General features: G+C 50.2%; 2 protein-coding genes across 8 annotated transcripts; both read left to right on the forward strand.

Moving 5' to 3' along the window:
• Positions 1-6,617: 6,617 nt before the first annotated feature.
• On the forward strand, positions 6,618-58,392 carry Tango2 (transport and golgi organization 2 homolog). 7 transcript variants are annotated; one of them, XM_028854160.2, is made up of 10 exons: positions 6,618-6,846; positions 31,984-32,077; positions 36,243-36,281; positions 42,912-43,000; positions 46,346-46,465; positions 47,216-47,330; positions 50,928-50,998; positions 55,245-55,398; positions 56,488-56,592; positions 57,511-58,392. In XM_028854160.2, the coding sequence occupies exons 5-10, from the start codon at positions 46,354-46,356 to the stop codon at positions 57,629-57,631; spliced, it is 678 nt and encodes a 225-aa protein (XP_028709993.1). In that variant the 5' UTR covers positions 6,618-6,846; positions 31,984-32,077; positions 36,243-36,281; positions 42,912-43,000; positions 46,346-46,353; the 3' UTR covers positions 57,632-58,392. The 7 variants fall into 7 exon arrangements, with proteins under 7 accessions (XP_028709993.1, XP_028709990.1, XP_037065811.1 ...); XM_028854161.2 differs by lacking the exon at positions 6,618-6,846 and adding an exon at positions 10,047-10,079; XM_028854157.2 differs by lacking the exon at positions 36,243-36,281.
• LOC114680978 lies at positions 28,779-30,157 on the forward strand. The gene has a single exon (XM_028854162.2). The coding sequence runs from the start codon at positions 29,053-29,055 to the stop codon at positions 29,650-29,652; it is 600 nt and encodes a 199-aa protein (XP_028709995.1). The 5' UTR covers positions 28,779-29,052; the 3' UTR covers positions 29,653-30,157.
• Positions 58,393-60,948: the final 2,556 nt, after the last annotated feature.

The raw sequence follows: 60,948 nt of genomic DNA on the forward strand, positions 1-60,948 counted from the left end.
GAATAATCAATAATCAAAACAGCAGAACACACCCAGAGCAGGCATGAACAATCAATCAAAACAGCAGAACACAGACAGAGAAAGGAGAGAATGAGGCAGAGGAAGGGGCAAAGGAAGACGGGGAAGAGCTAGAAGCAGAGAAAAAGACAGGCGAGTGCCACGGCATGAGTGGGTGTGAGCGCCGAGCGGCCCCCGACATGTGCCTTTGCTGCTTCGAGGCGTCATCTGAGGTCCAGCCATCTCCCTAATGTGTAGCGCGGCCCATGACAAGAGGGTCTGGGTTTGCCTGGCCCACACAGGATCCTGGGCTGGATCCCCAGCGTCGAGAGGGAAGAAGAGTAAGAGGGGTGCAGTGTGGTCCTTCTTCCCACAGCTGTCCCAGATACTATCACCTGTTCTACAAGAAGCGCCATGGCCCAAGGCCTGGACACTCTGGCCCAGTCAGCCCTGGCCACAGCCTGAGCCTCTTTATCTCAGAAGCCACTGAGTAGAGCAAGCTCAGTGACTGCACACGGACATGCCCGGCCAGACAGTGGTCCTCTCACACATCAACAGACACGGCCAGTCTAGCCAACAGCTTCCCACGCACGAGGTCACTGGTCACAGGTTAGGAGAAGTCAGACTAGCCTATCCATGCCGTGTGCCTAGCATCCCTTCATGGAGGACCCTCAGGCACCCCAAGGCCTGGTGCTCCTGGGTCTGTGGCTACTGCCTTCTCCTCGGCACAACAAACACTACAGGGCCAGGCTTCGGCTCTGGGCACTGGTGTCGGCTGAGCAGAACTCTGTGAAGGAAAGGACGGCTGTGCTGGATGAACAAGAGTGGCCAGGGGCATTCCTTGTAACAACCACCCACCCTGCCCAACAGCGTCCACTGCCATCAAAGTGTCTCTTCTAGTCACAGGGTACCAGGGGACACAGAAACAACCACGCCTTTCCTCCTGCCACACTCCTGGGCATCACACGCCCATGCCACTGAAGCTGGCAGCTGTAATTCACGGATGAGCCCGAAACAAGTAAGCACCCTAGCTAAGTGAGTCTGCCCGGCAAGGCTGTGACCAGTGTCATGTGCTCTGACACCGGCCTTGCTGCCCTACAGTGGCAGTGGTGAGGCACACAGAACTGCACGACGCATGCAGAGTGCAGATGAAGTCCTCAGTGCCAGGACCTGGGGCTTATCAGCAGTGGCCCGCTGGAGGCTCCGTTCTCCCCTGGGCAGTCAGAAGCACCTGTGGTGAGCTCTAGGCCCACCAGGCTGTGTGACACCAGATGCCACCATGGCTGGTATCCAATCCCAGAGGGACAGAGATGAGACCCAGCTCATGTCCTTCTTGACAATACCCAGCATCCTGGTAGGTCGGTCCCACTGTGGACTCATCCTCAAGACAGACACCAATCTGGTGGCTGCTATGTACACCTGAGCCAATGGGAAATCCAAGTTGGCATGGCAGGCCCCCACATCTGGTCCTGTCCAGCCTTCAGACTGTGCCTACCCAGGGTGAAGCTAAGCAAACAAGAGTACACATTGCCTGGGCCCAGATCATTCCCCAACTGACCACACCCACCAACCCCACCAGGACACTGCTATCCTGAGCAACACAGGCCACTTACCTATTTCAGGGGGTCTCAGCATGTCCTAACACCCATCCTGTGACCTCTGTTCCTGTAGAGAAACCAGAGGACACTGTGAAACCACCCTGGAGTCAGTCCCTTCTGGATGCAGGCATACTGGCCTAGTCTCTCTCCCAAGCAGGACACTGGTATCCCTGATTCCAAAGTTGCCCTGTGGTGCTCCTGACTCAACCACGCATTGTACACACTTTCCTGTACCCACATACAAGTGGGACTGCAGTTTGTATGAGGTCAACTTCCCTCCTGGTGAGGCTGACAGGTCACAGAGGTGGACAGGTAGCACCCTCTTTCTCCTCCCAGAAGGCTGTATCTAGAACTCTCTCACTAAGGTCTTGCTGTTCTCTGTAGGGTCACACCCGCCCCCTTCAGCCTTGTGGGATGACACCTGCCTCTCCCAAGGCTCCTCAAAGCCAGCTCTAACCTGCTCCCTTAGGCAGCTTCCCAGGTCCTAAGACTCTGGTGGCAAGTTGCAGAGACGTGCTCACGGTGTAGAGGCTGGAGCGTGGCGTGAGGTAGCACCGGTAATTTCTCAGCACACAACTCCACCATGGGCCAAAGGAACCACCAAGTCCTGTCTCAGTAGACAGTCTACGGACACATTCCCTCCTGGTGTCTCTCAACTTAGGGACACTGCCAGAGTGTTTATGTCACAAAAATGAAAACCTATATGGCTCAGACAGTCAGGGAGGGGTGATCAAAGGAGGAGGCATCTCTGGGGTACTATGATGTAAGTAACGAGAGTTCTTCCCTCTCTGGTCTGTTTCCAGATTGTTCTGTGCCTCTGCCCAATCGTCCTCCATGGACTCCATCCACTGGGTCCCAGAGGTCTCTCTGTCTCACAAGAGCCTATCAAATGTCTGGGGAAGAATTCCATCCAACCTAGAATCCCTACACAGAACAGCAAGACCCTAGTGAGAGGGTTCTCTTTGAGCTGCTCATCAGAATGGGGAGGCAACGAGGACCAGGAGCCTGGCTTGCCGCCCTGGCAGCCCCTGAGGCCCTCTGGTGGCCATACTCAGGCCAGGCTGTGGTGCTGGAGGCTGCCAGGCCACTCAGTAGAGGCTTCCAGTAGGAAGTGGGGAGCTGGTTAAACATCAAGTGTGGAATCATGGGATATGTGGGTGAGGGTCAGCACACAACACCAGAGGCAAGGGGGAGCCAGGCCACGCTGAGGGAGGAGGGCCTGCTGATACTGGAGGAGCCGTTGGATAGAGCTGCCCACTACCCCTTCCCCCGAGCAGAGAGAGGCAAAGCCTGTGGCTGGGAAGTGAGCCCTTGCTCTAAGCATGACATTTCTGGGACAACTTTGCTTTTAACTTAAATGTTAACCTAGATTTTGTCTTACAGAGAACCATGTGACTCTGTTATCAGCCCTGATCTTTGAAAGTCTCTCCCCAGGACTGGCCACACCACCACAGCCTTGGCCACATGAGTGGAGAGACAACATCTCGTCTGACTCCCACTGACTGCCTTGGGTAGGTATAATTCCCTGTTTTACAAATGTGGAAGCCAGGTCCTGGCCAGGTAGGATCTGAACTCACGTCTTCCTATTCCCAGGGCTTCTCGGACCCCTCACCCAGCAGGGGATGGCGTGGCTATGAGAAAGTGACCCATGCCACACGGGACTCCGGGAGACATGGTAGGGGAAGGGTGGAGAGGAGAGGGGCTACAGGAGGCAGGGTCGTCGTGGTCAACCGAGGAACGGGTCTCTTTCTGGGAGTGCTCTCATCACAGGGGCAGGGGACAGCAGGTTCGGTCAGAATGGAGTGACTACGGCCGGCCAGCCTGAGGCCGACAGGAAGTGACAGAGCTTGGACGGGGCAGAGAAACAAACACGAACCCAGTGATGGACTCGTGATAGGGGATACCCATCTTGAAAGCCTTTGAACATCCTGCTGGACTGGTCTACAGGCTCACTGGGCACTTGCCATGTTCCATTTCTCCAATGAGGATGGTCTGAGCCTACCCAGTCATAACCTGCCTCCCAGGCACAAACACTGGGCTTCTCTGCCAAACCATCTAAATCTCTCGAGACACTGCCACCACCTGCCTATGCCCCCAGACTTGCTCAGACTCTGGAGAAGGTCTGCAGCTGTGTTATAGTGCCCCTGACCCAAACACAGGGCTTTAGATAGGCACAAGCCTGGCACAAGCTTAAAAACCAGGCCAGGAAGTTACAGGCCAAGCAAAGGCAACTGTGTGGAGAGTCCTCACCGGTACACACTGAGTCCACCAAGGGGACAGGTCAGACTGAGCATGATGAGCAGGTGACTTAGGGTCACGTATGCCCAGCATGGATTGGGATGGCTTGCCTAAGAGCTTGATTGTGGTACAGCCTGAGCAGGATGCAGCCTTGCATGGGTGTCTTTGGGCTCTGTGAGCAAAGGTAGGATTGAAAATGTAAGAGAACATGCCCTTCCAGCGGTCAGTGTGGGCACAGAAACAGAGAGTCCTGCAGCCACCAGGCAGGGACAGGCAGATCATGCTGTTCAGTGACAGGTACCCACCACAGCAAAACCACTCTCCAGACCCTTCACAAGAACAGACCGACTGCTGCCATGGACAACGATGCACAGCTCATGTCTGGACTCTCTTGCAAAACCATTTCCATCTACCAGTGTCCTTCTGGGCCCAGGTTTCACTGTCCCACCACCACGTGGCCCTTAAGTGGCCCTCAGAGAGCAAGAGGCACTCCCAGATGCCAAGGAGCCTTGTCCCAGGACCTCTGACTTCTCCTACATCCTGACAGTCAGCCCAGAAGAAGCAGAGCTCTAGCTTTCCAGCGAGGCATCCGGGGAAGAGCCCCAGGCTAGCCTGGGGGTGAAAGGAAGTCAGTCTGAATTCCTGTGCTGCACAAGCAAGGACAAGCTACAGCCTTACTCTTAAGGAGGCTAAGAAATGCAAAGGGTGCCTGGGACTAGGAAGAGGCCACCTAGAGGTGTGTGTGTGTGTGTGTGTGTGTTTGTGCGCGCGCGTGCGTTAGAATGAATGTAGGGAGCCAAAGAGCACAGACTGAGGGTAGAGGGATTTGGCAGCTGGGACATAGCAAGACTAAGGACTGGGCCCAAGTCATGCAAGGGAGCCTTGGTCACCAGCATCTGTGCAGAAGTCATGAGGTTAGCACAGCTTGGAGGGGCCAGGTGGGCACTGGCGTGGCTGTGCTCAGAAGTACCCCTGTTATCAGAGCCAAATACTTTGTGCCCACTTATGTGATGGGCCCTAATGGACCCCAAATGAAGGGTGAATGTAGACTGCATGAAGCAGGTACCTCAGATGACACAAAGTTGTAGGTCCTGGCCTTTCCAGACAGCCAATATCTATCTGGACCACCTGCTTCTGAAGCAGACGTAGCCTCAGAACACAGGGATGAACTCCAACAGTCCTGGTGTCTATCACCATCCAGGTTCACAGATTCTGAGACCCTCCCCAGGGCAGGCAGCACTTGCTCTGGATGGACCAGACACAGCCTGGATCCTGGACCAGAGGAGAGGTAGGAGGGGCTGGGGAATCATTGTGGAGTTAGAGGCTCTTGGTGCACAGATAGCTGTACTCAGGAAAGTTGTTCCCAAAGACAACCTGGGCATGGCTTCATCCCCTGGCTTTATGAAAGTGGGTATGTGTGCTGCATCTCGGATTGTGGGCCCACGTTAAAAGTCTAGCCTAAAAGCAGGATGACCAAGAGGAGTCCCAGCAAGGATCCAGCATAGACAGTGTAGCACAAACCAGAAGCCTCGAACCAGACCAATGACTCTGCAACGAACACTTGCAAGTAAAGATATATGGATGAGGGAGGGGAGCGCCTAAACTTAATACAAATGGGACAATTTCTTTCTTTTCCATCATTTCTAAATGTCTGAATCTACAGGGAAGAAGCAGAGTCCCCTAGTACCCTAGACACTCTGATACCTGACACTGAAATAGTTAAGTGTTGCATGTATGCAACATTTAATTACTAAAAAATTAAAAGAGCAAAAGCCAGGGTACCCAGGCCTCCTGCCCAGAGCAACTCCAGGCTTGCAGATTGTCTAGAACTGTCGTCCCACTGAGGAATGCAGGGGTGTCTAGGGAGGAGATCCAAGCAGAGACACCAGACAAGGGATTCCCAGCAGCGCCTCTTCTCTCATTTGTGAGGCCTTAGGAGCAGCGCGGTGCGGGGACATCCCATTGGCATCGCAAAGACCCAGCGCTCACCGAGGAAGTTCCCCAGCCTCGCCGCCCCTGGGTGCCTGTAAAGTTTCCATAGCTGCCTGGTCCCGGCTGCCAGGTGCTGCGGAGGCTCGTGGAGGGCAAGGCTGCGGGAGCTGGGTCGTGTTCAGCCGGGTAGCACGAAGCTGGAGCTTTGTCCAAGTCGGACAGGGCCCTGAGGTCACGCACAAAGGGACCCGCCCCCAGCGCCCCCAGGTCTCTGGAGACCCGGCGTGGGCGAGGCGCGGGTGGGCAGAGGGGAACTGGCTTCCGAACCCCACCCAGACCTTGAGTCCGAGCCCAGGACCCCGTCCCTACCGGAGTCCGCGTCGCAAGCTAGACTCTATACCCAGCCCGCTCCCCTAGCACACACCCCAGCCCTGGCCCAGACACGAGAGTCCAGCCCCAGGCCCCAGGCCCACAGCCGGACCCCGCCCACCCGGCCGAGCTCACCTGGCGCGCGGCGTGGGCGGCTCCGCAGCGCGGCCTCCGCCCCCAAGACAGGCGTCCCCGGTCCCCCGGCGCGCGAGGAGCCGCCTCTCCAGCGCTCTGCAGCGGACGCGGCTCCCGGGGCCACAACTCGTGCGGGTGCGGGGGGGAGAACCCTCCCCCTCCCCTCCCCCGAGCCGGCTAGCCCTCCCACCCCTCCCGCGACCCGTGCGCAAAGCGGACCTGGCCGGCGACGAGGCCTCCGCCCCGCCCCATCCAACCGCGAATTTTCCCATTGGTAGAGAGACGCTCCCCGCAACCCGCACGGATTGGATGGATGTGCAGAGATTGCAGCTTGCCGTTGGGCTCCTGGTGTTGTCAGTCTTAGCGGAAGATCGGCCCCCTAGCGGAGCAGGCCGAGGCCCTGACACCTGCCTTGAATGCTGCGGTTGCAGCGCAGACAGAAGGCTCGGAGCTGCCCCCTCTCGGCCACCTTCCGAGGACTTTCCGGGATAAGTAGGCCCTGAGCAGCAGCTCCCAGGGCCGGCGGTCACTCCCGGATTCCAGCAGCGCTGTCTCCATCACCATCCCCAGTTCGCAGGTATCCTTCAGTGCCTACTGTTTGCCGGACACAGAGCGTCGATCTCTTTTTATTGGCATAGAATGGCATTTCTCCTACAAGGAGAGTTGGACTGCTGCTCCCATTTTACAAATGGAAAATTGAGGTCCGGGGAGGTTCTTGCTTGTTTTAGGAGACTAGGGTGTGAACCCAGTGGTCAGACTTCCAGGTCATGGGGTCATTGCCCCAGCAAGGACAGACAAGGTTAGCGAGGCTGGCAAGGGGTGGGGATGATTGCAGTGATTTTGAGGGCAAAAACAGACTGGTAAAACTAGGGTTTGTTTCTTCTGTCAAACCAGAGCCCTTGGGTACTCCCCGTGAAGCTGCTCTTTCCTGGGAAAGGGGAATTGTGTGTTTATCTCTCCCCACCCGACCCTGGTGTCGGCATTTCCTCTGCCGTGCTTTGAGTCTTGGAGAAACATCAAGGAGCATCATCCGCTGCCTGAAAAGATTAACACATTTCCCTGCCAGGTAGAGAACACCAACCACATCTCTGCGTGACATAAGGCAGTGGAGGGGAACCACCAGGGATGCTGTAAACAGGAGATGAGAGTGCAGAGATGAATCTGGCCTGTGCTTGCTTATAAGCCTTTCATGCCCTGGATGCACCCAGAAATTAGTAACTTCTGGACTGTCTGTATTTCCAAGGCCCCTACAGATAGTGCTAGTGGAGGCCAGTGTGTGTGGGGGGGTTCCCAGACAGTCACAATTCACCCACTTATGCTGAGTCCAGCAATGCTCACCCAATAATGGTTGCTTGGCAAGAACGAGAAAGTAAAATCCCTGGAGGAAGATCTCACTTCTGGGTCCACCCGGGTCCACCAGTTCTCTAGCAATAAAAACTGATAGCTCTACTCCATTGGTATTGGCACTTGAAATGAACACCATTTGGCATCCTAGCATTGAGATATTGTTGCAGCTCTGGGAAGATAGAGTGAGCACCCCCAAGAAGACAGAGTCCTCCCAGAAGGCAGCTCTCCATGTAGAGAAACACTGCAGTTGCCATTCTGGCTAAGTTGCTATGTGGTGGGGGAGTCCCTTTCCTCCATCAGAAGTGGATTTAGTAAGTCCAGCTGTCCCCTGGCATTCTCCAAAGGCATGGGCCCCTAGGCATCCGGGAGCCCTTCTTTTGAAAACCTCATAGTTCTGTATCACTATTCCCGAATACTTGCTGATGGTACAAAGAGGCTGAACATGTCTCTTCTCTGCTGGAAGAGGGCAAAAGGGAAACATTCCTCCCAAATTAGCTCAAGCTAGGAATGCCCCCTTCCAGAGACCTGTCTGCTTTAGAGCCTGGTTACTTAATGCACAGCAAAGACCAGGGTGGGTAGAGCGGCTCAGGTAGGTCTCGGGGTGCTATCTTGCAGCCTGCCTACTAGGCAGGGGTCAGAAGTGGAGCAGAGGACCACAGGGGGCCGATAGTTCAGTGTTCCCGCAGCCTCACCCTGTCTAGCCAGCTGCTGGTCAGCTTTGGAGGGACAGCGCTGGGAAAGTCACAGAGTGAGAGTGTGTGTCAGGAAGAACTTTCCATCCAGTCAGCACCCGAAGGGTGGCTACAAACGTGGTGATGGATGTGCAGTTGGAGGTGGGACGGCAATGAGCCAGACTTGAATGGAGGGGGGGGCAAGCCACCTGCTGCCTGTGATGGGATTTGAACCACCATCCAACCTGTTCCTGCATCTCTGTTAGTGATGGGAAAGCTTGTCCAACCCGCGTCCCACTCCAAGGCTTGGTGCTTTGGCGACAAGCCATTGTGTGTCTGCTGGCCCATAACCCAGCCCATACTCATTTATCCCCAAGCCTATGTCCTACATGCCCACCTCCAGTACTACCTCTGAATGCTGTAGACTGAGTGGTCTGGCTGCCCAGTGGGAGGTCGCTAGAGGGAGCATGGAGCAATTGTACTAAACTGGAGGGGGAATGGACCGGGAATGGACGTGCCCAGCTAGGTCTGCCACCTGCTGGCCATGCGTCACGGTGTGCCGAGTCCTCTTATGTTGGTTGCAGTGGTTTCCACTGGCTCTGGGGAGGAGGAATACAGGTGAGGCAGTGAGATGAGCAGAGCAGCCTCCGTGGCTGGGTCTGGCTACAGCCTTGCCTTTGCCTCTCTGAGTTCCAGTTATCTGCAAAATATCAGCATTGCAGTTTGGGACCGTGGCACCTAGATCTTCCATACAAGCTTCCATAATGCCACTTGCCATTAAAAAAATTTAAAATTACAATTTATTTAGTGTGTATTCACCACAATGTACATGTGGAGGTCAGAGGACAACTTTGAGGACTCAGTTCTCTCCTTCCACCTTGTGGGTCCCAGGGAGGGAACTCAGGTGGCCAGGTTGGACAGCAAGCATCTGTACGCACATCTTGCTAGCCCTTTATTTTACTTCAACTGAATAGCTTAACCGAGTGAGAGCTGGGCATCCAGACACCGGTTTGAGAGCCTGTGGTACAATACCATTGTCCTTATTGTGCTTCTCATCCTTGTCATTGTCTTGAGTATTCACCTTGGGGAGGGACTTGTTTGCTCCACCTTAGTGATGCCCAGGCCCCTGACACAACCTGATGCTAACGGGCACAGGAAGCCCCAGTGAATGAATGCCTCTGTCCTGTTCTGAAGGCCCCACGCCCGAGCATAGTTCAAGCGTAGTCAACTCCTTATCCCTGAGGTCTGGACCTTCAGGACAGCCTCCATGTCTGCTCAAAGACTATGGAAGGCGAGGTGGAGCAAAAGTCCAAGTTCTGTGTTGGGTGGTTTCTAATGCAAGGACTGCGATAGATGAGGGGTCAGAGGCCAGACAGACAGTCTGGACGGAATTGGAGGCGGCAAAGGGAAGGGACAGATCCAGGACAGATCTAGAGGCTAAGATCAGAACACAGCCTACGGACGGCGGTTCCGGCGCCTGAACCCGTGGGGGTTCAGGGGCTATCTCCGTCTCCCAGAGATACCCCGCAGGCTGGGGTTGCTGTGGCAGCATGAAGCGCCCAGACACAGCTCCAGCTTTGGCGCAGTTCCAGTCTTGGCGCAGCTGCGGGGGCGGAGCGCCGAGTCTCTGAGCGACGGCACGCACAGCCAACAAGGCGGCGGCTCTGGGTGCGCCGCTCCGCCCTTCGCTGCTGCGCCCAATAGCGAGCGCTCTGGCGGCGGGCCGGGCGGGCCCGGGCTGGTGGCAGAGGTGCGCGGGTGCGGCACCCGGAAGTCGGCGGCTGCGGAGGCGGTGAGTGTGCGGCGGGAGGCTGGGGCGGCCGGGCTGCGCTCCTGGCGGGGCTAACCCGCGGTCGGGCGCCGGGCTCCTGGAACGCGGTCTGGACCAGGTTGGTCGAGGGCGAGGCGGCCCGCACCTTCTCGTCCTAACTCAGTTTCGCCTTTCCAAGGCGTAAAATGGAAACTCAGTAGCCTGGCTCGGGACTCTAGTCCGACAGACCAGACCTTCTCTGACCATTGAAAGCAGCCCCCACGGTACTGAAGGATGTTTCTGATTATGCCTGTCAGGACTAGGTGCGGGGAGGGGGTCACGGCAGACAGGAGCAGACTCGCTGTGTAAGAGGCTAGATTGGTGGGACAGGGAGATGCATGGTTGTTGCAGGGTAGAGGGCTGCAGCCTCCAGCGTCAGGGACCGCTCTGGAGCCTAGTCACGCCGCCCCCTCTCGCCCTGAAGCCTGCTATGAGGCCTCGGGCCTCACGTTGTGTCAGAGTAGGCAGCAAGTGCTGGGTCATTCCTGTGCCTGGGCTGGCCTGGTAAACCCACGCCCGGAACTGGAGAGCGTTGCGTGTAGACTGCATCCAGGCCAGGCCTGGCCCCACTCTAGGCTCTTTAGCAGCCCAGGTGTGGGCCAGGAGGTTCCGATGTGGAGACCCCACCCGTCTACCCTCAGTGTCTCTCCCGTGCTCCTCTCTGCCGGCTAGGTCGCGTCTTTAGAGTGAACCTTATGACCTTCCACAAGTCCCTGATCCTCAGCCCTCCCGCCCCTCCCCCAGTGAAGTGCGTCTTTCTAGCACTGTCTGCTGGTTGGACCTGCTGACTGCTGTTTTGCCCCTACTGGGCTCAGAGCCGACCTCTGAGGTAGATGTGACAGCAGCTATAAAGGACAGCTGGCTGGCACCGTGAAAGGCATCCTCTAGACAACTTTCTAAGACAATATTCATTGGTCCAGCACTGTCCATAGTGAAGGAAACTCTAGCTAAGGAGTCAAGTGTTTACAAGGCTGCTCCAGCCCAGGGTGCTTGGCTTCCAGGCTGTGCTCCTCCGCCCCACCCCCCAGTCATGTGATCTTCTGGAGAGGGTGGCTATTGCCCGATAGAGCAGAGCCTCTGCTCCTCCTGGATTCCTAGTGCAGGGATGTGGGGTGTTCCCACCATGGCTCCCAATCCCACATTTCCATTGCACTTTTGTGTCAGCATTGGGGGAGGTGGGGGGACACAGGTCAGAAAGACACAGTTCCCAGCTGTCACCCTCGGCAGCCTAGGGTTTCCTCTAGTTCTAAGGCCCCGAACTCATGTCTCATCAGGATCCAGGCTAGCCAGTTTATGAAGCAGAGTTGGAGATTGTGTTAAAATATTTCAGTAAAGGCTTAAGCATGAAGATTAGGAGCAAAAGAGGTGCTCAGAAAAAGTGAAAGATACCCCAGAGGTTGGGCTTCTCAAAAGCAAGTCATTTAGCCGGCCGGTGAACATGGTGGCCACTCCCCAGCACTGGGGAGGTCGAGGCGGGTGAGGCCAACCTGGTCTACAAAAGGAGTTCTAGGACAGCCAGGACTGTTACACAGAGAAACCCTGTCCTGAAAAACTAACTCCTCCCCGCCCCCCAAAAAAGCAACTCATTGAGTGAGGTTTGAGGTTCCGTCTTGTCACTTGGATGGTTTCTGATGGCACCTGACGAGGTTATGTGGTGAAAGTGTGCCCTCAGGGGTAGGCTATCTTACTGTAAACAGTTTTGTTTGAAGTTCTCTCACGGTGTCTGGGTAAAGAGATAAGGCCATACTCAAGGTCAGATACATTTTTTCATGCCTTGAGCCTGGGTCATTGCTATTTTAACATAAAATACCTGTAAATGAGGCTGGACGTGGTAGTTCGCCCCTGGGATGCAGAGGTAGGCAGAACTCTCACTGGTCATTGCTCTTTGGGGCAGTGTCTTGCAGTATAGTCTTGACTAGCCTAGAACTTGCTTTGTAGCCCAGGCTGGCCTTGAACTCATGTCTGTCTTATTTCTTAGCCTCCAGAGTGCTGAGAAACTTTTTTCTTGTTATTTTCTTTGTGTGTGTGTGTGTGTGTGTGTGTGTGTGTGTGTGTGAGAGAGAGAGAGAGAGAGAGAGAGAGAGATGCTCAGGCTTGTGCACAGAGTACAGCCTTTATGAGTTGGTTCTCCTTGTGCTGTGTATTCTAGATACTGGACTTGGGTCAGCAGGCTGTGCACGTGCTTTTACCTGCTCTAGCTGTGTTGCCGAGATCGGCATTGGATTTGTTACCTCCTGTCTCTGCCTCCCAAGTGCTAGGATTACAAGTGTGTGTGTCGTACTCAGTTCCCTTTTGAGAATGCAAAAATGATAAATACACACTTAGAAGACCAGCACCACCTCCCCAGCAGCTGCCCCTCGGCACACCGCTGACATTTGTGTTCCACAGGCACACTGTTTAAGTGCTTGCTTTTATCTTCTCTTTGGGGAAGTTGTGAGTGGAGATGGCTCAGGTAAGAGCACTTGTTCCTTCAGAGGCCCTGGCTTCTCTTCCTTTCACCCAGAAAGCAAATTACAACTGCAGTTCCAGGAAACCTGAGACCTCTTTCCTTGGACCTCTGCAGGCACCAGGCATGCACACGGTACACAGACATACATGTAAGCAAAACACATACATGAAATAAATAAATCTTTTTTGTTTTCTTAAAGAATGCCATAATGGTGGCACACGCCTTTAATCCCAGCACTCGGGAGGCAGAGGCGGGTGGATCTCTTTGAGTTCAAGGCCAGACTGGTTAACAAAGCAAAGTTCCAGAACAGCCAAGCCTACACAGAGAAACCCTGTCTCGGGAAAAAAAAAAAGAAAACAAGGCAAGAATGCCATATTTTTTCTGGGTGTGGTGGCACACACCTTTAATCCAGTACCTGGGAAACAGGTGGGCAGATCTCTTAAGAATTTAGGCCAGCCTGGTCTATGTAGAGAGTTTTAGACATGTCAGGGCTCCTGTTTCAAAAACTAAACTAAACAGAATACTGTATTTATTTATTTTTCAATACACCATGAGGTATTAGAAGCCATCTAAAGGCCAAGCCTGTCCCTGTTGTGGGGGTGGGGGTGGGAGCAGACTGGCTGAAGCGCAAGTCTGCCCTGTATCCACAGCTTTCTCTCATACCCACAGTATGTTTGGGTTGTGCTGTTTCTTTGAACTGTGAAGAGACAGTGGCACCCTGGTGTGGGGCTGAATTAATGTCCTCCGAACATTGGGGAGGGCTGAGTAGAAGGTGTCACAGGAGAGAGATTGTCATGGTGAGCTGCTGTGTAATAGCTGGAATGAGCAGCCATTGGCTTAAGGAGCCCTGGCTGCCGAGATGGGGGGAGAGGAGGGTGCTGTTTTGGATTGGTTGCTGGGAGAATTTCCAGACGTCACGATTTCTTAGCCGAGGTCTCAGGAACGGTGACACAGTGTTCCATGTGTGTTTACCTCCTCTTCTGGCAGCTCCCTGGAGCCCAGATCACAGCCCATCACATCAGGAGTTTCTGTCTGACTCTCTGTCTCTACCTGCCCAAAAGAACAGCTTCACCGCCAGGACTACCACGCCCAGCAGCAATGTGGCTGCTGGAGTGGGCTGGAAGCCTAAGGGACCTGTCCACTGACCATCCTCCCCGACTGGCAGACTGGGCAGCCCTAAAAGTGCATTTTCATTCCCTTTAGTTAAGTGTGTCAGCTGACTGCAGACATCACGTGACCTCTCCAAAGCCTTGATTCAGACAGCTCTGGTAGACTGTCTCAAAATGTTAGCCCTCCAGTTGGAAAGTCAGAAAAAATAAAGCCTCCCGTTCCTGCATCTCCAGGTTTCTGCCCACCTGCCCTGCTTGCCTTCTCCCCTAGGCCCCAAGCGTGTGGTGCACACTGCTCCGCTGAATGATGCTGTTGTCAGGCAGTCCGCCTGTGCTGTGCCCTGCGTCCCTGTGTTCTGGACCATGACACGTCTGTTCTGTTTCTCCTCCACCTGCATCGGCATGGGATGGGCAGGCTGCACAAGCTTTCTTCCTTGTCTTGAAACATGTTAACGCAGGTGCACAGGTTTTCAGTATCTCACTTGATGGCTTCTACCAGGGAGCCTAGCCATTCGCAGTCAGACGGAGAAACCATTGCTGGCACCCAGGCCTCTGCTTCCTGTCCTCTGGCTGTCTCTGAGACAAGATGTTCCTGTCTGCCTTCTGAGCCCATGGCCCAGAGTGATGCCTGCTCTCCTGGCTGCTGCCTCCCTGCCACCGCCTTAGGAGCAGGGACTTGTTGCTGTTGGCCATTGTGTGCTGCTCCAGGACAGGGACAGCACCACTGGAAGGCTATAAGCTGGCTTCCAGCCCTGAGGGCTTCGGGTGTAATGTGTTAGAGCACTTGTAAGCAAGCTAGGGCATGATGGAGGCTGTAGGTTCCATCCCCAGCACCACACACACATAAAATACTGAATGCTGTGGACCTCCTCACCGGGTTACCTCAGAGGCTTTGGTACTGGCAGACTATCTGGCCTGGCTAACAGGGATAGCACTATTACTGGACTTGGAATCGCAGCTTGTGTCCCAACAAGCCAAGTTCTATCACTGTCCTCAATAAACCAATTAAAAGACCCAAATTAAGGGACTGGAGAGACAGCTGACCTGTTAAAGCACTTGGTGCTCTTGCAGAGGACCCAGGTTCAGTTCCTGGCACCTACATGAGAGCTCACAACTGCCCCTGGGCACACACAAGGTACACAGACACACGTGCAGACAAAACGCTTATACACATAAACAAACCTAAAAACATTAAATACCCAATGTAACAGTGGCAAGCAGAAAAGATTTATTCAGTATGACCACATCAGGAAGGACAAAGAGATTGTGTACCATACCTGTCCCTCTTACCCCCAAGGCCTGTCCAGTCAGGTGCTCTGAGATGGGTTTCAGGTGATCATACCCTTTAACAATGCTGGCAGGGGAAGCTGTAATATAATGGAGTTGGCATCTCTGTGTCTGTAGTCTTAGAGAAGGACCTCTGAATTTAGCAGATTGATGAAGGCGCTAAATAGGAATAATTAGGAAACTAATTCTGGTGTTCGCCCTACCTCAAGGCTGCTGCATGCCAATGCCTTAGCAGTTCAGGGAGGGTGATAGATAGCCTGTAAAGGCTGGCTGACTCCTCCGCCCATCGGCAGGGTCCCTAACCTGAGGGTGCAGATAAGGGGAAGGTAAGAAGTGCCACTAAGCAGTCCAGCAAGGTCTCAGCTCCAGTCTGTCCTGCCAGGTTAGTCTCCTGTGAGGTCGCCTGACAAGCTGGAGATTCCTGGGAGAATTCCAGTTCCTAGGGTGCCTTGCTTTAGCCATTTGCGTAGTTAGAATGGGGGCGCAAGTGTTTATTCAGTGAACCCTCCTTCCTTCCAGACATGCCAGTTACAGTGCAGCTTTGGATGGCCCAGCTCGGCTTCTAGAAGATCACTTTTTTTGGGATAAGGTCCCCTGTACTCCAGACTGGCCTTGAACTTGTGATCTTCCTGTCTGTCTCCTAAGTGGTAGAACTCTATGTGTGTATTGTCATGGCCACTGTGTAAAGGCTCGGTTATCCTAGTTTTCATTGCCACAGCAGAAAAGACAAAGTAGGCTGACTCTAAAGAAAACAGTCTTAAAATGATTTATTTTATGTGCATAGGTTTGCCTGCGTATATGTCTGTGTAAGGGTGTCGGATTCTCTGGAACTGGAGTTAGAGACAGCTGTGAGCTTCCGTGTGGGTGCTGGGAATTGAACCGGGGTCCTTTGGAAGGAGTGCTCTTACTGCTGAGACATGTCTCCAGCCCCCAGATCTTTTTTAAGCTCATAGTTTGGGGTGTTGAAAGTCCAAGGTGTGATGTAAACTCTGATAAGCCCTGGGGCCCCACATGCTGCATCACCCGGCAGACGGCCGTGACAGGAACGTATGTGAGAAGACTCGTAATAACCTGCTTTTTTAAAAGCCCCACAAGGGCCCCTCTCCAGGCCTAAATTATTTTTCCCTTTTAATTGAATATGTGTATGGGTGTTTACCTACATGTATGCATGTCCACCACATGTGTGTAGTGCTCTCAGAGGCATTGGATCCTCTGGAACTAGTTACATACCGTCTTAAGCTGTTATGTGGGTGCTGGAACTGGAACCTGGTCCTCTGGAAGATTAGCCAATGCTCTTAACCATTGAGCCATCTCTCCAGCCCCCTAGACCCAAACTCTTAGATGTCTTATCACCTCTCAGCAGCACCACCACCCCATGGGGGTGGAAGGCTGAGTTTGGGATGTATCCAACCCATAGCGTCTGTGAATAGCCAGGAAAGAAACCACTTCTCGAGACATGAGAGCCCAAACTGGGGTGAAGGCTAACTGCCGCACCATTGAAGCCTGGGATGCTGCCAGACCTAAGGCGTCAGAAGTCAGATGAAGTGGGGCAGGCCGGATGGCTCAGTAAGATAACCCAGGGATTGGCTGTGCATTTGAGAAGCCCAGTTGTGGCCCCTGACTTGCACCATCTAAACAGACAGACAAGGCCAATCGAAAAGCCAGAAAAGGGGATCTCACATTGGAATAGGAAAGGAGTTATTCAGAACGATAGGAGATACAAACTAAAGATGGGAAATTTTAGTTTAGTATGGCATATACCTGTGATTCCAGGACTTGAGGTAAAGGAAGAGGAGTTCAGAGTCAACCTTGGCTCTATAGTGAGTTCAAAGCTATTGTAACTTAAAATTCAGGTTCAGGCGAAGGACCTAAAATGAGATCAGGCCTCGAAAGAGTTTTGTTAGTGGGAGAGTGGACCCTCAGGTCCAAGAAGAGCTTCGTTTGGAAGGATGCTGCTATGTGTGTCCTGACGGGGGACCTGAAGGAGAGATACCCCGTCTTAGGGTTTTCTACTGCTGTGAAGAGACACTGTGACCACAGAAACTCTTATAAGGAAAACATTTAATTGGAGTAGCTCGTTTACAGTTTTAGAGGTTCCGTCCGTTATCATGTTGGGACATGGTGGCATGCAGGCAGATGTGGTGCTGGAGAAGTAGTTGAGAGTCCTACATCTTGCAGGCAACAGGAAGTCATCTGTCTCACTGGGTGTGGCTTGAACATATATGAGACCTCAAAGCCTGCCTCCACAGTGACACACTTCCTCCATAAGGTCACATCTTCTCCAACAAGGCCACACCTAACAGTGCCACTCCCTTTGGGGACATTTTCTTTCAAACCACCACAACCTCTCCATTCTAGACTAGAGATACAGCATGGCCATAGACAGCCATAATGGTGTCTTAAAGGGAAGAATCTTCCCTTCAAAATGTGGAGAACAAAGGAGTTTTGTGACTCAGATTTTTCAGGGGAGGTAGGCAGGCTCCATACCAGGGGACCGAGCCCACTTGCCGAAGCAGAGGCAACACTGGGTAGGACTTAGTATTGGGTGTGGGCCTTGCTTTTTCCACAGAAGCCTGAATGCTCTGACATTCGACAGTTACCTCATACACCTGACAGTTCTTTGTCCTGAGGGACCGGACTGCCTGGGCTACATGAGACCTTGTCTCGGAAAGCAAAAAGAACAACAACAACAAAAAGAAATTTTGTTTGCTGTGATATAAGACTTGCTAGGCATCTCCACAAAGCTGAAGGAAGGGGATGGAGGGGATGGTAGGTCATGAGGCAGGCATGTAGATACCCACACCCACCGAAAAGTAAGGAGCCTCAGCTGGAGGAGTGGAGAGACCTCAGACAGTCTGAGTGGACAGTGACTGCTGGGACAGTTCTTGGAAGCATTATTAGCGAATGGACCAGGAATGCCGGAAAACTGTCCTTCCCGATCAGCTATGTACCAAGAATAGTTCAGCTGAGTGTGGTGACACGTGCATTTAATCCCAGCACTTGGCAGGCCGAGGCAGGCAGATCTCTGAGTTCAAGGCCAGGCTGGTCTACATAGTAACAGGGAGAGACCCTGTCTAAAGCTCAATTGCAGGGCACTTTTGGTTTTGGATTGGCTAGCTGTTAGGACCAGGGAGTCTGAGCCATGGTTCTGGGAAGACTTCCACCAGCAGCCCTAGGAGACTGGACTCGTCCCTTCACATCTGGCACATCCTTCTGGCAGGGCCCGGTGTGTTCAATAACAACAGTGTGTGTAGGCGCACTCAAAGTTCTCCTTCCTGGCCGTGACTGTGCCGTGACTGAGGTTCAGTCCTAGCGTCCCTCCCCCTCATCTTCCTGGCATGGTCGGTCGGCAGGGACATCACCAGGTCCCAGGTGCTGTTATTCCTGGACCTCACCCAGCAGTGGCCACATGTGCCCTCCAGAGCACCCATTCTAGTTAGGGCTGGCCCAGTCCCTATTTGCCAGAGCCAGCCATGACTCTGGTGATACAGCTGGAGGTAGGGAGGCTCTACAGCCAAGGACAGGTCAGAGAGCTGGGGTACTCTTGGGGTTGGCAGCACTGATTGTCACAGGACACTGAGACCGTCCTCTGTTGTGTTGTCTGTGTATATGGACCTTGGCTGTCTTCAGACATGGACAGATCTGTATAGTAATGATGTTTATCCATTCATTGTGTGTGGACCAGCCCCCACCCCACCCCAACCCCATGTTCTAGAAAGTGGGCGGCTCTCTTCAGAGCATACACCAGGACTCTGGTCTGGGAGGAATTCCCATGCAGGCTGGGGCGATGTGGGGGGGGGGTGTCAGTTGTGTGCTTTGCACATCCTGGAGAATCTTTGACCACTTTTCCTTCCAGTATCTGCCTAAGGCGTTCTAATTTTCTGTACACACTCCAAGAATGAAACTAATGCCAATAAAGTACGGGACTGACTTATGCTTCGTAATACTCAGGGTTTTTTTTTTCAAAAAGATTTATTTATTTATTATGTATACAGAAGAGGGCGCCAGATCTCATTACAGATGGTTGTGAGCCACCATGTGGGTGCTGGGAATTGAACTCAGGACCTCTGGAAGAGCAGTCGATGCTCTTAACCTCTGAGCCATCTCTCCAGCCCCAATACTCAGTTTTAACATCTGTTTATTTATGTATTTTATGTATATCGGTTTTGGTCTGCATGTATATCTGCACACCAGAAGAGAGCATCAGTTTATACATGGTTATGAGCCATCATATGAGTGTTGGGAATTGAACCTGGGTCCCCTGGAAGAGCAGCCAGTTCTCTTAACTGCTTAACCATCTCTCCAGCCCCTATAATACTCAGTTTTTATAGTTCAAATCTAACCTGTCTCCTATAGGCTCGTGTTTCCTTGTTCCCCAGTAGGCATCACAGTTTTGGGAAACTGTGGAACCTTTAAGGGGTAAGGCCCAGTTGGTGAAAGTGGGCATATGGGAGGCCGAGGCCAGTGGTTCTTTGTTAGTTTGAGACCAGCCTGACCTGTAGAGTTCCAGGACAGCCAGAGCTGAGATCCTGTCTCAAACAACAACTAAAAACAAAAGAAGAAAGTAGGTCATTTGTAGGTAGAGTTTTCCTGTCTCAGTCGCCTGTTCCCAAATAAATACACAGAGGCTTATATTACTTATAAATTCTCGGCCAATAGCTCAGGCTTATTACTAACTAGCTCTTACAACCTAAATTAACCCGTTTCTATTAATCTATGTTTTGCCATGTGGCTCACAGCTTGTTACCTCATTTTCTACATGTCCGGCTTGCTCAGAGGCTGGCTGGCGTCTCCCTGACTCTGCCCTCCTTCCCATCATTCTCAGTTTGATCTCCCCACCTGTACTTTTTGCCTGGCTATCAGCCAATCAGCATCTTATTAACCAATGAGAGTAATACATATTCACAGTGTACAGAAGGATTAGTCTAAAGCATTTCCTCCTTTTTGTCTAATTAAAAAGAAAGGTTTTAACCTTAACATAGTAAAACTATATATAACAAAACAGTTATTAAGAATTATAGTTACGAGGGCTGGAGAGATGGCTCAGAGGTTAAGAGCACCGACTGCTCTTCCAGAGGTCCTGAGTTCAGTTCCCAGCAACCACATGGTGGCTCACAACCATCTGTAATGAGATCTGGCGCCCTCTACTGTATACATACTAAATAAATCTTTAAAAAAAAAAGAATTACAGTTACAATATCTAGTTTATTTGTATTTGACAAAATTAGAGAAAATATTCTGTTATTTATCTTTGTGACTTCAAAGTTTTGTATCTAATTTACCTTTTATCATAACTAAGGAAAACTATAACTGTCTAGTCTTCAACTTAATCAAAGACCCTAGAAGGATGCAATGTTACCTAATGACAAGGACATCTGGCTGCCTGGACAGTCACCCAAAGTTCCTCTGTAACTTTGGGGCATTCAACTCTGGCCTACAGGCCTAGCATATCTGACAGACTTTCCTGTGAAGCAGGGAATTCTGAAGGACTGTCTTACCTTGTCTTGGCAAAGTTCAGCAGTAGCTTTTCTTGCATCCTGCTGGCCCAGTGTGGACAGTAACTGTCAGCAATTGAGGCAAGGGCAGTTTATTTGCCCACATGGCTAGCTTTTGCCATAAAGAAAGCAAATTCTGGGGCTGGAGAGATGGCTCTTTCAGAGGACTGAGTTCAATTCCCAGCACCCACATGGTGGCTCACAACCAGCTATGAGATCTGGTGCCCTCTTCTGGCCTGCAGGCATACATGCAGGAAGAACACTGCATATATATATATACACACACACACACACACACACACACACACATATATATATATACACACACACACACACACATATATATATATAATAAAAAGTTCCCATTCTTTAAAAAATGAAAGAAAGCAAACTCCATAGGAAGTTTCTTTGATGCCCATCATCCTCTTTGAAGTAATTAGTGGTGCCAGGAGCAGACGTGTCTTACTTTCATGAAAAGACTTAGGTTATTAAAACATTTTAAATGTTATATTCTGTAGGTCTTTGAAGTGTTTGAAGATTACCTATCTGTCTGAAATATATCTCTGTATACCTAGAAAACCTAACTGAAATGACCATAAGTTTGATATATATGGGTAACTATTATAGATGACTAATTATTAACCTGTATTTTTAAGCTATACATTATATTTTTAAATGAGCTACTTGAGCACAATATCCAAACAAGAGTAGAAACACACATACAACATAATAAAAATAACCTCAAATTTCTATCAATGTACAAAAATCCATATCAATGTAAAATATTTGAGACTAGTAGCTGTTTTTTTAATTTGTTTAAAAGTAGATTCAATAATCTACCTTTATTGTATTTCTTTCTTTCTTTTTTTGTTTTTGTTTTTGTTTTTCAAGACAGGGTTTCTCTGTGTAGCTTTGTGCCTTTCCTGGATCTCGCTCTGTAGACCAGGCTGGCCTCGAACTCACAAAGACCCGCCTGGCTCTGCCTCCTGAGTGCTGGGATTAAAGGCGTGTGCCACCACCGCCCAGCTTTATTGTATTTCTATATTCTCCCTTTTCTTTTTAGAATGAGATCCCTGAATCTAATCTCCTTTTTTCAGCTTTTTTCTTGACTATTACCAATAACAACTTGTAACCAACCCCCCTAAACAAAGATAAACATTCACAAGTTATTTTTAGAAATGTGGGCATAGTTCTCTAGACTACTTCCTGTTGACTGGGGGCACTGGTAATCTTTAGGGGACCCTGAGAAAATTTAGGATTATGGTCAAGTCCTGACTGTAGTATTCTGTGAGGCTGGATCATCTTAGCCAGCAGCCTTGAAGTTGTTGTGGGGGCAAAACTCAGAGGAAACTACAACACAGGTACTCTGAAATGTTGGATCATCTGGGGCATCTGTTCCCATTGGAGATTTTTCAGGGGGGCTCTTCCTTAATCAAACCTAATTTTTCTTAATCCAGAGGCTCTTATTTCCTATGGAAATAAAAGCAAAACTCTTTCCCAAAATAATGTATTTGAAGTAAAGATATTTTTAAAATGTATAGATTGGTTTAATATAGCAGCTTTCATAATCAAATGTTTCTTAGCAGTTATCATCTGTTCATTAGTAGTCAAAGAATTTAAAGATGACAGAGTAATATAGTTATCCAGACTCTGTGTATTTTCCATGGCTTATATATTTCATTACTCTATTCCTTTTTTAGGGACTTTATTTTAAAACTATATTTTTTTTAATCTAAGACTGTGCATATTCTTTTTGTTTTCTCTCTCTTTCCCAAGCCTACACATATTTTTAAACATACTGTGACCTGTTTAGAGGCTCTTTTTGTCTGAATCTGTCCTTACTGCACATCTATAACCTTTTCTGTCTGCATGAGCAAAAAAAACCTGCTGTGTAACTTAGATCATGGCGTGCTGGCTCTGGCTCCTTTCCTCAGTTCCCTGTGTGTTAGTCTCATTTACTGGTACATTTACTGCCAGCTCTGGGTGCTGTGTTTACCAACCCAACTCTGGGAAGTTTCTAGGTTCATGCCGCCACTGAGTAGCGTGCCACTCGCTGCTCACAAACCCCATATATGTGTTTGGTGGTCGTGCCTCTTAAAAGAGCTGCCTGTTTTTGCCATTAGCACCGAGCCAGGAAGTTGTCTCTTAAAGGAGCTGTGCCTCTGTTCACCACCAGCAAACAGAGCCCACCGGAGAAAAGCCATGCTTGACTCTGTTCTTGTATGTCTAGAATCCTTTTTAAAACTTTGTCAGGTTTTATGTGGAAATTTAAGCCCCATGTTGGAACGCCATATGCAGGCAGAGTTTTTGTGTCTCAACCACCTGCTCCCAAATAAACACACAGAGGCTTTTATATTACTTATAAATGTTCAGATGATAGCTCAGGCTTATTACTAACCAGCTCTTATAACCTAAATTAACCCATTTCTATTTATGTTTTGCCACGTGGCTCATTGCTTGTTACCTCATTTTGTACACGTCCTGCTTGCTCAGAGGCTGGCTGGCATCTCCCTGACTCCACGCTCCTTCCCATCATTCTTGGTCTGATCTTCCCACCTATACTTTTTGCCTGGCTATCAGCCAATCAGTTATTAAATTATTAACCAATGAGAATAATACATATTCACAATGTACAGAAGGCTTATTCCACAGCAGTCATTAGGGACAGGGTGGGTCTTTGAAGGTTATACCTAGCCCTGGTCCAAACTACTGTCTGCTCCTTGGTCCCCCATGACACGAGGCCTCTTGCATGCTCAGTCATGGTCTCCACCATGCCTTCCCTGCCACAATGGTCAGAAACTATGAGCCAAAATCATTATTCCTCTTCAAGTGGTTTCTTTCAGATGTTGTCACAGTGAAACTAATGTGGAAAACTGGCTGGAAAAGTAGGGTTGTTTTTGTAACTAAACCTGACCATGTGGGTTTTTTAAGCCTTTGGAACTGTTCTGCAAGGTGGACTTACAAGTTTGGAGATGTAGGCTAGAGAAGCTCCAGAGTGTCTTAAGTTTCATTCATTGGGCGCTTCTGGTGTAGTTGAACGGGCAGGATGCTGCTGGAAACGCAGGTGGCAAAGACTGGCAAATAATCTGTCTACATCCTGTTAGTGTCCTGAAATGTTGAATGAAGCTAAATAAACTCGAAACTAATGGACTAATCAGTTTGTTGGAGGAAATTCAGTCAGGTTCGTAATGAGAATTAGGAGCAAAAAGAATGAAAGATATGGACAAAGCATGTAGTTTGGGGGGGGGGCGCGGCTGTATGGATATATTTAAAAGTGTATGTAAAGCTAGAGTGGCCAGAGCTGTTAATGGCATCTTGGGAGGCAGAGACAGGTAGCTCTCTGTGTTGAAGGCCAGCCTGGTCTACATAGTGAGTTCCAGGACAGCCAGGGCTACACAGAGAGACCCTGTCTCAAAAATAAATAAATAAATAAATAAATAAATAAATAAATAAATAAATAAATAATCGACAACAAAAACAAGCCACATACTTAGTACTATGGCAGGAAAGGTACCTTGCGGGCATTTCGGGAGGTGACAGGACCTCACCCAATCAAAGGCTCTAGGGTAGAACACTCAAAACTCACTTGAAAAGAGTGAGATGTCAGGCTTAAGTTCCCTAGTAGATCAGGATCTGTCTCCCTGCTGGAGACTTGGTAGATGTATTAGAATTGGGGAAATGGGCTTCCCTCTGGCCCAGGTGTCCAGATTGATGGTTCAGGCAGGACTAAGGCATCTGTGTGGCTGTTCTGTGGATGTCAAACCTGTGCTTGACAGTATAAAGTAAAGCCCCAGACCTAGCAGTGGGGATCAGCCCTCTTAGGTTCTGTATTCTCCCTAGTGACATTCAGGGAAGGAGCTTGTCCTTCCTCTCAGGTGAAGTACAGTGGAAGGCTCTTGGAATGACTGGTGTTGCTAGTTGGACTTTAAAATGCTGCATGTGTGTGCAGTGTTTTGCATTCAGGGAGCTGTGACTCTTCTCTGACTAGGAGTGTCTTAGTTAGGGTTACTATTGTTGTGATGAAACACCTAAACAAAGCAAGCTGGAAGGAAAGGGGTTATTTGGCTTACAAGAAGTCAGGACAGGAACTCCAACAGGGCAAGAACCTGGAGACAGGAGCTGGTGCTGAGGCCATGGAGGGGTCCTGCCCATAGCTTGCTCAGCCTGCTTTCTTGTAGAACCTAGGACCACTAGCCCAGGGATGGCCCCACCCACAGTGGTCACATTAAGAAAACGCCCTATAGGCTTGCCTACAGCCCAGTCTTATGGAGGCATTTCTCGGTTGGGGATCCCTCCTCTCAGATGACTCTAGTCTGTGTCAAATTGACATAACATTAGCCAGCACAATGGACATACTCTGGAATTCCGAGCGTTTACTAGCCTTCCTGTTTTGTTTTTTATTCCCTATTTTCAGAGAGTCTATTTTCAATTTAAATTTGTTACACCACTACCAAAAATGAGTTTGTTTTGGAGCGCGCCACACACACACAAACACACACACACACACACACACACACACACACACACACACACACACACACAGAAAGAAGAGTGCTGTGTGCTGCCAGGGTGCTGTGCTGGAAACAGGCTGCTTAGGGAAGGCAGGGGTTCTTGGGGGCTCTTTCTTTCTTTCTGTTTGTTTGTTTGTTTGTTTGTTTGTTTTTTCCCAGATGGGGTTTCTCTATGTTAGCTTTGGAGCCTGTCCCAGAGCTCACAGAGATTCGCCTGCCTCTGCCTCCCAAGCGCTGGGATTGAAAGTGTGCACCACCACCGCCCGGCTTCTGGGGGGGCGGTTCTTGCTGTTACTTTGTGTACCCGAGTGTGTTGCTTGCATGTGTGAACTATGTGCACTGTGTGCACTGCCCGATGCTTATAGATAGAGGACTGTCAGACTCCTAGAGGTACAGACATTATGTGGGGCCTGGGAACTGAGCCCAGATCCTCTACAAGAGCTGTGCACACCTGTGGTGGTATTGTGTTCCCCAAAATGTTGTGTACTCTAATAAATTTATCTGGGGTCAGAGAACAGACAGCCACTAGATACAAAGGCTAGAAAATGGTGGCACTCACACCTTTAATCCTAGCATTCCAGAGATAGAAATCCCTCTGGATCTCTGTGAGTTCAAGGCCACATTGGAAACAGCCAAGCATGGTGACACACGCCTTTAATCCCAGAAAGCCAGCCTTTAATCCCAGGGAGTGGTGGTAGAAAGCAGAAAGATATATAAGGCGTGAGGACCAGAAACTAGAGGCTTTTGGCTGGTTAAGCACGTGGCTGGTTAAGCATTCAGGCTTTTAAGCAGCAGTTCAGCTGAGAGCCATTGGGATGAGGACTCAGAAGCCTCCAGTCTGAGGAAACAAGACCAGCTGAGGATCCGGCGAGGTAAGATAGCTGTGGCTTGTTCTGTCTCTCTGATCTACCAGCATTGACCCCAATAACTGGCCTCGGGTTTGATTTTATTAATAAGAACTTTTAAGATTCCTGCTACATCTGGCGCCCAACGTTCGTGTTACGAATTCATGAAAAAGCTGTTTGCCTGTAGCCTTGTGAGCCTCAGCTCAGGCCCGAGCTACACTCGGCCGGTGGTGGTGGTGGTGGCGCACGCCGGTAGGATTTACTGAAGTCAGAGGCAGGAGGATCCCGAGTTTGAGGCCGGCCTAGGAGGCTTGGGAGAAGCTTTGGCCTGGACTGAGCCAAAAACAGTGGTGGGACCATGGAAGGGCACCCTTGTGCCCTGAGCCTTCTTTCCAGCCCTTGTTGGCTTTTCTTTTGGTTTTTTAAGACAGGGTTTCTCTGCGTAACTTTGCACCTTTCCTGGAGCTCACTTTGTAGCCCAGGCTGGCCTCGAACTCACAGAGATCCGCCTGGCTCTGCCTCCCGAGTGCTGGGATTAAAGGCGTGTGCCACCACTACCCAGCTCCTTGTTGGCTTTTCATGAAAGCATTTGGGAGCTACTATAGCCAAGGTCCCAGGGGACCTGGTGGCTAGGTTTCTCAGGCTAGTAGCAGACCTTGTCAATGTCCACATGGTGATGGTTTTACAGGCTTACAGGATGCAAGAATTGCAGGGACATGGAGGCTTGCTCCTAGACCAAAGGTTCTCAACTTTCCTAATGCTGCAGCTCTTTAATACAGTTCCTCATGTTGTGATGACCCCCAACCATAATATAAATATCTGATATGCAGTCCCTAAGAAAGGGTCAGTCAACCCAAAGGGGTTGCGACCCACAGATTGAGAACCGCTGTCCTAGAGTTGTTCGTTTTTTTAAAGGAAAATCTTAGGCCAGGCAGTGTGTGGCAGGGTTGGATTTCCTGAGGAGATTCCTCGAGTGCTTGGTGTGTAAAGCTGTGAGGATGAAGAATAGGTTGCGATAAAGACCCTTGAGTGTCAGGGCACCAGGAATGTGAAATGCCACTGAGGGCAGAACCTGGAGGCTGTGAACCGGGGCTGGCCAAGTCCCGCGGAGCCCACATCACACTGCATGTTCTGGATGCCAGACTTGCAGCTACAGAATTGAATGTCTTCCCTAGTGGGTTTCTGTCTTGTTTTGATCTAACCTCTCCTTCCTGTGTAGGGTGGCTGTGTTTAGTCTGGATTTGACCAGTTAGACAGCCCGTGATCAGGCACAGGCTGCAACAACAGTTTCTGGCCCTGTAGACACTTGGGGGGTGATGGCTTGGTGGGGCAAAGAGGCAGGTACAACTAGGCTCAGTGGACTGACTGGAAGTCGCCTGCATGGAGCGGAGCCTTTTATGGGCGTAGGGTCCAGCCTTTCAGAAGGAGTGTAGTGACCAGCAGGTCTCAGATGGGGAAGGGAGGGAGAAGGCTAGTGTTTCTTCAGGAAGGAGAGGCCACCACATGGCCTTGGACCAGGTCCCCCCCTCCCTGAGCCACTGTGCGGTGACTTCTTGCAGGTCTGCGGTTTAGGTGTGGGTGAAGAAACCCCAAGACCACCTTCACTCCAGGAGATTTGAAGGAGGACACAGAGTTCAAAAGGCTCTTGTATCCATGTTCATAGTTTATCCCAGGGGATGGGTGCAGATTAAAATCCGCAGTAATAGGGACAGAGGCTCCTATCGCGAGCTCTCAGTGGAGCTGCGCGCCCCTGCTCAGTTCTCTCAGCAGCGATGTGCGGAACAACACACGCGGGATTTGCCAGCAGCCTGCTAACCTGGGTACCCAGGGTTTCACAGGGATTTCATTTGTGGGTTTGGCGGGTTGCGAGTCTATGTGGCTGACCTTACTTTGTATCCAGCTGATAACCACATGGCCCAAGGCCCCCCTCACAAGCCACAGTGACACAGGCTTCATGTCAGTGAGGACACTTTTCCCCAAAGACATTCCAGACAGACTAGTTGGTATGTGCAGGGTGTGGGTAACCCAGGCCTGCTGTGCCTCACACACGGTGGCTGCCAGGAGAGCCCTGGGCAGAGCTGTGTACTTGTGTTGGTGGAGGTCACCCCAGGAAGTGGAGTGCTAGATGTTGTAGGCAGGCCAAGGACACAGTGTGAGCCCTCTGCCCAGTGACAAGTGGGTGTGAGGTTCCGGCTCTGGACTCCACCATACCCTTTAACCTCAGGGACCTGTGGCACGGGTCCCAGTTCCTGGGCTAGCCCTTGTTAGCATGCTCTGTCCTGGCACTTGTTCGGGGCTTTCAGAGACGTCCTCAGGACTGCAGCTTCCTGTGCTCAGCAGGACTTCATGCTCTCCTCACCCGTTCCCACAGATGTCCAGAGAGGGGTTTTTTAGGTTTTGTTCTTATTTTCCATTTTATTGTATGTGTGTGTGGGTGTTGTCCTCCATGTATGTCTGTGTACCACATATGTGCAGTGGCCATGGAGCCCAGAAAAGGCCCTGGATTCCCCGGAACTGAGGTCACAGAGGGTTGGCAGCCTCCGTGCGCACGCAGGGAAATGAACCGGGCCCTCGAAGAGCGGCCAGTGCTCCCCTCGGCTGAGCTGTTTCTCCAGATCTTCCAGGAGCTTCCTTTCCTTTTCTCCTCTCTCCATGGTGACTGGGCTAATCTGACCTCAGGCAATTGCAGAATCCTCTATGACCCTGGTCACTCTGGCTTTTTTTGGGTGCCAAAGACAGAAATTCCACTGAACTCATTAGCTAATGAGCCCAGGGTGGCTCCAGGCGAGGTAGAGGTGTCACCAGGAAAACCAGGCTCGTCTCTCCCCGAGACACGGCCGTCATGCACAGCCTTACGGCCTTTGAGGACCCTTGTGATACATGTTGTCTCCTGCGGGCCCATGGGCTCCGCTGGCCCCAGGGACCATGGGAAGTGCCTGGCATGCTCAGGGGTGTTGACCCTGTGAGGTGGTTTTGACCATTTACGTACCCACTTTCCTGTACACAGTGTAGTAATCAGGAGGCTAGGGGATGGACTCGGGGTTTGCTCTCAGCCCTGCAGGTCAGCAGGAGCAAGAAGGGGCCTAAAAGAGCAGCATGTCTGCGGACCCCACCAGGCCCTGAGCATCAGCACTCCATCGGTGCTAAGTTGGAGACACCTGGCACTCACAGGGGCCTGCTTGCCAGCAGCTTCTTGGGGGAGATACCTGGGCTCAGGGGAAAGAAGGGTCTGCTGTGGGAGGGGTACAGTAGGAAAGGCATGCGGGGTGGTTTGCTGGCCAGAGAGGGCAGAGGGGCTGACGGGCCGCGGGCCTGGCTTGAGTGGGGGGTGAGGGATTGGAGAGAAAGGCAGTTCCTGATGGTCCCCTCCCAGGGGCTGGCTTTCCTCTGGTTCTTCTCTCCCAATGACTGCGTCTTCATCAAGGCCGCAGCCCTGGGCTCTGCCAGCACCTCCAACTCCAGGCTGCCTGGGGACACATCGATGGCCTTCCTGTGGACCGTGGGGCCCTCCCCACCACTCCCACCTACAAGGCTGGTCTCCGCCCGCCTGGGCCAGCTAAGAGGGCAGGTCCTGCAGCTGAACTGGAGAAACCCCTCTTCTCCGGCTGTGTCTGGTGACAGTGGCCAGGACTACTTCTACCAGTGGCTCTGCCCAGGAGCTGGGTGCACAGCCCAGGAGCAGCTGGGTGCACAGCCCAGGAGCAGCTGGGTGCACAGCCCAGGAGCTGGGTGCACAGCCCAGGAGCTGACTTTTGCGTGTATTGTTGGTCCGGGAGCCCCATCCACAGCAGCTGGCAGGAGGAACATGGACCTCCTGAGACCCAGAGTGATGTCAGTTCCTTGCACTGCCTCTGGCTAACTGCCGGACGGTCTCATTTGCTGTGTCCAGTCTGCTTGTGAATTTGCCACTTCTCTGTGCCACACATACACACACACACACACACACACACATACATACACACACACACACACACACACACACACACACACACACACACACACACACATCTGCTGGCTCTATAGTTCCTGTAGCATCATTTCTCAGAGAACTTTACAAAAGTTCTTTTTGTACTCTGTGAACCCTGGTTTGTTCTCTTGTTACTTTTTCTACCCTACTTCTGTTTTCATGACTGCTTTTGTTTTCCTAGAATCAGCATGGCCAGTTTGTGATATGCATATCAATCTTTCTTGATAGCCAAAGCCACTGAATTTCAGGGTCCCCGGCCCCAGAACAAGACTCTGTCTCTGTTTCATGGAATGCTAGGTACACACAATTTCTCAGAGACCACCCCTTTTAATTAAAAAAACATTATGTGTATGAATGTTTTGCCTGCATGTTCATGTATGCTCCATGTGTGTGCCTAGGACCCACAGAGGCCAGAAAAGATGCTCTGAGACTAGAGTTACAGATGGTTGTGAGCCACCACATGGGTGCTGGGGATTGAACCTGGGTCCTCTGGAAGAACAGCCAGTTTTGTTTCTTTATTATTATTATTATTGTTGTTATTATTATTATTATTATTATTTATTTTTATTTTATATGCATTGGTGTTTTGCCATGAGTATTGGGTCCCCCTGGAACTGCAGAATTACACAAAGTTGTGAGCTGCCATGTGGGTGCTGAGGCCTGAGCCCAGGTCCTCTGGAAGGACAGTCAGTGCTCTCAGCCACTGAGGCACCTCCCTAGCCCCACAGCCAGTTTTCTTCATCACTAAGCCGTCACCCCAGTTTACCAGATAGTCTGGGGGCAGACACGTTGTGGCATTGTCCATGGCAGGCTTTCTGAAGCCTGCCTGCTTCCCCGGGGCACTCAGGCCTGACGTGGTGGAGACAACCAAGGCACAGTCAGCAAAAATTCCATTTCATAGGCCCAAGAATTAGAATTTCCAGTGTCTGTCCCAGGGATATCCCTGGTTTCCCTGGAGCTGGGGCCTCTTCCAAGGCAGTAGTAGCTGTTAGGATTTCTAAAAAAGTAAGACTGTCTCCAGGTCTCCAAACCATGCTTTCTCCTAATATGCCCACAGAGGCTTTGAAGGTCCTCATCTAGAATGATGATGCCCTGTGTAGCTACATGGAGACCTGGGACATAGCTGCCCTAGCCTATAGAGGCTGGACCGGGCCTGGGTTTCTCGTGCTGGTCTCCTGCACAGACAGCCATCAAGAACCTGACCCACAGACCCATCTTACATGTGTGCTGCCTCCTAGGGAGGTACCCAAACTCAAGTGGCCATGCCATGCTTAGCACCTTAGTACTGACCACGGCCTGGGTGTGAACACAGCCTGACCCGACCCCCCAGCTACCCTGACCTCCGAGGCATCTTCCGTCTGTGCCTTTGTGATAGGGGTGGTCTCCTGTGGACACACATGTGCTCACACAGACAGTGTCACGCTGTGCACAAATACCATACACAGGTGCACGTGGACATAGAATGTACATGTCTGCAGAGTGACACACACATTCCTGCACTTAGGCCTCACATCTGTGCACACTGCCTCTCTGCTCACCGCTCAGCCTCCTCAGTGCTGGAACAGTTTCTTGGTTGTCCCAGATTTCAGCTGATGCATTGGCTGTGTCCTGGAACTATGACACCAAGTCATTGCACCTGTATACATTTCGAGGTTCTTTGAGTCTCCTTTCCAGAGTTGGTGCATTTAGATTGGGTCTAATCTCAGAACTATAAAGTATGGGGAAATGCCTTCTGGGCCCCAGAGGCTCTGAGGCATGGGGTCCACGCTCACATAGCACCCAGGTGTGTGTGCACATGCCCAGCACAGGTTTCTGCCTACTGATGTGGGTATATAGAACAATAGGTCCTTTGGGGTGGTAGGAGTGTGTGCTGGACAAAGGCCTGCAGGACTCTGTCACAGATCACCTCAGGTGAGTGGGCCAGCCTTGGGGTGCCGTGGGCCGAAGTGAAGTGTCTCCCTCAGTGCCATTTTAGGGGAGAGGATTTGCTGTCCCTTACCCTAGCTTTGTGTGTGGTTCCTGTTGCTGCTGTTGTCCCTTCCAGCACCCCCACCCCCACCCCGTGTGGTGTGCCCAGGGTCAGGGAGTGTCGTGGTGGCAGAGTTACCGGACCTGGTTCTCACCTGTCTATCCCACTCCTGGTGGTGTGTTCCGGGCCACTGAGGCATCTGAAAGGCCCCGTGACACTGCTGTTCATGGCTCACTGTTCTCCTTTTCCCACAGACCTTGTGACCGTGTGAGCAAAGCCTCCCTTGCAACCCATGTGCATCATCTTCTTTAAGTTTGATCCTCGTCCCGTTTCCAAAAACGCATACAGGTAATGAATGCCCTTGTTCCGCCTCTGCCGTGCTGCTGGGCCTGGGGTACATGGCTGCTCCTCACCACTGGGGTACCATGTATGCAAGAGACAAGGGCAGGCTGCTGGGTGTGTGGGCCTGGTCTCTGGAGGCCACCTGCACAGGCCTGGCCTGGCTGTCCTGGACGGTGGCTGCTTAGCGTGGGGTGCTGGGAGGGCAGAGTGAAGAGGTGCAGTCCTGTGGGTTGTGATCAGGGTCACCGCTGCAGAATTCGGGTGGTGATGGCAGTGAGTTGGTTTGGGTGAGCGATCTGGATAGCAGCAGATTGAGGGAAGCATCCGTGGGTTTTTGGCTCTCCATCTGAAGAGTGAGGAACCTGGAGTACCAGCCAAGGACTTGGGAAACAGTGGGCAGGGAAGGGCGAACGGGGGGCCAGCCCTACTCTTCCCTACATGTGAACTCAGGACAGTAGTAGCCCCTTTGTTCCCCAGGACATGTCAGCGTTTATTTGTCCATGTAGAGAATATGGCAGAGAATTAACCCACAGCTAGAAATGGGCTTCAGAACTCCCCTCTCACGAATTTGCCTGGAGTGTTTTCAGACTTAAGATGCATTATAGCAATGACCTGAGTGGTTTCCGTGAGGTTTTCATGCTGAGTCACTATGCAGAATGGCAGAGGCAACACCGTGCCTGTCACAGTGACTGAGGAATGCTGGGAGTTAGCAGTTCTCTTCCTGCAGAGGACAGGCAGCATAGTTGGATCAGGCTGAAGGTGGCAGTTCTAGTGGCCCCTGGCAGAAGATCTAAGGGAGTCAGGGTCCAGTCTGCAGGTGGAATCCCGCAGGGAAGGTGATGGGAAGTACACCCACCGAGGGGCTGGCTGGTGAGAAGTGAGCAGACTGTGAATCTGCAGTAACAAACAGGAGAAACAGCCCCGCTCCAGTGCCCAGAGCAGAGCCCTGGGTGTCACTCCCGCATTAGTCCACAGTGGGGTGCTGGGGAGATGGCCTGCTGCTCTGCTAGAGGACACCACCCACTTGCAGTTCACAACTATCTGTACCGTGAATTCCAAGGAACACAGTGCCCTCTTCTGGCCTGCACAGAAACACCAGGTACTCCAGGGATGCACAGATATATGTAGGCAGAACACCATAAACACACAATCTTTAAAATTAAAAAGCTGGGTGGCAGTGGCACACTCCTTTAATCCCAGCACTCGGGAGGCAGAGGAAGGCAGATCTCTGTGAGTTCAAAGCCAGCCTGGTCTACAGAGTGAGTTCCAGGACAGCCAAGGCTACTCAGAGAAACCTTGTCTTGAAAAAATCAAAAAGAAAGTAAGCAGTGAGTATGGGTCTGAGCCTTCACGTACTGAGTTGAGCAGTGGTCCGGCCTGCTCCTCTGCTCTCCCCCCTTACGTTCATGGGAGCTCCCGTGCACCAGCAAAAGCAAAGTTGTGTTTCCATCTGGGGTGACCCAGCCCAACAAACAGTTCCTTAGTCTTGAGTGGCACGTGAGTCCCAGGGCTGGCCAGAGCCCACTTGGTACTTTGTTCCTTGAAGACCACCTGCAGGTGAAATTAAAATGGGAAGGAAGAAGGATAAGAAATCGGCGAGTTTACATCACGTACAAGTAGGTAGTAAAGACCCGTGAGAGCCGAGTGTGCAGCAGACCTGGAATCCCAGTCACAGTGGGCTCAGGCCGGACAACTCAGAGTGGCAGCAAGAGACAACACCACCACCACCTCTTGCCTGGGTCACCCATGTGTTCACTGGCTTACTCTCTACCACGCTGAGAGGTTAACAGATCCATAGGGCCAGAAATCTCTGTCCAGCTTTAGGGGGCTGGGGTTTTAGCTGTTCCTCTTTCTGCAGGGAATACTCAGAGCCTGTGCCTGTGGCCAGCTCCACCCACCTCATCCTTCCAGCAATCCTGGCCTCCGGGGGCAATCTCTGGGACTTACCAATCACCACCTGGGGCCCCACTGGAAATCACCTTCACATCCAATTAGTCTGAGACCCTGGGGGCCAACCTTTATTCATTCAGTTGGAAACCAGATGTGGTTCACATCTTTTAAACACAGCACTTGGGGATGCAAGCAGGAGGTGTAAGGCCAACCTGGACAACATGAAATTCTGAAAGAAAAAAAAGATTGATCACCAAGCCAGACTTGGTCCCCAGGACTTACTATGACTGCCACAGATGGCTTTTGAAGTGGGAGAAGTCTCCTTGGGTTTGAATGAGAATGGTTCCCATAGGCTAATAATTGGTCCCCAGTTGGTGAAACACTTTGGGAAGGATTAGGAGGTGTGGCTCTGTTGGAGGAGGTGTGTCACTAGGGGATGAGATTTGGGGTTTCAAAAGACTTGGGGCCATTCCCAGCATTCCCAGTGACTCACTCTGTCTCTAGTTTGTGGATTAAGATAGCTGGGGGCAGGGGATGGGGTGGGAGTGGGTGAAGAGATGGTTCAGTGGTTAAGAGCACTGGCTGTTCTTTCAAAGGACCTGGGTTCAATTCTCAGCACCCACATGGCAGCTCACAACTGTCTGTAATTCCAAAATCTGACACCCTCACTGAGAGGACACCCTGGCAGTGCTTTAGATTTCTGCCATGATCATGAAAGACTCAGTCCCCAAAGAGCAGTATAAACATCCCTAAGGTCTAAAAGAAGTAAACACACATGCAGGCAAAACACCAATGCACATAAAATAATTAAAAAAAAAAAAAAAAAAAAAAAAAGAGGTATGAGCTGTCGCTGTTCCTGCCACCATGCCTTTGCTTGGCCATCACGGACTCTGACCCTCTGAAACTGTAAGCCCCAAATTAAACACTTTCTTTTATAAGCTGCCTTGGTCATGGTGTTCTATCACAGCAACAGAAAAGTAACTAGACAGCTCTCCACAACCACAGGATATTATAGTTCCTATGTTTGAAATTCTAACTCCAAGCAGGTGTAGCAGTTCAGGCCTTTAATCCCAGCACTCCAGAGAGAAGTGGACCTCTGAATTCCAGGACAGCAATTTCTCACAGCTATAGACTGAGACTCTGTCTCGAAAAAACCAAAAAGTAAAAGATAGAAATCCTAACTGGCAGTACATCAGAATACAGCTCTCTTTAGAGACAGACCTTCAAAATGATTGAGGTCAAATGAAGCCACGTGAGTGGGCCTGAATCAGCACGCTGGGTGTCCTGAGAAGAGATGAGAAGACAGACAGACAGACAGGCCCCTGGTGGGAACCGTCCCTGCCGATGCTGTGATCCTGGACTCCCAGCCTGCAGAGCTACAAGACAATGAACTGCTGGTGCCGGAGCTGCCGGCCTGTGGTGATCCACTATGGCAGAGGGGAAGCCGGTGCTCCGAGATCGGTCAGCATGATGGCTTTCCCAGGGGACTTTGTCCTGTACTTGGATGCTCATATCTCCAAGGAAGATGCTTCGCTGCCGGCTTACAGCACACTGGTCTGTGTTTCTCATGGAGGTAAAGAGGCCTAACAGACCTCACTAAATCAGCCCTGAGCAAGTGAATGAACACGAACCATATTTTCCCAGCTTGGTGGATGAAGTTTGCTTCTGGTAGCTCCAGGGATGTCCAGTGACAGGCTGCAGCCGTCACCTCCGTTGCAGCCTTCTAGCTTCTGGCTTGTTCACTGAGAGGACGCCTGGGCAGTGCTTTACATTTCTGCCATGATCCCACAAGACAAAAGTCCCCATAGAGCAGTTTAAACGTCCCTAAAGGTCAGAAATCTCCCAGGTCAGAATCATACAGTACTGGAGCCAGGCAGTGGTGGCGCATGCCCTTAATCCCAGCACTTGGGAGGCAGAGCCAGGCAGATCTCTGTGAGTTCAAGGCCAGCCTGGTCTACAGAGCGAGATCCAGGACAGGCACCAAAACTACACAGAGAAACCCTGTCTCAAAAAACAAAAACAAAATACTGGAAAAGATGCTTGAAATTCTTGGGGTTGATAGCTCAGTGGTAGAGAGTTGTCTTCCGTCCTCAACACTGCAAAAATAAAATGCAGTCAAGCCATTATTGGAGCTAAGGGTTGAACGCAGGCCCTGACTTCAACCCAGCAAAATGCCTCCTGAAGGACTAGGTCAAAAGCGAAAAAATAAATGCCGATTACTCTGGCTGGTAATTGTGTGTATCTCAAGATCTATAACTGATTACATGAAATACTCTTACAGACAACCTAACAGCTTTGACAAGATTGACCATTAACCACAGTAAGTCAGTGTACCCTGTCCACTCACCCAAAGAGCCATGAGCTGGAGAAACTTGCATTTTTTTATAAATGGAAATGCAGTAAAAGCATGCCCTTCCATTAACCGGGGAAATGTCAGTGTTTAACTCCCATGCACAAAGCTGAATTCTAACTGAAAATGTTTTTCTTGAGCATGTGGTGTTCATGCATGTATGTGGGTGCACGTCTGTGTGGAGGTATGCATGTGCACATGTGTGCATGCGTTCGTGCACATGCATGTGGAGGCCGGAGGTTCATGTTGCAAGTCTTCTGACACTCTTCCTCATGCATCGAGACAGAGCCTCTCAGTTGAATCCAGAGCTCGCCGATGTGGGTAGCCCAGCTAGTCAGCTTGCTCCATGGCTGGAGTTAAAGACACCCAACCTTCACATGGGTGCTAGGAACTTGAGCTCAGAGCACAGATGAACCTTCGTGGGTACTGCAGTCCCTCCAAGTTTTAGCTGAGGAAGTTGTCTCTCCTCTCATCTAGGACTTGATGTGGGTGCTCATCTCTCTAGCACATCCCTGCATTACAAAGTCCCCACCAACCATCGGCAGTTCAACCTGTGATAAAACAACCCAGCAGCTAGTGTTCTTCAGTAATTAGGCAAACACATTTCTTGCTTAAAAATAGGCAGTTGAGGTACTGGAGAGATGGCTCAGCAGTTAAGGTTTGATTCCCAGCACCCACATGGCAGCTCACAGCCACCTGTAACTCCAGTTTCAGGGAATCCGGTTCCTTTTCTGCCTCCATGGACTGCCTGTGGGTAATGCATAGACACACATGCAGGCAAAGCACTCATCCACAAGAATAATAAAAGGGAAAAGGTCCAAGGAGAAAGACTTTTTTCTTTTGGTTTTTCGAGATAGGGTTTCTCTGTGTAGCCCATGCTGGCCTTGAACTCGAGAGCAACCTGCTTCTGCCTTCTGAGTACTGGGTTAAAGGAGTGCACCACTACAACCTGGCTATATAATTTTGAAAATCTTTTGTTTTTGTTGCTTTATTTCTTTTTATTTTATGTGCATTTGTCTTTTGCCTGCATGTATGTCTATGTGAGGGTGTCAGAACCCCTGGAACTGGAATTACAGACAGTTTTGAGCTGCCATGTGGGTGCTGGGAATTGAACCAGGGTCCTCTGGAGGAGCAGCCAGTGCTCTTAACCAATGAGACATCTCTCTAGTCCCAAGAAAAAATATTTTTAAAAAATAAGTAGTTGGACATCTTCAGAGAGAGGGTTCTGCTTAGTCAGCTTTTCTGCTTTTCTTTTCCTTTTTATTTATTTGTTTGTTTCACATTGCCTTTATTCGAATTATGTAGGAATCAGTTCCTAGGGTCAGCAGTCCCTGCCGGGTTCTGGGCATAGAACTTACTAAGAGCACAGACTACCAGTAGGAGCTATTAGGTGGAAGTTTCTGTCATCTGCCAACTTTATTAGCGTGGCACTTTCAGGTCCTGCTTGCTCCCTGCTTGTCTGGCTGGCAGCTCCAGGCTCCGCCCCTTTTCATCCCTGCCTTCTCCTAATCTGGCTCTCCTGCCTAACCTTATCCTGTTCAGCTACTGGCCAGTCAGCTTCTTTATTAAACCAATCACAGTGGCATATATTCACACAGTGTAAAGGAATATTCCACAGGATTTCCCTCTTTTTGTCTAAATAAAAAAGGAAGGTTTTAACTTTAACATAGTAAAATTATATACAACTAAAACAGTTATCAAGTAAGAATTACAGTTACAACATCCAGTCCATCTGTATTTGGCAAAATTAGAGAAAATACTCCATTTTCTATCCTATTTTGGTGAGTCTAAAGTTTTATATCTAATTTACCTCTTATCATAATTAAGGAAAACTATAATTATAACTATCTAGTCTTTAACTCCATCAAAGACCCCAGAAGGGAGAAATGTTACCTAATGACAGGGACATCAGGCCACCTGGACAGTCACCCTAGGTTCCTCTGCAACGTTAGGGCATCCAACTCTGGCCTACAGGTCTAGCATATCTGACAGACTTTCCTGTGAAGCAGAGAATTTTGAAAGACTATCCTACCCTGTCTTGGCAAAGTTCTGCAGTCTCCTTTCTTACATCCTGCTGGTCCAGTTTGGACAGTAACTGTCAGCAGTTGAGGCAAGGGCAGTTTGCCCACAATGCTAGCTTTTGCCATAAAGAAAGCAAACTCCATATGGAGATTCTTCGATGCCCGTCATGTTTTCTGGAGTACATTGGTGCTGCCAGGAGCAAACATGTCTTACTGTCATAAAAAGTCTAAGTTATCGAAACATTTTAAATGCCATGTTCTGTAGGTCTTTGAAGTGTTTAAATAAAGATTGCCTATCTGTCTGAAATATATCTCTGTATATCTAGAAAACCCAACTAACATGACTACAAGTCTAATAGTATGGGTGACTATTCGCCTTTTATTATCCTAAATAGATTTTAAGGACTAAAACGTCACATTGTATAGGTACAAGCTGTATAGGTAATACCTTAAGCAAAAATAGAAACAGATGTATAAGGACAATAACCTCAAATTTATAACAATATACAAAAATGTCTCAAACAGCTGGGTGGTGGCGGCACATGCCTTTAATCCTAGCACTCAGGAGGCAGAGCCGGGCAGATCTCTGTGAGTTCAAGGCCAGCGTGGTCTATAGAGCGAGATCCAAGACAGGCAACAAAACTACACAGGAAAACCCTGTCTCAAAAAACAATAGAAAGAAAGAGAGAGAGAGAGAGAGAGAGAGAGAGAGAGAGAGAGAGAGAGAGAGAGAGAGAAAGAAAGAAGGAAGGAAAATATCTTAAACAGAAATAGAAACATATACGCAGTGTAGCAAGAATGCCCTCAACATACAAAAATCCATATCAATGTAAATTATTTAAGAGTAGTAGATGCTTTTTTAGTTTGAAATTGATTCAATAATCTACCTTTTTATTCTATCATTTTTATATCATATCCTCTTTTTCCTTTAGAAAGAGATCTTTGAATTTAACTCTTTTGTTTAGCGTTTTTTTTTAAATATCACAATAACAACTTGTAACCAACCCCCCTTAAATGATAATAAACATCCATAACCCATTTTTTAGGAATGTGGGCATAGTTCTCTAGACTACTTCCTGTTGGTTGGGGGTACTGGTAATCTTTGAGGGGATTAGGGAAAATTTAGGATAATTGTTAAGTCTTGGCTGTAGTATTCTGTGAGGCTGGATCACTCAGTCAGCAGTCTAGAAGCTGCTCTGGATACTAGATCACCTGGAGCATCCGTGTCTGGTCCCCCTGCTCTGAAAATACATAAACTTCTAAAGGTAACATATGTATCTGCATTAACACAAGTATAGACTGTACATTGTACATAAATCAGCCAAGGATGATTTTTTTGTTATGTGTTTGAGCAGGTAAAATATACATTATGTATCTTGTAGTTCTTCTAGGTTTCTTTATGTCTGTAGTCAGGATTTCAGGGGGGTCTTCCTGATCAAACCTGATTTGTTTGTTTGTTTTTTCTCTGTGTAGCTTTGGAGCCTGTCCTGAAACTCTAGACCAGGCTGACCTCACACTCACAGAGATCTGACTGCCTCTGCCTCCCGAGTGCTGGGATTAAAGGTGTGTGCTACCACTGCCTGGCAAGACTTTATTATTTTAAAACTATATGTTTCTTTTTTATGATGTCTATACCTTCTCTTTTCTCTCCCAAGCCTATGTATATTTTTAAACAAACTATAACCCACTTAGAGACTTTTTTTTTTCTAAATCTGTCCTTCACTGAGCATCTTACAGATGCCTTTTCTGTCTGCATGAGCAAAATTTAAACTGCTGTGTAACTTAGATCATGGCGTGGTCCATGATGGTGGCTGGTTCCTCCTCCTCGGTTCCCTGAGAGTCTAGTCTCATGACAGAGGTATATTTACCACCAGCTCTGGGAGCCATGTTTACTGCCCCAACTCTGGGAAGTTTGGGGTCTACATGGTTGGTATCACACCACCCATTGCTCATAAACCCCATTTAAATGTTTGGTAGCAGGGCCTCTGAAAAGAGCCTCCCTCGGTTTTTGCTGCTAGCACTGAGCCAGGAAGCTTCTCTTAAAGGAACCACACCTCTGGTCACCGCCAGCAAACAGAGTCCACTGGAGAAAAGGCAGTTACCAAGAAGTTGTGTTTGACTCTGTTTTTGTGTGTTTAGAATTCTTTCCCAAGCTCTCTCAGGTTTTATGTGGATGTAGCTGTGCCACGTTGGAACACCATTTGTGGACTGAAGTTTCTGTCCCATTCATCAGCTCCTGAATAACTGACAGGGAAACTTAATGTTACTTATAAATGCTCTGCCAATACCTCAGGCTTGTTACTAACTGGCATCTACACTTTAAGTTAACCCATAGGCCTTATTTATGCTCTGCCATGTGGTGGTACCTTTATTAGCATGGCACATTCATGTCCCGCTCCCTATACGTCTGGCTGGCAACTCCAGACCCCGCCCCTTTTCATCCCTGCATTCTCCTAGTCTGGCTCTCCTACCTAACCTTATCCTGTTCAGCTATTGGCCAGTCAGCTTCTTTATTACACCAATCACAGTGGCATATATTCACACAGTGTAAAGGAATACTCCACAGCAGGGCTTCCTGGCTCCACTGTCCCCAGTTCATTGTCAGGGCAGGACTAGGAGGAAGATGACCCTGCCTCTGGGAGAATGGGCCTCCCAGCCAGTCCCTGTGTCGTCACTGAAGCCTGTGCCTCAGGAGCTATGGTTTTTTCCCTCTTAGCCACTGTGTGGGCTCACCCTGGCACTGCTGCCAAGATTTGAGACAACTCTACCCCAGAAGGGGCAGAGCGGAGATGGGGAGACACGGGCTCGTTGGAACTTGCCTGTTGACGGTGCAGAAAATTGTTCTGTGGGTATCTGCGTCTTACTTAGGGTTCTGTTGCTGTGAAGAGACACCATGGCAAAAAGAAAGCACTCAACCGGGCCGGCTTACAGTTCAGAGGTTTAGTCCATCATCATCCTGGTGGGAAGCATGGCGGCGTGCAGGCAGAGATAGTGCACTAGTGGAGAATTCTACATCCCAATCTGTAGGCAGCAGGAAGAGAGAGCCACTGGGCATGACGTCAGCCTCTGAAACTTCAAAGCCCACCCCCAGTGACACACTTCCTCCAACAAGGCCACACCGGTGGAGGCCATTTTCCTTCAAACCACCACAGTCTATCTCAAGGGCAGTGACTACCTCTCCCTACCTTGGTGACTCTGCTGTAAGTGAGAATTAGGGGCCACGGACTAGGGCAGTCTGGAAGTGGTGAGGCTTCCACAGGAGACCCAGAGGGCTCAAGGGCCATTTCCACTCTCCTTCCAAAAACAAGATGTAGCTGCTGATGTCCAGTGTGTCCTCAAGCTCCTTTTGATGGAAGCGCACGTTTCCAGGTGTGCTTGAGTGTCTGCGGTGGGCGGGGCAGGTAGGTGGAAGGAGGGAAATGGCCTGTCCTCTGGCTTGGCCCCATGTGTGCCTGGTTGACTTCACAGAAAAAAAAATCTCAGGGTGAGTCAACATGAAGCAGAGTTAGAGTTTATTGAGAAGAGATTTTTAACATAGATTGGCACAGAGGTTAGTAGAGACACTTGGGTATCAAGATACTACCAGGGCAAAGGTATGGGCTTCCCCAGACATGCCTCAATGTCTGTAGTATATGATTCCATTGCCTTCTGAAGGTCCATCTCAAAGGATACTGTGCCTTGTGAAGGCACATCTCAAAGGTGTGTGTGATTCTGTACCTCCTGAAGGGACGTCTCAAAGGATTGTAAAGGACTTCAAGGATAGAGTGGCTCCTAAGGGGCGCTGGGTGAGAGTAGCTGATAAGATAAAGTCACATGGGTAACAGAAGATGCTTTTACTGTGAACAGATTTCAGTCTTGTTTGAGATTCTCAGCAAACTTCAGACTTACATCTGGAAAGGTAACAAGGCCATGCTCAAGGACATAAATAATCAGGCCTTACATGGCTCATTGCTATTTTAACACTTATTTGGAAAAAAAAATCTATATAAAAAACACATTGTCTCTTTTTAATGTCTCTTTTTTAAAACATTTATTTTTCTTTAAATTATTTATATTTTTATGGATATGTGCACGTAAGTACAGGTGCCCCCAGATAACAGAGATGTGGGATCCCCTGGAGCTGGAGTTACAGGCGATTGTGAACTTCCTGATGTGGGTTCTGAGAATCAAACTCCAGTCCTCTGGAAGAGCAGTCTGTGCTCTGAACCACTAAGCCAGCTCATGTACCTGCTCTGTGTAGGCAGTCCTAACGGTGAATGTTAATTGTACTAGATTTCTCAACTCTGAGTTGGTGAGCTACTTCAACCCTTTCCGATCTCACGTCTCCTTAGTTTCCTTCCTGTCCTGTCTCATGCCTACACCTCTTCCTCATGCCTGTCTCCTGAGCAGGGGCTCTGCCGCAGTTTCCCAGGAGCTGCCTAGAGCGCCTGTGGATATATGGCAAGGGATGAGCGGTTCTTATTCATGTTGCTGCTGCTGAAAATTTACTGTTAGACCAGAGAGGCTGGAGGTGCAGCTCCATGGGGAGCATGTGCATTTCAATCCCCAGGACATGGCTTCCCTTGATTTCCTCTCCCAGGCTCATCTTGGCAGCCAACAGAGATGAATTCTACCACAGACCATCCAAGTTGGCAGACTTCTGGGGGAACAACAGTGAGATCCTCAGTGGTAAGTGTCTCTTCACACCTGGTGAGCAGCTGTGTGCTGTGCTCCCCGAGTTTGGCGAGGCGGCACCCACGACTAAGGCCAGTAATGATGCTGCTTCCACATGCAGATGCTGAATGCATAAGTAGACATGGGTGGCTTTGGGGATTCAGCCAGCCCTAGAATCAGGCATCCTTCCTTTAGAACTGACCGCCCAGTACGTCCCATGCGTCTTCACATGCTGTGGGGTCCTGGAAGAAATGGTCAGCTTGTGAGAAGGGACCACATTGCTTGGTCTTTGGAGCATTGCCATTGTGTGTGTGTATCTATGTGTGTTTTCGTATCTGTGTTCATGTTCCTACCTGCACCCCTTGCCCCACAGAAAGGTTTGTACTGGGTGTTTTTGGTGTTCGTAGAAATCAGTAAGCTTTTTCTAAATGCAGGCCAATTGTCAGGAAACAGTTTGATCTTTGCTTTAAGGCCTGTTAGGTGGGGGAGGAGCCAGCCCCATTTGAGCTAAGTATTTTTGACTCCTGAACCCAGGACCCCAGGAGTTAGTGGGTTTTCCGGTCTGACTTCCGGGAGCAGACAGCACTCGCTGCCCTCGGTGAGCACTGTTCAGTTCCTTCTGTTTGGTTCTTTTTGTCCTGTCCCACACAGTCAGTTAATCTCCGGGAACAGCTCCGGCCTCTGCTCTTTTGTTCCATGAACTCTGGCCACCTTAGTCTCCCTGGACTTTTAGCTCTGTCCTCAAGATCTTTGTCTGTGTGTGTGTGTGTGTGTGTGTGTGTGTGTGTGTGTGTGTGTGTGTACTTGTGTACACTCTCACAGTCCGCCACGTGGATTATGGGGGTCAAACGTCAGGCTTGGCCTTTACCCACTGATCCTTCTTGCCAGCCCATCTGGCTTTTTGTTTGTTCTTTTATGGTGCTGGGGATCAACCCTGGAGTCCTATACATGCTGGACAGGCAAATGTTCTACCACGGAGCCATATCCCTGGCCTGTTTCTTGTTTTGTTTTGCTTTTGATGGGAGGGACAGGGTCTTGCTGTGTGTTTCTGACTGGCCTGAAGCTTGCTGCCTCTGCCTTCTCACAGCAGGGATTACAGGTGTGCACTACCACACCTGCTCAGATCCTTCTTAAAGTCCGTGCTTTCATAGGTTTTAGTTTTGGTGGTTTTATGTGGGACAGTAAATCTGTTCTCTGTTGCTCGGCCACACAGTGAAAGCTCATTTGTTTTCCAGTGGTTGATTTGTAGGTTTCTTTATGCATTCTGGATATGAGCCTTTCATTGGGTAAATGGGCTGCCAACTGACTTCCTTAATATCTTTTGGTAAGCAGAAGACTTCGTTTTTATCGAATGTAGTTTTTATGGCTTGTTCTTCTTTGTCTTGGAAGGCAGCCTGCTCCTCCCCCAAGCCATAGCATTTTTTTAAAAGATTCATTTATTAATTTATCTATCTATCTTTATTTATTTATTATGTATACAATATTCCTCCTGCATGTTGCCTTTATGCCAGAAGAGGGCACCAGATCTCATTACGGATGGTTGTGAGCCACCATGTGGTTGCTGGGAATTGAACTCAGGACCTCTGGAAGAGCAGCCACTGCTCTTAACCTCTGAGCCACCTCACCAGCCCCGCCGTAGCATTTTTAAGTTGGCAGTCTGACTCTTGTCTCAAATTAGCTTTTATTGTGTGTATGTATGAGCTCATGTCTGTGTGTGCGCACATGTGTGCATGGGGCCAGAGGACAACCTCAGGAACACAGGCCACCTCCTTTCAAACAAAGTCTCCTTGGCGTGAAGCTCACTCATTAGTCTAGACTGGCCCATCACAGTCTCCCATGGTAAACCTTTCTCTGCTTACACCACCTCATCCTGGGTCTCACGGGGTTCGGGAAATCAAACAGGTCCTTGTACCTGCAAGGCAGGCATGTTAATAACTGTCCCCAGCTCTGCAGTCAATCTTTGTGCCTGATGTGAGGTAAGGGCTGAGATCTCTCCTCCTCGTGATTACAGTATTGTTTACTGAAATCAGTTGTGCGAACATGTTGGGTCTGCTCTGACCTCTGTGGCACACTGATGTGTGTGTCTGGGAGCCAGGGCCACTCTCTGTTACTGTTCTTTTGAGCCGAGCACAGTAGTCACACCTGATCTTTTGAGCCCAACAGTTCAATACTGTTTTAAATGGTATATTTAAATTTTCATTTTCTAAGCCAGGCATCCCAAAACTTTTGGATCTGAGGCAGGAGTGTCACCCTGAGGTCAAGGCCTTCTGGGCTGTATTGTGAGACTCTGACTTAACAAAAACAAAGCAGGGCCAGGGAGGCCAGGAGGCTCGGTTGGTAGCGTTGCCGAGCGTGCATTGCATGGACCAGGCACAGGTCGTACATGCTGTAATCTCAGCACGCAGGTTGAGGCAGGAATCAGATGTTCAAGGCTAGCTTCAGCTACATAGTGAATTCAAGGCCAGCCTGAGCTACATGAGACCTTGACTCGGAACAAAGCAATAAATAAGTGAACAAGTAAATGTTCGTTCTCTAGTTCTCAGCCGACTTACGTGCTGGTTCTAGTGGGCTGCCTTGGGTTTGTTTGGGCTTTTCTGTGTATGTGATTCTGCTCCCCACCACAGAGTTTTGTTTTCTTTCCTGCGTTTACATTTTATATTTATTTTTCTGTTATAATTGATTTTTGTTCAAGCAAATGACATTTTAGGGTTAGGGAGATGCCTTGTCAGATAAAAGTACTCACAGGAGGATCTGAGTTCAAATCCTAGCACCCACCAGCATGGCCTGTGTGCCTACAGCCCAGAGCTGTAGAGGGCAGAACCAGGCCTGCCGAGGCTTGCTGCCCCCCCCCCCCGCCCACCCCCCCACCCTGCCTAGTTCCAGACTTAGTGAGAGATGCTGTTATAAGGGTTAAGGTGGAGAGTGGTAGAGCAAACATCTGTTGTCTTCCTGTAGCCCCCGCTTGGGCACAGGTACGTGTACCAGGACACACAGGTGTGCAAATAACACATTTAGATTCCACATACACACTCATATAAACATACTGTCTCACAGGACAGCTTCATAACTCATTTTACTTGACTTTGAGTGCAGTGACCTAATAGTCTGGCCAGAACACTGCCCGTTGTCTGGGGTCTCTCTCTCACATACTCACACCTGGGCCATACCTCCCAGCTCCTCTCCTTTGGCTTACAGGGCCTGTACAACCTAGTGTGGGACCTGGTGGCAGCAGCCTCAACCCTATGAGGAGCTGTGTGTCCCGGCAGAGCTACGGAGCATGCCTCCTGAGGACTGGGCAGAGAGGCCCAAGGGGACTGGTCACGGGCACTTGGCTGGTGGTAATGCTGTCATCTGCTCTAGGGCTCGACATGGAGGAAGGCAAGGCAGGAGGAACATGGCTTGGCATCAGCACACGTGGGAAGCTAGGGGCGCTCACCAACTACCTGCAGCCCCGGCAAGAGCCGGACGCCCGTGGTAGAGGTATGGGATCTGTGGGGTTGGGTGGGGCCTAGGAAGGCAAGCCTGGCAGGGCAGTGGAGGTGGGCAGATCTCACTGGTGCTGTGAGGAAGGCAGGCACCCTGCCAGGGCTTCTGCTGGTGAGCCCGACACTCTTCACATGCCCTTCTCATGCCCTTCACGTGCCCTTCACATGCCCTTCACATGCCCTTCACACGGCAGTGACGGGAAGAAGAACTGGAGGAGAGAAATGGCAAGCATTGCCAACGTGATTATGCCAGGAAGTATCCTCCAGGCTTATGACTCCCTGCCCTGCATCATCGTCCCCAGTCTGTTGAGTTTCATCTTTCTTTTATTTTTTAGAGATTTATTTATTTGTGTATTTTATATATATGAGTGCTCTGTCTGCATGTATGCCTGCATGCCAGAAGAGGACATTGGATCCCATTATAGACGGTTATAAGATGCCATGTGGGTGCTGGATTGAACTCAGGTTCTTAACCACTGAGCCATCTCTCCAGTTATGAGTTTCATCTTTCTTTTCTCTGTGTAGTTTTGGTGCCTGTCCTGGATCTCGCTGTGTAGCCCAGGCTGGCCTCAAACTCACAGAGATCCGCCTGCCTCTGCCTCCTGAGTGCTGGGATTAAAGGCGTGTACCACCACCACCCGGCTGACCCCTCTTCTTACGTCCTCCCTGAGGCCCACTTCCGTCTTCCCCAGGACGGGACTCATGCCTACTGCCTTAGCTATTGATGTGTGTGCCCCGCCTACAGGTGAACTCGTGACTCACTTTCTGACCAGTGACATGGACAGCCTGTCCTACCTGAAGAAAGTCTCTACGGAGGGCCACCTGTACAATGGCTTTAACCTCATAGCAGCTGACCTGAGGTGGGTCTGCCTTGGTAGCCAGGTCTTCAGCACTTCTGTGTCCAGCTCCCGGCCCCAGTCAACTTGGTGGCCTCTCCCGGGACTTCACCTGAGGGGTGCTTGGCAAGCATCTGAGGGCCTGCCTGTCAGGGCTTCTTGAGTCAGTGTGAGGCTGCTGGCTCCCGCAGTGACAGAACTGCAGTTGGGAGTGGGCAGTGGCCTCTCACTTGGGGCGGCTCCACTGGGCAGCCATCACCTCCTGGGGGGATGCTTCATAACAGCTGGCATCAGTCTTGATGGAGCTCCCAGGTGGTTCTCATATTGGAGATGTGGCTATCGGGACACAAATTTGATAGGCTTGGCCCTTCAGTGAGTTAAATATCCTTACGTCCTTTTATCCCTGATGTCAGTGAATGCGATTAGCTGGGGGTTTCCTCCTGAGGGAAGCTGCTGTCATCCTATACCCAGATGTCTGTCCTGAGCTGCCTCCTCCCACAGGGCCAGGTCCATCGGTGAGCCCTGGGCCCAGCATGTCTTCAACATCCATTGTGCGTGGTGTGTCCTGTGTCATTCCAGGACTACATGGATAGGCTGACTCGATGTGGAAGCTGCGTGAGGTGCAGTGGTCACGAAGGAGGACTGGAGTGGGAGCTGGAAGGGCATGCTGCCATCCTCCTTTCTCACTTTGGGGGTTCTGGGGACCATAATCCTATGCTTGCTCTCCTCTCCATGGAGCTGTGTGTGCCTTTTCAGTAATAGTTCACGTGTGTCTGATGCAGCCCAAGAGACCAGAGCCATGGCTCTGATGCAGGCAGGAATGGTTGCTCAGTAGCTGTGTCAAACGGGTGGAAACAAGGCTGCTGTTCTCTGGGCCGACACACAGTCGCTCATGCTGTTCTCTGGGCCGACACACAGTACCTTCCGCTGTTCCCTAGCCAGATACACAGTGGCTTCTGCAGCTGGGCCTCTGGAGATCTGAGCAGCCTTCCTTGCTGTAGACCCTTCAAGGTCAGAGTTCAGCTAAAGAGCAATCCCACAAGTCAGGGGCTGATCCACCGCTGAGGCTGCAGGGTAGCAGTCGGGTACTGATGAGCCAAGGTCTAAGCTGGGCGTGGTGCTGCACACCTTTACTCCCAGCACTTGGGCCCAGAGACACAGGCAGGTCTCAGGGGGTGTTCAAGGCCTGCTGTTCTACATAAAGAGTTGAAGACCAGCTAGGACTCTGGTGAGGCCTTGTCTGAAAACAAGCAGCCAAGACCCGAGGCTGGAGAGCTGTCTCAGGGGGTAGGAGTGCACACAGCGTTGGCAGAGGACTGGAGTTCAGTTCCCAGTGTCTGTGTCACATGGCTGCTGCAGCTCTAGCTCCGGGGACCCCGTGTCTCTGGCCTCCACAGGTGCCCACACACATACAACCAAAAGTAACAGTGGATCTTTTTTTTTCTATTATCAGCTTGCTACAGTATACGTTCTTATCCTCATAGTGAAATGTTTCATTGAGGCTTACCCAGTAATTGAGTAAAACCAAAACTTTATAATAAGCTACAGTCATCCTAGGGTTCCCCCTGCTATAGCCTCCCTGGTTCTGTGGGTTGCAGTCTGATTGTCCTTTGCTTTATATCTAGAATCCACTTATGAGTGAGTACATACTATGTTTGTCCTTCTGAATCTGGGTTACCTCACTCAGGATGATATTTTCTAGTTCCATCCGTTTGCCTGCAAATTTCATGCTGTCATTGTTTTTCTCTGCTGAGTAGTACTCCATTGTGTACATGTACCACATTTTCTTAATCCATTCTTCAGTTGATGGGCATCTAGGTTGTTTCCAGGTTCTGGCTATTATGAATAGTGCTGATATGAACATAGTTGAGCATGTATCTTTGTGGTATGATTGAGCATTCCTTGGGTATATGCCCAAGAGTGGTATGGCTGGGTCTTGAGGTAGATTGATTCCCAATTTTCTGAGAAACCACCATACTGATTTCCACAGTGGTTGTACAAGCTTGCACTCCCACCAACAGTGGAGGAGTGTTCCCCTTGTTTCACATCCTCTCCAACATTGACTGTCATTAGTGTTTTTGATTTTAGCCATTCTGACAGGTGTAAGGTGGTATCTCAGAGTCATTTTGATTTGCATTTCTCTGATGATTAAGGATGTTGAGCATTTCTTTAAATGTCTTTCAGCCATTTGTGATTCTTCTTTTGAGAATTCTCTGTTTAGCTCTACAGACTATTTTTTAATTGGATTGTTCAGTATTTTGATGTCTAGTTTCTTGAGTTCTTTATATACTTTGGAGATCAGTGCTCTTGTCAGATGTGGGGTTGGTGAAGATCTTTTTCCATTCTGTAGGCTGTCTTTTTGTCTTATTGACTGTGTCTTTTGTCCTACAAAAGCTTCTCAGTTTCAAGAGGTCCCACTTATTAATTGTTGTGCTCAGTGTCTGTGCTGCTGGTGTTATATTTAGGAAGTGATCTCCTGTGCCAATGCGTTCAGAAGTACTTCCTACTTTCTCTTCTATTAAGTTTAGTATAACTGGATTTATGTTGAGGTCTTTGATCTACTTGGACTTGAGTTTTGTGCATGGTGACAGATATGGATCTATTTGTAATCTTTTACATATTGATATCCAGTTATGCCAGCACCACTTTCTTTTTTCCATTGTATAGTTTTGGCTTCTTTGTCAAAAATCAGGTGTTTATATGTGCATGGATTAATGTCAGGGTCTTTAATTCGATTCCATTGGTCTGTATGTCAGTTTTTATACCAGTACCAAGCTATTAACAGTGAATCTTAAAGAGAGAGAGAGAGAAAGAAAGAAACCAAGGCCTAGATTGGAGAGAGATTTGTCTTGGTCATAGACACCTGGACACCCCACACACACTTGGACACCTTGACAGGGGTGCTCATTTCCACGGGTCCTTATGCAAAAAAAAATCAGAAAAAAATTCCCACAAACAAAATGATCAAAATTTATTAGCTAAACATCTTAAAACGTTGCAAAGACTAGAGTGAGGAGGAATGGAAAGGGATGAGAACCTGGCCTGGGGGCTGCTGGGTCTGGGGGCAAGTCATGCCTGGTGTCCATGTGGAACAAGAGGAATCGGCTCAGTAACGAAAGCCACCCTGTCTGTGATTGTCCATTTGGAAGGTATTTCAGTCACTTCTGAGTTCCAGCTGAGTGGAGGAACTAGGGCGTCTCCAGCAGTTACAGCCTGTGAATAGTTGTGAAATGCTAAAGTAGGAGAAAACAGTCTTTGCCACTTTGTTCAGAAGCCTGCTCTGTAGCTACCTGTCAGAAGCACTTAGAGATTACCCGTGTGGTGGCAGCTGTGACCCACCGGAAGGGTCACGAAACATTCAGAGAAGCAGGCGGGACTCGTACGTCCTGCTTCTTCCTTGCTGGTTGCAGTGGTGAGCCCGGAGTGTGCCTGTGAGAATGGACAGGGCCTGGTGTCTCTGACCCAGTTTTCCAGGCCCCGAGCTGGGCGAAAGTGGGCCATTGTCCTTGTGCCGGTCACTAGCCTGGGCTAGAGGCGGGGCCGTGGGACCACTGGGAACTGCTGGGAGTGGGTGCTTGCGGCTCCCATTAACTTTCTCTGGCTTTTGGTTTCCATTCACAGCACAACAAAAGGAGATGTCGTTTGCTACTATGGAAACCGGGGGGAGCCGGAGCCTGTTGTCTTGACACCAGGTGAGCCTGCTTTGGTGTCCAGACGGGGGGGGGGGGGGGGGGCTGCTTCTGTGTGGGACACCATGTGCTTTTCAGAGCCCAGGCTGGGTTGCATTACTCTCCTGGTACTTTGCCTTTTGGCTTTTTGTGTGTCTTATGTAGTCTGTACTGGACTGGGGCCTGCACCTGCCCACATCTGCATGTATGCTCCCATGGGCTTTTCCTGCACTGGGAGATGCTGACCTGCTCTGGACCCCTGCCCAGCCCCCATAGCTCAGCTAGCAGCTCACAGGGGTCACCACCCAGGGTCTTCCCCAGGCCCCTTGGATGATACACGTACATATCACACACTTCAGCTCCTCTCATATGCATACCTCCTACACCTAGTGCCCATGCTTGTCCCATGTCCCCTGCCCCAGAGCTCCTGGGTCCCTTCTGTCACCACACCTATGCCCAGGCTGTAGTTTCTGCAGCTGGGCCTGCTGTCCCTTTCTTTCTTGAGTGCTGCGATTTCTTGGAAGCCTCGTCTACCAGTTGCCCACCTCCACTCTGAGCTGACTCTCTCTCTGTGTCTCTGTCTCTCTCTCTCTCCCCCCACCCCACCCCGCACACACACACACACACACACACACACACACACACACACACACACACGGCCCTGTAAGCCACTTTGAAAGAAGGGAAGTCTGTATCTTGTCCCAGGTCTGGTGCCATGACTGAGCAGGACCCGGGGAAAGAGCACAGATGGGTACAGCCCAGCCCAGGGCGAGCTCGGCTGGGGCCAGCTGCTTTCTCCTTCACTCACGCCTGTGAACAATCCTTGCTGGTAGCGTCTTGGGTCTGTGGGCCTTGGACACTGACTCTGGTCCCTCCAGCTAGCCACTGGAGAGAGTCAGTGTCCTCAGCAGCTCTGTGTGACACTTTTCACTCCCAGCTTCCGCGCCCCCAAATCATGGAGTCTTTCTTAGGCAGCTGGCCTGCGTCTCCAAATGAGGTTGCAGGACACACGTCACCCCTTCCCACTGAGGACCATTGGTGGGTCCAAAATGTTGTGATCCAGGTGGAGCCCAAGGGAAGTGGGGAGCACCCCCAGGATAGCTGAGTGGCCCTGTCCTGCCTGTGCTGTTAGCTCCAGGGATAATGGTGGAGTCTTTAGCCCTGGCCTGCTTCATAACAGAACTCATACGCCCACTAGTTCACACCAAGGCTGGCTTCAGCTTTTCATGACTTTCTGGGGCTATTTGAGCCCCAGGTGGGCCAAAAGGCTCCAGAGCTCCCCTGATTTGCTGGGGTATGTGCAGCCAGGATGCCGTCTGTGGGCTGGTGAGGTCCTAGAGCTGAACCTGGATCGTGGCTTCTCGTCACCCCACTGGTCTCCTGCACATTCCTCACCCAGGGCTCTCGGCCAGCTGGGACACTCTAGCTGTGCCGCCCTAGCTGTCCTTGGTGGTGTGGTCCTCCCCTTTCTGTGCAAGCCCAGGACAGATCCACTTGCACTCCCAAGAACCAGTTGATGCCTGCCTTGAAGTCCTGAGTTTAGGCAGAGTCAAGTGAGTTCATCTCCTGCCAGGTCTTGCACTCCGTTTGCCTCAGAGTCCCTTCATTTCAGCTTCTTGGGGTCTGCAGATCCACTGAAGTCGGCCTCATACCAGCCCAGCGGCCCAAAGGCCTCTGGGAGAGCGGCTGGGGGCAAGGGCATGAGTCCTACTGTTCTCAGAGCTGAAAACTCCCGACTGCAGCTCACTTTCTGCTGGGTCTTTATGTTAGAAATTCTTTCCATCTACATCATGATTTATCCCTGAGTGCTCTACTTGATCTGTATCCCCTTCTCCTAGTGTTGAGAACTGGACCCGGGCCCTCCCACCTACTGAACACACTCTTAGTAAACCCTCAGCCCTCCACTTTTGAGCAGGAGAATTGCCCCGAGTTCAAATCCAGCTATGACTACACAGTGAGTGCCAAGCCAGCCTGGGCTACAGAGTGGGGCCCTGTCCCCAAAAGCCAAACCTTGACTGAGATGAGTCTCACATGCTGTGCATGTAAAGTCTATCACACAGCCGGCTGTGGTGGCAAAAACCTATAATCCCAGCACTAGAGAGGTAGAGGCAAAAAGATAATAATTTCAAGGCCAGCTGATATGCAGAATAAGTTCAAAGCCAGCCAGGACTCCATGACAGGTGGAAGAAAGGTGTTTCATGTAAGCTGTGAGTGGTGCATATCTGTAACCCAGTGCTCGGGAAGCTGAGGCAAAAGGCTCATAGTTTGAGGTCAGTCTGGACTCCATCTACAATCAAATGTGAAGCCGGGCGGTGGTGGCACACATCTTTAATCCCAGCACTTGGGAGGCAGAGGCAGGCAGATCTGAGTTCAAGAATAACTTGGTCTATACAGTGAATTTCAGGCCAGCAGGGGTTACATAGTAAGATGCTATCTCAATAAACCAAATAAATTAATAAAATAAAAAACAAATGATGAGCTGGGCATGGTATGTACACCTTTAGTACCAGCACTTAGGAGGCAGAGGCTGGCAGATCTCTATGAGTTCAAAGCCAGCCTGGTTTACATAGGAAGCTCCAGGTAATTCCAAAAATTTTTTATCTTCCACCAAAAAAAAACCCAGACCCATCTGTATCTGCTCCTACTTACCTCCTATCTCTTGGGGTTTATGCATTCTGGACATTTCACCATGTGGTGGAAGAAGCTGGCTTTTAATCTGACTTACTTACCCTGATGTTTTCAAGTGCCTTTGCCCTGAGCCACCTCACTGGCCCAGCACATCTCTCTCCACTTAGAGCCTTTTAAGGAACTTCCATGTGGTTTGCCAAAGCGTTTACACATTTTACATTTCTGCCAGCGGTTTATAAAAGTTCCTGTTTTCCTGAACACTGACCAAGACTTGTTGTTCTCTCTTTAGGGGGAGAGAGTTCTAGGGATGGAACCCAGGCCCTTACGCATGCTGAGCACATTCTGAGCCACTGAGCTATATATATCCCCAGCCCTCTGTCTCCCTCCCCAACTTGAGGTGCTGGTGAATCAAGCCCAAGGCCTCTGGCATACCTGGCAAAGCTCTCTGGCCTTGACATTATTACCTGCCACCTCTTTTCTTTTTTTAGGTAGGAGTGAGGGGGTAGGGGTTTGGTAGGGGTGGGGACTCATGATCCCAGGCTAGCCAGACTCCAGCTCAGTATATATCCAAGGATGGCATTAAACTCCTGGTCTTCCCACTGCCACCGACTGAATGTTGGGATACAGATGTGGTCTATTCATTTAAAATTTTTGTTCTTTCTACATAATCTACAAATCTCATCAGATATCTAACTCACAAAAACCCTTTCCTATTTTCTGTTTTATTGAACTTCTTTGGCGCTTTTTTTTGAAATGCATAACTTTAAATTTACATGAAGTGTCATTATCTTGCTGTTGCTTATGCTTTTATTGTCTTACCTAATAAATCATTGCTTAATCTAAGATCATGAAGCTTTTTCTTTTTAAAATGTATTTACTTTGTGTGTGTGTATATGTGTGCGCGCACACGCGCATGTTCACTTTGGGACACAATCTTACTCTAACCAAGGCTGGCGTGAACCTTGCTGTGTAGGCTGGCCTCAAACCTGCCACGATCTTGCCTCAGCCTCCCGAGTTCTAGAATTATAGATACATGCCACCACACTTGATCCTAAAGCTGCTCTTTTTCTTTCTTTCTTTCTTTTTTTTTTTTTTTTTTTTTTTTTTTGGTTTTGTTTGGTTTTTGGAGACGTGAGTCTCATGTAAACAAATTTGCCTCAAACATTTATTTGGGGGGTATGTGTGTGTGTACACCTGCCTGCATGGCCATCATTCCTCAGCTCACATGTGGAGGTCGGAGGACAAGTCAGCAGCTGTAGTTCTCTCCTTCCATCACGTAGATCCCGAGCTTGAACTCAGGTCAAGGTCATCAGGCTTGATGGCAGGTGCCTTTACCCACTGAGCCATCCTGCTGCCCTTAAGTTATTTTTGCATAGGATGTGAGGTCAGGTCCAACTCCAGTCTGATCACCCAGCACCATTATAGAATGGTCTTCAAGCTACTTCAGAAAGAAGAATCAGTGACAGTAGAGCTGACAGCTTGGCCTTGGCGGCTCCAGCAGAGCCAGAGTGATCTTCCAGGGCCTCAGCGGGACCCAGTCAGATTCAGCTTCCACTGGTGGCTTGTCAGGATGCTTGACTGTAAGCCATCTGCCCCAGCCACCTGGGGCCTCCACATGGCGAGGCCGACCTTCTTCCTGCAGGAACCTATGGGCTGAGCAATGCCCTGCTGGAGACGCCCTGGAGGAAGCTGTGCTTTGGCAAACAACTCTTCATGGAAGTGGTGGAGCAGAGTGAGGCCCTCCCGAAGGACGCCCTGGTCTCCCGTCTCCTAGATGTACTCAACAATGAGGAGGCGTAAGTGAGCAAGTCCCCCTGGGGCAGCCACACAGCTCTAGGGCAGGAAGGAAGGCAGAATTGGCTACCTAGAAGGCCTGTGAAGATGAGCAGGGTGGCTTCCCAGCTGCAGGAGAGCCTGCCTGACCTGTTATCCTCTGCTTCCTTAAGACTCAAACCTATTCCTCTTGGGATGCAGTCTGGGTTTCCAGTGGGGCCCTGGATAATGAGGGACGGTGAAGCTAGGGCCCGTGCTCTGTTAGACTTGGTGTTCTCTGAGGTCTGGTCTCCCTCTACACAAAGAGGGCTAGTGTGATATTCTAGAAGGTTCTAGCTACTCAGCAAACCTTAGGGAGAAGAGCCAGAAAAGCCAGAAGCTAGTCAGAGCAGGCCTAGAGCTTGACATTGTTTGCTACGTCCTGCCTCCAGTCACCTTGGTGCTAAGCATTAGGTGTAGACACATCTGTCCCTGGAAGGAACAGATCCCCCCACATTCTCTTCTGTGCCCATGAACCTCTTCATGGAGCACCCTTAGACTCTGGGCACTTGGGCCTCTGCCATCCCAGCCAAAAGTCCTGGCATTTGTTCTTTCACAGACCCATGCATCTTCCCATTCTCCTGTAAGCTTGGCCACTTTCTGCCCAGAACCATAGCATCAGTCTCCAGCCTCAGCATCAGCTGCCCTTTTGTGGGGCGGTGCTGGGTTTCACTCAGCCATGTGTCCACACGGTCCTCAATCATTTGAGTAGGCCAATTATGGCTCTGGCTGTTCTTAGCGGTAACTATAGTCGTGGTGCACATTGTGCTGGTTGGTGAGTCTCAGGGTTTAAGGAGGCTCTTGTCTATGGACTGGTGCCCACAGGGTACTGCTGAGAGACAGTAGAGTGCATGTGCCGTCTCGATGCCTCGGCTTAGTGATGGAGTCACAAGTGATACAGTGGGATGCTGACAACGTGGAAGGAGCCAAGTGGGAAAGTTATACACAAGCCTTTTAAGGCCAAGGTCTCCTCGGGAACCTCAGGCTGCCAGCGTGGCAAACAGGGCTCAATACAGGGGCTACACACAGGCAGTAAGGGGACTAACAGCTTCTCTGGCCCTCTGTCCTTCTAGACAGCTGCCAGACCCAGCCATTGAGGACCAGGGCCGGGAGTATGTACAGCCAATTCTGAGCAAGTATGCAGCTGTGTGTGTGCGCTGCTCCACCTATGGCACCAGGTGATGAGGGTTGGACCGCTGGGCATATCCCCTTCCCACTGGGTGGCCCCCACAACACAGCTGGCCGTGGCCGGCACCTCCCGATTGAGTGCGTTTCAGAATCTGTCTTCTCCAGACTTCACCGCGGGTTGAGCAGGCCCTATAGTTTATGTGCCCATGGGGTCGGGTGGGTCAGAGCTCTGGCCTCCTGAAGCTGTCACTGTGTCCTAGGTGGGACTCCTGCCTACCGCACCCGCTCAAAGGAGCCAGAGGGGCACTGGAATGTTCCTGCTGGCGGATACTGGCTGACAGCTGCCCTGGCACTGATTCTCCACAGCCTGTGCTTTACATGCTAGGGTGGCAGCTGTGGGCTGGTCTTTCCTGTGTACCCACCCTACTTGAAGGGCAGGAGCTCACACATGAGAAGCCACCATAGGGTGGGACTAAAAGGAAGAAGAAAGTGAGCTGGATGACTTAGCCTGGGCCAGTGGAGGAAGAAGGACACAAGAAGGATTCTTCTAGATAAACAGGTCATGTGCTCCAAGTACTTGAGAGCCTAACCTCTTGGAGAGCCAAATACGGCCAGGTGTCTGGGAACCTGGTGCACTGCCAGTGGGGTGGCGGGTAGTCAGCCCTACGACCCTGTGAGGGATGTAGTGAATTGGTTCTTGCTGTTAAAAAACAGTCAGGCCAAGCTGGGGTGTTTTAGAGCAGAGGTAACAGGACTCACCCATTATGAGGCTGGCCAGGGAGCCCAGATGCCCCTCATGAGCCCCTCATGTCCTCAACAAAGTTGAGGCTGTTATTTAACTGACTTAAGGCAAAGCTGAGTAGCCAGCTCAGGCCCTAGGTGTGATGGGCCTACCCTGTGTGCCTCAGGTCTGGTCCTAGCTGTGACTCTGAAAGGTGGAGCTGGGACTAAAGGATGCTTTCTTTCAGAACCAACACCATCATCCTTGTGGATGCAGATGGCCATGTGACCTTCACAGAACGAAGCATGCTGGACCATGACACCTCTCGCTGGGAGACTAACACCCATGAGTTCACACTACAGAGTTAGCCCCTACTGCTAGGATGCTGTGTCTCAAGGGCCAGCATAGACAGGAACCTTCCATGGCCACGCTGCATGAACCAGGACCATCTGATCTGTGTGTTACCCATACTTGACCTCATACTCAGCTCAGGGTCTGTCTTTGTGCCAGTGGGGAATGACAGAGTTGAACACTAGGTCTGAGTCAGGCCTAGGTGTGTCGTAACACATGTGACTGCACCTCATGCTCAGTCCCACCGCCACCACCAGGTACACACACGTGTGTGTCTGACTGAGTAGCAGAGGTGTACCTCTCACTTGACATGTTTGGCCATGGTCTCTCCCCTGAACAAACAGCAGAAGCAGCTTTTATGCAATTGGCCTTGCCTTTCCTGAATGCAGAGCACATCTGTGCTCCAGTTCCTCGTAGATAGACATGCTCCTGCAGGAGCACTGGTTGTTAGAAACGGAATCAGGCACAAGAAAAACCCACATCGACAGAAAATGGAGACAGTTGGAGATCCTGTAGTTCTGAATGTGTTAGGGGATCCCATGTGTGCTCTGTGGTTCTGCATGCGTGAGGACCCTGTGTGCATTGTTACTCCCACTGTGTGGACCCTGGGATCCCTTAGAACCCTGCTTGCCCCGCAGGCATTGTGGGTTCTGCAGGACCATCTCAGCAAGTGGCTCAGCCAGCCCCTGCATCTCCCATCTCCCTCTTCACAAGCTGGACTTCATAGGAACGTGAACGTGAGCTGTTGATAATAAAACTTGGAGGTTGTGATGGGTAAGGTGTTTCAGAGTTCTTCCTTCGTGTGGTGGCGACAGTCAGAACTGGAACTGTCATGGTGGGTGAGATCTTTCTTCTTTGTACATAACCTCTGGAGCACTGATGGATGCCGGTCTGCCCTTTGGTGGAGGCCAGGGTGTGAGAGAACCTGTTTGTGACTACAGGGTGAAATGCCATCACCAGGGATTCATCGGGAGTCCCTAGGATCTGTTGTGTGACTCCCACAAACCTGGGTATGACACTGGAACATTACCCATCTGACAGTGGGGGGGAAAGGACTCCCTGGAAGAAGAGGTAGCCTGTGGGTCTTGGGGCCAGAGTATGATGGCAATGGATGAGGTAGAGGTCCAGGGGATGTTCTTAGCCCTGGGCCTTGGGAACCAGGCTCCTCCACCCTGCCAGCAAGAAGCCACAGCTCAGCCGGGCGGTGGTGGCGCACGCCTTTAATCCCAGCACTCGGGAGGCAGAGCCAGGCGGATCTCTGTGAGTTCGAAGCCAGCCTGGGCTACCAAGTGAGTTCCAGGAAAGGCGCAAAGCTACACAGAGAAACCCTGTCTCGAAAAAAAAAAAAAAAAAAAAAAAAAAAAAAAAAAAAAAAGAAGCCACAGCTCAGGCTCCCTTGTACATCTGCAGCCACCTTTGTCTTAGCATTTCAGAGTAATGAGCCAAGCGTGGATCTGATCTGAGTGTCCCAAACTGCATGGGATGCGCTGCTGGTCCATCTGGTGAAGAGTCAGCCTGGCTTCGCTTTTCCATCCTCTAGCACCCTCTCTGGGGTCCACAAGAAATGATGCTTGGTTGACACCAAGGCTGAAATGGGTGACAAAGTACATCACCCAGGCCTGGGAAGAAGCAGGTGCTGAGGACCTCATTGGCCGAGTCTCCACAGGGTGCTGTAGATCCTGCCACCTGTCTTCTATCCGGTTTCCACTCATGGAGAACCCCTCAGATGTCCACCCTGTCCTGCCATAGAGCCCTCTGCCCCAAGTCTGCCTGAAGCTTCTCAGGGACCTCCTGTGGAAGGAACAGCCCCAAAGTGTAGCTTCTCTTACAGCCTAAGTTATGCCCTTCCATAAAGGAAATCCTCGCCCAGTCCCTCAGAGCTTGTACAACCGTGCAGACATCCAGACATCAGCCTCCAAAGCCCTGAAAGAGGTGTCTGCTACCTTGGTGAGTATCTGGCTCCCTGACAGCGCTTGCCTAGCGGCTGTCCTCAGCACCGCCTCCCCAGAAGGAAAACAAGCCAAGTGTAGTGATGTACGCCTCTGATCCCAGCACTCCAGAGACTGAGGCTGGGAAACTAAAGAAAGTTTGAGGCCAGCCTGGGATACCTAGTGAGACCCTGACACATAAAACTAAAACCCTAGTCAAGACCAAACCGCAAATATTCTGAAGAAGGTGCTCATTACCGCTGTGTTTGCTGTGGCAGCATGGGAAGAAGAAGAAGAAGCTTTTCCTGTGAGGACCCTGTGAGCACCAGCTCTATGGTCCCTTAGTACCACACAGGTGGGGAGCCGACACGAGACCAGGACAGCGCCTCCGGGGCGCTGCGAGCCCTCCACCCCTCCACGCAGGTCTTAAACGCCTGGCACCCCTCCTGCCTTCACCTCGGTGGCCCCAGGTCCCTCCCACAGACATAGTTCATGAACTAGGACCGTTATATCCACTGGCCCTAAGCCTGAGGAGCTCTTCCCTCAAGTATCTAAACCATAGTCTTTTTTTTAATGCTAGTACATGTACACGTGCACATAGGAAAGTCAGAGGCAGCTTAGGGCATCATTCCTCAGATACTATCCACCCTCCTTTCCTCCCTCCCTCCCTCCCTCCCTCCCTGGCCTGGAATTTGCCAAGTAGGCTAGGCTTGTTGGCCAGTGAACTCCAGGAACTGGCCCCTCCGCTGGTGGAATGACAAGGACATGCCGCTCCACCCAGCCCTTTTCACAAGGGTTCTGAGAACTAAGCTCAGGTCCTGCAAATCAAGTGAAGCCCCTTTGACTAACCATGCCTTGGAAAGACACCTGTTTAGAGTGGAAATCTTGGACCAGTGAGATGCTTGGAGGGGAAAAATCCTTGCTGACAACTATAGTTCAGGCCTTGGAACTCACAGTAGGAAGAATCCACTCCTGAGTTCTCTGTCACATGCATTCGGTGGCACACGTGTCTTGCACTCAAACACATCACATACACACATTAAAGTTGGCCTGGTGTGGTAGCACAGGCTTTTAATAATAGCACTCACTCAGAAGGCAGAAACAGAATCTGTGAGTTCAAGGTCAGCCTGGTCTACATAGCAAGTTCCAGGACAGCCAGGGCTACAAGGAGAAACTCTGTCTCTAAAAGAAAGTTTGGCCGGGCAGTGGTGGTGCACGCCTTTAATCCCAGCACTCGGGAGGCAGAGCCAGGCGGATCTCTGTGAGTTCGAGGCCAGCCTGGGCTACCAAGTGAGCTCCAGGAAAGGTGCAAAGCTACGCAGAGAAACCCTGTCTCGAAAAAACCAAAAAAAAAAAAAAGAAAAGAAAAGAAAAAAAAAAAAAGAAAGTTTGAGCCTTTTAAACAT

This window comes from Peromyscus leucopus, chromosome 12 (assembly GCF_004664715.2).
Source record: "Peromyscus leucopus breed LL Stock chromosome 12, UCI_PerLeu_2.1, whole genome shotgun sequence".
NCBI classification, from domain to species: Eukaryota; Metazoa; Chordata; class Mammalia; order Rodentia; family Cricetidae; genus Peromyscus; species Peromyscus leucopus.

Excerpts from the sequence above, each read along its gene's own strand:
- LOC114680978 (XM_028854162.2), top strand. The coding sequence starts at position 29,053 with ATGCGGGGTGGTTTGCTGGCCAGAGAGGGCAGAGGGGCTGACGGGCCG.
- Tango2 (XM_028854157.2), top strand. The coding sequence starts at position 32,022 with ATGTGCATCATCTTCTTTAAGTTTGATCCTCGTCCCGTTTCCAAAAAC. Across the intron at positions 43,001-46,345 it reads CAACAGTGAGATCCTCAGTG|GGCTCGACATGGAGGAAGGC; the intron begins GTAAGTGTCTCT and ends CATCTGCTCTAG. Across the intron at positions 55,399-56,487 it reads GTACTCAACAATGAGGAGGC|ACAGCTGCCAGACCCAGCCA; the intron begins GTAAGTGAGCAA and ends CTGTCCTTCTAG.